The following is a 60,948-nucleotide window of genomic DNA, read 5'->3' as shown; positions in this document are numbered from 1 at the left end:
GATTTTTGTGTGTTATACCCCACGACGTCTGCATGGGTCCGGTCGAATCGTCTAAAATTTTATCGGCCCATCAAAATAAACCTAAGTAAAAATAGTCATCGCCACTCCATGACCGTTCGTCTTTTTCTTTTTTGCTTTTTAGAGCCATAAAACTAGAATTCCGCCAAATTCCCATATTTTTGTGTGTATAGCCCACGCTATCTGCATGGGTCCAGGAAACCGGACCCGAATCACCTATAAATGACCTAAGGAACAATAGTCATCACCTCGCCATGGACGTTCCCCGTTTTTGGCGTTTTAGGGCTATAAAACTTGAATTCCACCCGATTCTCAAATGTTTGTGTGCTATAGCCCATGTCAGTTGTATGGGTCCGAGCGACTAGACCTAAATCACCTAAAATTTTGTCGGCCCATTACAAATTACTTTAAGGAACAATAGTTATCGCCTCGTCATGATCGTTCCTCATTTTTTGGCGTTTTAGGGCCATAAAACTAAAATTTTGCCCGCTTTTTAGATTTTCGTGTGCTATAGCCCATGCTATCTTCATGGGTACGGGAGCTCACACCAGGATCGCCTAATATTTTTTCATCCTTTAGAAAATGACCTAAGGAACAATAGTCATCGTCTTGCCATGACTGTTCCTCGTTTTTGGCATGTTAGGGCTATAAAACTTGAATTCCGCCTGATTCTTAAATTTTCGTGTTCGATAGACTACGATATTTGCATGGGTCCGGACGACCGTACCTGAATCGCCCAATATTTTGTCGGCCCATCAAAAATAGTCTAAGGAACAATAGTCACCTCCTCCCCATGACCGCTCCTCATTTTTTGGCGTTTTAGAGGTATAAAATTAGAATTCTGCCCGATTCCCAAATTTTTATGTGCTATAGCTCACGCCATCTACATGGGTCCAGGCGACCGGACCTAAATAGCATAAAATATTTTCGACCCAGCCATAAAACTAAAAATTTACCCGATTTTTAGATTTTTGTGTGCTATAGCCCACGCCATCTACATGGGTCCAGGCGATCGGACCCGAATCGCCTAATATTTTGTCGGCCCATAAAAATGACCTAAGGAACAATAGTCATCGCCTCACCCTGATCGTTCGTCATTTCCTTTGCATTTTAGGGCCATAAAACTAGAAATCTGCCCGATTCCTAAATTTTCGTGTGTTATAGCCCGCGCCATCTGCATGGGTCTGGGGGACCGGACCCGAATCGCCTAAAATTTTGCCGACCCATTAAAACGAGCTAAGTAACAATAGTCATCGACTCGACATGACCCTTCTACATGGGTCTGGGCGACCGGGCCCGAATCGCCTAAAATTTTACCAACCCTTCAAAAAGGACCTAAGGAACAATAGTCATCGCTTCGCCATGATCCTTCCTCGTTTTTTGTATTTTAGGACCATAAAACTGGAATTTCGCCCTATTCCATATTTTCATGTGTTATAGGCCACGCCATATGCATGGGTGCGGGCAACCGGACCCGTATCGCATAAAATTTTGTCGCCCCATAAAAAATGACCTAAGAAGTAATAGTCATCGCCTAGCGATAACCGTTCCTTATTTTTTGGCTTTTTAGGGCCATCAAACTGGAATTCCACCCGATTTCCAGATTTTCAGGTGCTACAGCCCATGTCATTTGCATGGGTCCCCACGACCGGACACGTATCGTCAAAAATTCTGTCGGCCCATAAAACATGACCTATGGAATAATAGTCATCGCCTCGCCATGATCGTTCCTCATTGTTTGGTATTTTAAGGCCATAAAATTGGAATTCCACCCGATTCCTAGATTTTTGTATACTATAGCCCGCGCCATTTGCATGAGTATGACCGACCAGACCGGAATCGCCTAAAGTTTTACTGTTCAATCAAAAACGATCTAAGGAACAATAGTCATCACCTAGCCATGACCGCTCCTTATTTTTTGGCGTTTAGGGCCATAAAACTGGAATTCCGCCCAATTTTTATATTTTCGTGTGCTATTGCCCATGCCATCTGCATGGGTGCGGCGCAACTGGATCCGAATCACCTTAAATTTCACCCGCCCATTAAAAAGGACCTAAGGAATAATAGTCATTACCTTGCGATGTTCGTTCCTCATTTTTTGGCATTTTAAGGTCATAAAGCTGGAATTCCACCCGATTCTCAGATTTTCTTGTATTATAGCCACACCATCTTCTTTGGTCCGGGCGATCGAACCCGAATCACCTAAAATTTTGTCGGCCCATAAAAATAACCTAAGGAACAATAGTTATCGCCTCGCCATGACTGTTCCTGATTTTTTGGCGTTTTAGGGCCATAAAACTAGAATTCCGCCCGATTTCCAAATTTTCGTGTGCTATAGCCCACGCCATCTGCATGGGTCCGAGCGACCGGACTTGAATCGCCTAAAATTTTGCCGGACTATCAAAAATAAATTAAGGAACAATAGTCATCGCCTCGCCATGACCGTTCCTCATTTTTAGCGTTTTAGGGCCATAAAACTGGAATTCCGGCCGATTCCTAGATTTTCCTGTTCTATAGCCCATGCCATCTGCATGGGTCAGAGCGACTGGACCCGAATCGCCTAACATTTAAATTTTCCATAAAAAAAGACCTAAGGAATAATAGTCATCGCCTCGCCATGACCGTTCCTCATGTTTTGGCATTTTCGAGCCATAAAACTGAAATTTCGCCTAATTTTTAAATTTTTGTATGCTATAGCCCGACCATCTATATTTCTGTTGACGGAGTCCATTAGCCTAAAATTTAGTAGGTTCATATTAAACAACCTAGTGACCACATTGCTTCACAATAACTTTCGAGTTTATTTTTCGGCGTTTCAGGGTCATGCAACACAAATTTATGATTTTCTCTAGTTTTTTAGTGTATATTAGTACATGTTAATTTTTTAAAAAAATTTTGACGGACTCCGATTGGCCTGAAATTTTATGTCCATAGTAAATGTCCTAATGACCAATACACATCGCTTCACCATGATTTTCAAGTTTATTTATTGGTGTTTTCGGATCCTACAACACAAATTTATAATTATATCCACTTTTTCGTATGTATTACAACATGCTAATTTTGTAGAATTTGTTTGACGGACTCCGATTGGTCTTAAATTTCTTAGATCTATAGAAAACGGCCTAGTGAGTAATACTCATTACTTTTCCATAATTTTTGAGTTTATTTTATGGAGTTTCAGAGTTATCCAACATAAATTTATGATTATATACAATTTTTTGTGTGTGTTAGTACTTGTTGATTTTGTAGATTATTTTATGGACTCCAATTTACCTGAAATTTCGTAGGTCCATATGAAAGGTCCTAGTGACCAATACGTATTTCTTCACAATAATTTTCGGGTTCATCTTATGGTGTTTGGGGCTGCAACATGAATTTATGATTGTATCCATTTTTTGTGGGTATTAGTATATGTTACTTTTTAAAAAAAAATAATATGGACTCCGATTGGCTTGAAATTTTGTAGGTCCATAGGAAACGGCCTAGTGACCAATACTCATCGCTTTGCCATATTTTTGAGTTTATTTTTTGGTGTTTTGGGATCCTGCAATACAAATTTGTGATTATATCCACTTTTTCGTGTGTAGAACATGCTGATTTTGTAGATTTCTTTTTTGACGGACTCCGAAAGATCTGAAATTTCGTAGGTCCATAAAAAACGGCCTAATGACTAATTCTCATTGCTTTACTATGACTTTCAAGTTTATTTTATAGCTTTTAGGGGTCATGCAATACGAATTTGTGATTATATATAGTTTTTTGTGTATTAGTACATGCTGATTTTGTAGATTTTTTTTTACGAACTCCACTTGCCTGAAATTCCGTAGGAAACGACATAGTGACCAATACATATTGCTTCACAATGACTTTCAGATTCATTTTATGATATTTCCGGTTCATACAACACAAATTTATGATTGTATTCACTTTTTCGTGTGTATCATTGCATGCTGATTTTGTAGAATTTTTTTGACGAACTCTGTTGACCTGAAATTTCATAGATCCAGAGAAAACGGCTTAGTGATCAATACTCATTATTTCACCATGACTTTCGTGTTGGATCATGCAATACGAATTTATGATTATATCCGATTTTTCATGTGAATTAATACATGTTGATTTTGTAGACTTTTTTGACAGACTCCGCTTGGTCTGAAATTTCGTAGGTTTATTGAAAACGGCCTAGTGATTAATACGCATGGCATTCGAGTTTATTTTAAGGTGCTTCAGAGTCATGAACACGAATTTTTGATTATATATAGTTTTTCATGTGTATTAGTACATGTTGATTTTATGGGGAGAAAAAAATACGGACTCCGATTGGCTTGAAATTTTATTGGTCCATAGAAAACGGCCTAGTGACCACTATGCATTGCTTTTCGATGACTTTTAGGTTCATTAGTGTATTTTCACAGTGTGAGGTCTATGGAGGGTAATGTGTATGCAGACTTTACCCCTATCCTGTGGAGATAAAGAGGCTATTTCCTAAAGACCCTCGACTCAAGGTTGTTCTTCAATTCTAGGTCATTCAAAATAAATTAAATTCCACACAGACATTGCATACATCAAATTCATCTACGAGGGACCTATGCCTTGCAGAATTTTTAAATATTCAAGTTTACAACAATTTCTCTAACCAAATGATGGAACCTAAGGGATTAAAAATATAATATGTAACGGTACAAATCGAATTTTACCTTGTATGTACAGTGCAATTTTCAGGCGAAAGGGGTTCAGACCCCTTCCGCCCCCTTAATCCGCCCCTGCATCCAAGTCTGCCATGCACACTATACAAATATGAAGTTGAAAACAAGAAGTATCTTAGAATCATAGTTCTGTTTTGGTAACATTAACAAAGAAGCACATAGGAGCAATCCTTTACGGATCTTGTATATGTGTTTAAATATTCAATAAATAACAGATTTTGAACCTAATAAATTAAATGGGTCATGAAAGAATTGCGAACTCAAACTCACAATTAATGTCGTTGGAGATGCTCTTTATTTTCCCCCTTTGGGTCTAAACGTTGTGCTGACTTAAACCCAAAGGAGGGCAATTTAATGCATGGATACATATCTGCAATGTCGGCATGAAATCTGAAAGAATGGAGGATCCTTACCATTGGATAGTTGTTATGTATTGTTTCATAATGTATCGTATTGTGTTGTATTGTATCGTTTATACAATGTTTGTATAGATTGCATTGTTTACCCTCGTTTCATGATATCATATGTCAAGAATATGAAGAATACACTTGCAATATTATTAAAGAAAAAGTAAGGTACGAGATAATATTATTATATAAAAATGTAGGGTAAAAGATAAGAAAGGACTATTTAATAATAAAAAAAAGGTAAGATGAGAAATAAATAAGGTAACGATGCGACCACACCAAATCGGTTATTCCATAAAGTGACACTTTTCGTCATTATGTAACGACAGATTTAACGTTACGATACAATAAAATTTATTATATTTAAAATAACAGTACAATACAATACAAGATATAACGACCATCCAAACAAACAGTTAAGGAATCCTTTATGAAGAAGAACATGGCCAAGGGAAAGAAGAATATTCATAAGGAATCCATAAGATTATTATATAAAGAAAGGAAATGATTCAATAAACTTCAGAAAACTAAACTCAAAACACAAAACAAACTGCTAGACACGTTCTCCTAGTTCTAAAAAAATATACAACCTGTTCTTCATTTCAACAGTCAACCGTCGATGGAATTCTCCGAGGAGGCCGCAGCAACTTCATCCATTGCTAACTTATCCAATGATTCAGAATCAGTGTTGCCAGTTCTTCCCCTTGAGATAATACATGAAATACTCCTAATTCTACCTGTGAAGGCCTTGCTGAAGATGAGGTGTGTTTCTAAATCTTGGCTTTCTCTAATCTCTAGTCCTCAATTCATCAAAACCCATCTAAAATTTTCAACCAAGAAACAGGATTTAAGGCTTCTTTTTAGCGGATCTCCTGAGAATAATAGCCATAGGTTTTACACTTGCTCGCTCTACGCTATTATGTATCAAGAATCTCTCCATCAGCCTATTGAGCTTGATTTGTCTTGCAAAGATTACCACATGGTTGAGGGTTCATGTGATGGGTTATTGTGTCTTTCTGTTGGTCGTGAAGAACTATATCTATGGAATCCGTCTATACGAAAGTTGAAAAGATTGGCCTGGTCAGGAAAAAATAATCTGCATTATACTACTTATGGTTTTGGTTATAATGAGTCCCAAGATGATTATAAAGTTGTAAAAGTTGACGGGTCACGTAGAGCGTATGGATTTCGAGGGTTTGAACATGTAAATAATGTTAGTATTTACAGTTTAAGAACTAATTCTTGGAAAAGTATTCTTGAGAAATTCCCAGGTGTTTTCTTTTGCAGAGATCCTGCTAAATTTGTAAATGGAAAACTTCATTGGACTAAGGTGGTTTCGGTCCCATATTTTGCAACTAGTGAGTATGCAATTCGGCCGATTTTCATCTCCCAAAATGATGATATTTTGATGCAATATTCAACACAGAATGCTTTAAAGCATTCTGAGATTCAAATCCATGACGATTCTGGAGTTCAGTTTAATCTGTACATTGAAAGTCTTGTTTCGCCAAATTTTGTGGAGGAAGTTTGAAAAAATGTGGATCAATGAGTAAAGGATGGAAAATTATTCTATCGCAAATCATAAATTCTTTACTCAATGGTTCTGGAGATTTATCAAAGAGGAGAAAAAAATATGTGGCCTCAGTGATAACTCTTTCGACAAAGGCTCTTTGCTTTGTATTTCTTTTCTTTTGTTTTGTTTTTTGAATGTTCAATTCTTTGTTGCTTCAGCTTTACAATTCTTGGACAATACCAAAATGCTTATTTTGGATGATTATTAAGAAATGAAATGATTTTATAAAACTTCTACTGACCGGAGAAGTTTCCTTCGACGCTTACAAATTGCTTGCACCTTCTGCAGGTCAACATCTTTCAAAACCTGCAGCTTATAAATGTTTTTAGTGGAGAAAAAACAACGGTGCCAAAAAACATTACATACCTTTTTTTTGGTAAGTAAAAACATTTTATTTACCATTTTAAAAAAACTAGTGAGTATGCGATTTGGCCAAGTATGCATAACTGGTAAAGTTGTTGTCATGTGACCAGGAGGTCACGGGTTCGAGCCGTGAAAACAACCTCTTGCAGAAATGTAAGGTAAAACTGCTTACAATAGACCCTTATGGTCCGGCCCTTTCTCAAACCTCGCGCATAGCGGGAGTTTAGTGCACCCGACAGCCCTTTTTCATTTTAAAAAAAACATTACATACCTTTTCCATACTCATTTTCAAAGTGATTAAACAGGTGAGAGTACATGTATCCAATCTCCAAAAGGAATGATATGTTAGAAGCAAAACTAGACATAAATGTTGAGAATATAAAATAACCATAAGAAGTGGATAATCAGAAAAACAGTTGCCAAAGGATAAGGAAAAAAGAGCATTCATCTTCAATTCTACTATACAGCAGAGGGGGAAACAATTGAGGTTTGAAGATGTTCAATAATATGAATTACTTGGTGCGGATTGTGTGATATGCGACCTATGTTGCTCAGACTCGGCATTTGAACCGGATATGAATCTAGAAGACAGAATTCTTTATCACATAAATTGTATTTGATATGATAATGAAAAGAATTGAGTTTAATTAAATGGAGAAGGATGATTCATATAGTCAACCCCAATTTTTTATGAACGAGGTTGATGGGTTCATAAAACATCTACTTACCAACCTTGGGAGAATTTTGCACATATTCAGAGGGAGATCTAGGATTCTAAGAAGATGGGTGCACTATTACAAAGAAGTAAATTTATATTTGACGAGTTCAACCTTTAGGTTCTTATCATCAATCTATTACTATTCAGAAAATTATAGGTTAAAATAAAAATAAAAAAAATCTTGCAAATTTTGCGATTTTTAACATATATACCCATACTCCAGATAAAAAATGCTGGATTCACTGAATCATACTACATCATCTACTGCTATTAGTTTTAATTAGGCAAAATATATAAGTTGGCACTTGAACTATGGGCCAAATCCCTGTTACACACTTTCTGTGGGCGAAAATAATATTACACACTTAACCTTTTAAAAGTGTGTCTAATATATACCACTTTTTTCTTGACCACTTTACCAAAATATGAGTAATATCACGCACCAATAAGGCCATGACACGTGTCATTAGTATACAAAAATATCTTAATTTACACACATACCCTCGTCTTCTTCAACCCCATCTCTTTCCCATCCATCTCGTCCTCCATGGACCACCAGAAAAATCAGCACACACAATTCAACCCAAAAATTTGGAGCCCAAGTGATTTAATCCGTGAAAGAAATAAAAGGCATCAAAAGCTAATAAGCCATGGCTCACTAAATTGCATACCAGCAAATAAATTGGTGATTTGATTTTCAATTTTAACAATCTCTTCCTCCTTATATCCCTCGATTTTAACAAGTGATTCAATTTTCAATTGTCTTTAGCAAATCGTTTCGCATTCTCCCTTGCTATTATCACAATTCTAACGTGAAATGTGTGAACTCCCATGTGTCCAAATTCTTCGAGAAAAAAATATCCAAATACCTCTCGACTTCTAACTATTATTTACGAATACCCTTAAGTAGAAGACTCGTTAGTGGTCTAGCGCAAGTGATTATCCTAACTATCGGCCAAATCAATGGGGCATGCCCAAAACATGTCCGTAGTGACCTAAAACCGGTCCTTTTTGATCGGCCACCAATTTGTGAATGGAAGGATGTACTCAAATCCTCTAGTGTGCCAATTGCATCTTGGAGCTTCCCAAAATTGTGAGGTGAACTGAATGCCTCGATCTAAAATGATAGACAATTGCACCCTATATAAAAGAACAATCTCCTCCGGATAAAACTGAGTGTATTGAACCATCAAGTGTGTCGTCTTGATTAGTAGGAAGTGGCGCCAACATAGTGAGATGATCGCGATCACCCAAGAGGAGTCTGGCTTCCGAAAGGCACATGGTAAACCTATCACAAAGTCCATATTCATACGCTCCCTCTTCCATTGTGATATTACGGTTCATTAACTAATCCCCTTGAGGTGCAAGAGAAAGGAGAAGAAAGAACTGATTAGATAGAGTATGACAAGCATGCCATATTACTGATCATTAGTTTTCAAGTTATAAGCCTGCTCTATAATTTCTTTTTACTTTTATGGGTTTATAAAACTTTTAATGACCAATCTTGGGAGAAGTTTGCTTCAAAGCTTAGAAGTCGCTTGCACCTTCTGCAGATCAGCATCTTTCCAACCTACAGCTCATAAACATTTTAAGCAGAGCAAAAATATTGTGAAAAAACACTATATACCTTTTTCATACTCATCTTTTAAAGTGATTGTAAAGGCGAGAGTACAAGACTAAACTAAGAACAGATATTCAATCTCCAAGAGGAATGACATGTTAGAAGCAAAACTAGATGTAACTGTAGGGAATATAACCATAAGAAGTAGATAATCAGAAAACAGTACCAGAGGATAAGGAAAAAAGAGCATCCACCTTCAATTCTCACTGCAGAGGAAAAAGAAATTGAGATTTCAAGATGTTCAAAAATATGAATTACTTGGTACGGGTTGTGTGATATGAGACCAAATAACGGATCTACTAAGCCATTGGCTCAAATTCATCATTCATACAGTCTACCCTAACCCTCCTCCTTTACCGAGGCTTGGGACCGGCAATGTGAGCAAGCTCAAACAGAAGGTGTTACTACCAATTCTTTCCATAGGCGTAATGGCCTCTGGGCCACTTAAACTTGCACCGGATTTTAAAGTCGATATATGAACATTCGGTTTTCCCATTTTAGCACTCAACTCGATAAAAATACTTATAATAAACCCCTCCCTCGGAGCGTGTATCTCAATTGCCGGACATAAATACCACGTCAGATACTAAGACCATTTAATGTTTGATATTTGTAATATCTGGGTCCCATCCTTTTCAAAACCAATTTACCAAATTTTTAATTTTTGTTCTCTTTTCTTTCTTCTTCACCGTAGCTTCGCCAACACCTTCCATTGCCCAACCACCATTTCCAATAGTAAAAATTCAAATTTGATCAATTCAAATTCTAGTACATATCTTAACCAAACCTCAGTCTAGAAATTAGTCCAAACAAGCCATCAGATCCTCTAAAAAAATATCAAAACCATTCCGACAAGGTTTCCCTTGAAAAAAATGACATCTCGGCGACACTCGTTAAAATCAAAACTAACAGACCTTCTTATGCACCTATTACTTCCCACGCCTGGAAGTTTCCAGTAATTTCTTCGTCTCAACCGACCAAAGAAGATCATTGGAAATGCTGTCACCACCATACCTTTGTCGTCAACTGAAAAAATGAGATAGACCAACCAACGCCAAAATGATTAGTTTGTGGAGAAATGAAGACTGACCAAGGAATTGTTCAAAGTTGCAATGAAGAGAAAAGAGGCGGGGGTGGGGGAACGGGAAGAAACAAAGGAGGAAAAAAGAAAATTGTGTGTTTTTGTGTGTGTGTGTGGTGTGTGTGTGTGTGTGGGGGGGGGGGGGGGAGGGATTTAAGCTTTCAGGCGATCCGGTTACGGGGGGGGGGGGGGGGGGAGGGTTTTATAAGGAAGAAGATGAGGTAAATTGACTCGGCACGAAGTTTGAGAAAAAAAAAGACTTTTGAAACTTGTGGTCTTAAAAGCTTAAGGGGTAAAAGCTTTGTGGGTCATGACATTTATGTGGTTATAAAAACTTCTCATTAAGGGTAAAATAGGTAAAATGAAGAGTTTAAAGTTGAATTATTTCCAAATTTAGAAATGTGTCATTTATTTTGGAACAGACTAAAAAGGAAAATACATCATATAATTTGAAACATAGGGAGTATTTTTTTCATTCAGATTTAATATTTTTAAATACAGTAATACGAACGACACTTTTTCTGCGTGATTAGCACGTACTTTGACCACGTCAGCTATGCTACTGCCACATAAGCATAGTCAAAGGTCAGAGGTGTTCACTTATAAGTAATCGATTGAGTTGAGGTGCTAAAATAGGAAAATCGAAAGTTCATATATCGGCTTTAAAATCCGGTGCAAGTTTAGGTGGCCCAGAAGCCATTTCGCCCTTTCCATATACTGCTTATTTTTGTAGGACCAAAATATTATTTTAAAAACATTTGTAGGACCAAAATAGATATTCCTTCCGCAAGTGTTTCCTTTTCAAGGATGCACCAAATATGAAAATTGAATTTGCACATAGATGCAGTACACCAGAAAGCTTTCCAAACAGCAAAGAGATTAAACCCACACATAGTTCAAGATCTTGCGTTGAACTTGACAGAATTTCTTTTAGCTATTAATTCTGTTTATAATGATTTACCACCACATCTAAATTAATAGGAAATTTTTTCAAAAGGGCTTTGACTCTTTGCAAATGCACCAAGATCATCATTAAGAGGAAATTTATATTACAACAAAAAGGGCAGCCCGGTGGACTAAGCTCCCGCTATGCGCGGAGTCCGGGGAAGGGCCGGACCACAAGGGTCTATCGTATGCAACACCAATCAGAAAATCACCAGACAATTCTATAAAGTATGGTCCATATGCATATGCACATACATAATCTAGATATATAAGTTATATTAGAAGTGTAGAAACCATCGTTACAGACCATGTTTTAATCTCACCAGCACAGGAATTGTCAGAATAGAAGCTTGTGAAATACAACTAAAAGAGAAGCAATAGCCATGGCCAACCAAGCAAACCAACAAAAAGCAAAAATTAAAGTAAAATTCAGATCGCTAACCTGAGCCAGCAACTGTAGTGGCTTGCATGTACTTCTCGTCTTGAATATACCTAGCAGCACAAACGTCCATGAGCTAGTCTCTATTGCTCCTGGCTCGGCTACAACATACCCGTCAAAATCCAATTGCAAGAAAAACCCGAGATCTCCAAATTTGAAACCTCTCCGGTAATCAAAATTTTCACTTTAAGTCCTACCAAAAGCCTCTTCTTCCGACAGGCCTCCACTATCATACAGTTCCAAAGTACTTTGCATTATTTTCGAAGCCCTAAACTCATTCCTCTTATGAATTATATATGCTTTGGATGGAAAGGAAGTGTATTGGCTGACGGTACTATATGACTCATCCATCCCTAGAAAAAGTTAATTGGATGTTACTTCTTCTGCACGTATCATAAGATAGCCTTACTCTCGAATTCTCTCTACCAAAACTTTAATTCAGGTAGCAAGCTGAATCAAATTATCTAAGAGAATGCAAGAGCAAGGCAACCTTATCACACCTGCGTAAGAAGTGACATCCAATTTACAATTTTTTTAAAATAGACAAGACGAGTCACATGATGCCATTAGACAACACAAAGGAACTTCCCCTCATGCTAGGGCTGCTTATCAGGCGGATTGAGCGGTTAATTACTCTTAACGGTTTGGCTTAACGGTTATCGGCTTTTAAATGTATTAATCCGCTAGCCATCCGATAAGATATCGGGCGGATTGATATCGGTTTAGCTCTTATCGGGCGGTTATTGGGCGGGTTATCGGCCTAATTCAATCTATATTGCGTGTATTAATTGTTTGCTAACCGCCTAGCATATAAATTCAGAATAGGAAATTATACACTGAGTCCAGACATACATGTCTGTTAACGCCTACATAAGAATGATGTAGTGTGTCATGTGTTGTAGAGTGAAAAAAGATGTGGTACAACACTGATGTTCTTCTATTAAACATAGACAACATGCATTAGTTTTAAAAAATAAAAGCAGAGGTGAACGATAGACATCAACTTAAACAATCTTGTTGTAGGGTGGGAGAATAAGCTAAGCTAAGTCAAGCCTGGGATCTTCTTATGCATAGTACGTAAGGGTTCTGATTATTTAGGAATTAGGCGTTAGAACTTAGAGATAAAGTACTGGAAGGGTTTTTGATCTTTAATATATATATATATATATTCTTAACGGGTTAACGGATTATCCGTTAAGAAAATTGAATAATCCGCCCCCAAACCGATAAGCCGTTAATAAAAAAATTTCAATCCGTTCCCCGTCCGTTAAACCGTTAACCCGATACTAATAAGCCATTAAGCTTCGATTTCGGTTCGGTTTTCGATTTCGGTTTGATTATGAACACCCCTACCTCATGCAACATCAACCAACACACTTCTGTTGTGATGAAAGAAGAAACAGAGGAACTTGCTATTAGTAGAATGTGGATAACTAATCAAAGAGATACGTGCAAAGGAAATAAGCACTGAAGCATAATTTTTTCTGATATGAAGCAAATCATCTGATGGAATATCATGCTTGAGACTAGCATATGATATACGATTCTAATTCTTAATAAAGCAATATGTGATACTTTTTTAATGGTTTTAGTAAAGATAGCAATAGCCATGGCCAACCAAGCAAACCAATAAAAAGCAAAAATTAAAGTAAAATTCAGATCACTAACCTGAGCCAGCAGCTGTAGTGGCTTGCCTGTACTTCTTGTCTTGAAGATACCTAGCACCACAAACGTCCATCAGCTAGTCTTCTTTTCTGGTATAAAGCAAATCATCTGATGGAATATCATGCTTAAGACCACCATATGATATACGATTCTAATTCTTAATAGCGCAAGATGTGATACTTTTTTAATGGTTTTAGTAAAGATAGCAATAGCCATGGCCAACCAAGCAAACAAACAAAAAGCAAAAATTAAAGTAAAATTCAGATCACTAACCTGAGCCAGCAGCTGTAGTGGCTTGCCTATACTTCTTGTCTTGAAGATACCTAGCAGCACAAACGTCCATGAGCTGGACTCTATTGTTCCTTGCTCGGCTACAACATACCCGTCAAAATCCAATTGCAAGAAAAACCCGAGATCTCAAATTTGAAACCTCTCCGGTAATCATAATTTTCATTTTAAGTCCTGCCAAAAGCCTCTTCTTCCGACAGGCCTCCACTGTCATACAGTTCCAAAGTACTATGCATTATTTTCGAAGCCCTAAACTCATTTCTCCTATGAATTGTATATGCTTTGGATAGAAAGGAAGTGTATTGGCTGACGGTACCATATGACTCATCCATCCCTAGAAAAAGTGAATTGGATGTTACTTCTTCTGCACGTATCATGAGGTAGCCTTACTCTCGAATTCTCTCTACCAAAAATTTAATTCAAGTAGCAAGCTGAATCAAATTATCTAAGAGAATGCAAGAGCAAGGCAACCTTATCACACCTACGTAAGAAGTGACATCCAATTTACAATTTTTTTAAAATAGACAAGACGAGTCACATGATGCCATTAGACAACACAGAGGAACTTCCTCTCATGCAACATCAACCAACACACTTCTGCTGTGATGAAAGAAGAAACAGAGGAGCTCGCTTTTAGTAGAATGTGGATAACCATTCAAAGTGATGCCTGCAAAATGAATAAGAACAAATCATCTAATGGAATATCATGCTTAAGACCAGCATATGATATACGATTTTAATTCTTAATAAAGCAATATGTGATACTCTTTTAATGGTTTTAGTAAAGATAGGAATAGCCATGGCCAACCAAGCAAACCAACAAAAAGCAAAAATTAAAGTAAAATTCAGATCGCTAACCTGAGCCAGCAGTTGTAGTGGCTTGCATGTACTTCTTGTCTTGAATATACCTAGCAACACAAACGTGCATGAGCTAGTCTCTATTGTTCCTGGCTCGGCTACAACATACCCGTCAAAATCCAATTGCAAGAAAAACCCGAGATCTCCAAATTTAAAACCTCTCCGGTAATCATTATTTTCACTTTAAGTCATACCAAAAGCCTGTTCTTCCGACAGGCGTCCACTGTCATACAGTTCCAAAGTACCTTGCATTCCTCCTATGAATTATATTTTCTTTGGATGGAAAGGAAGTGTATTGGCTGATGGAACCATATGACTCATCCATCTCTAGAAAAAGTGAATTGGATGTTACTTCTTCTGCACGTATCATAAGGTAGCCTTACTCTCGAATTCTCTCTACCAAAAAATTTAATTCAGGCAGCAAGCTGAATCAAATTATCTAAGAGAATGCAAGAGCAAGGCAACCTTATCACACCTGCGTAAGAAATGACATCCAATTTGCAATTTTTTTAAAATGGACAAGACGAGTCACATGATGCCATTAGACAACACAGAGGAACTTCCTCTCATACAACATCAACCAACACACTTCTGTTGCGATGGAAGAAAAAACAGAGGAGCTCGCTTTTAGTAGAATGTGGATAACCATTCAAAGAGATGCCTGCAAAATGAATAAGAACAAATCGTCTAATGGAATATCATGCTTAAGACCAGCATATGATATACGATTCTAATTCTTAATAAAGCAATATGTGATACTCTTTTAATGGTTTTAGTAAAGATAGGAATAGCCTTTGCTAACCAAGCAAACCAACAAAAAGCAAAAATTAAAGTAAAATTCAGATCGCTAACCTAAGCCAGCAACTGTAGTGGCTTGCATGTACTTCTTGTTTTTAATATACCTAGCAGCACAAACGTCCATGAGCTAGTCTCTATTGTTCCTGGCTCGGCTACAACATACCCGTCAAAATCCAATTGCAAGAAAAACTCGAGATCTCCAAATTTGAAACCTCTCCGGTAATCATAATTTTCACTTTAAATCCTACCAAAAGCCTCTTCTTCCGACAGGCCTCCACTGTCATACAGTTCCAAAGTACTTTGCATTATTTTTGAAGCCCTAAACACATTTCTCGTATGAATTATATATGCTTTGGAGGGAAAGGAAGTGTATTGGTTGACGGTACCATATGACTCATCCATCCCTAGAAAAAGTGAATTGGATGTTACTTCTTCTGCACGTATCATGAGGTAGCCTTACTCTCGAATTCTCTCTACCAAAAAATTTAATTCTAGCAGCAAGCTGAATCAAATTATCTAAGAAAATACAAGAGCAAGGCAACCTTATCACACCTGCGTAAGAAGTGACATCCAATTTACATTTTTTTTTAAATGGACAAGACGAGTCACATTATGCCATTAGACAACATAGAGGAACTTCCCCTCATGCAACATCAACCAACACACTTCTGTTGTGATGAAAGAAGAAACAGAGGAGCTTGCTTTTAGTAGAATATGGATAACCAATCAAAGAGATGCCTGCAAAAGGAATAAGCACTGAAGCATAATATATTCTGATATGAAGCAAATCATCTGATGGAATATCATGCTTGAGACCAGCATATGATATACGATTCTAATTATTAATAAAGCAATATGTGATACTATTTTAATGGTTTTAGTAAAGATAACAATAGCCACGGCCAACCAAGCAAACCAACAAAAAGCAAAAATTAAAGTAAAATTCAGATCACTAACCTGAGCCAGCAGCTGTAGTGGCTTGCCTGTACTTCTGGTCTTGAAGATACCTAGCATCACAAACGTCCATCAGCTAGTCTTCTTTTCTGATATAAAGCAAATCATCTGATGGAATATCATGCTTAAGACCACCATATGATATACGATTCTAATTCTTAACAAAGCAATGTGTGAATACTTTTTTAATAGTTTTAGTATAGATAGCAATAGCCATGACCAACCAAGCAAACCAACAAAAAGCAAAAATTAAAATAAAATTCAGTTCACTAACCTGAGCCAGCAGCTGTAGTGGCTTGCCTATACTTCTTGTCTTGAAGATACCTTGCACCACAAACATCCATGAGCCAGTCTCTATTGTTCCCGCTCGGCTAAAACATACCCGCCAAAATCCAATTGCAAGAAAAACCCGAGATCTCCAAATTTGAAACCTCTCCGGTAATCATAATTTTCACTTTAAGTCATACCAAAAGCCTGTTCTTCCGACAGGCATCCACTGTCATACAGTTCCAAAGTACTTTGCATGCCTCCTATGAATTATATTTGCTTGGGATGGAAAGGAAGTGTATTGGCTGATGGTACCATATGACTCATCCATCTCTAGAAAAAGTGAATTGGATGTTACTTCTTCTGCACGTATCATGAGCTAGCCTTACTCTCGAATTCTGTCTACATAAATTTAATTCAGGCAGCAAGATGAATCAAATTATCTAAGAGAATCCAAGAGCAAGGCAACCTTATCACACCTGCGTAAGAAATGACATCCAATTTACAATTTTTTAAAAATGGACAAGACGAGCCACATGATGCCATTAGACAACACAGAGGAACTTCCTCTCATACAACATCAACCAACACACTTCTGCTGTGATGAAAGAAGAAACAGAGGAGCTTGCTTTTAGTAGAATGTGGATAACCATTCAAAGAGATACCTGCAAAATGAATAAGAACAAATCATCTGATGGAATATCATGCTTAAGACCAGCATATGATATACGATTCTAATTCTTAATAAAGCAATATGTGATACTCTTTTAATGGTTTTAGTAAAGATAGGAATAGCCAAGACCAACCAAGCAAACCAATAAAAAGCAAAAATTAAAGTAAAATTCAGATCGCTAACCTGAGCCAGCAACTATAGCGGCTTGCATGTACTTCTTGTCTTGAATATACCTAGCAGCACAAACGTCCAAGAGCTAGTCTCTATTGTTCCTGGCTCGGCTACAACATACCCGTCAAAATCCAATTGCAAGAAAAACCCGAGATCTCCAAATTTGAAACCTCTCCGGTAATTATAATTTTCACTTTAAGTCCTACCAAAAGCCTGTTCTTCCGACAAGCGTCCACTGTCATACAGTTCCAAAGTACCTTGCATTCCTCCTATGAATAATATTTGCTTTGGATGGAAAGGAAGTGTATTGGCTGATGGTACCATATGACTCATCCATCTCTAGAAAAAGTGAATTGGATGTTACTTCTTCTGCACGTATCATGAGGTAGCCTTACTCTCGAATTCTCTCTACCAAAAAATTTAATTCAAGCAGCAAGCTGAATCAAATTATCTAAGAGAATGCAAGAGCAAGGCAACCTTATCACACCTGCGTAAGAAGTGACATCCAATTTACATTTTTTTAAAATGGACAAGACGAGTCACATTATGCCATTAGACAACACAGAAGAACTTCCCCTCATGCAACATCAACCAACACACTTCTGTTGTGATGAAAGAAGAAACAGAGGAGCTTGCTTTTAGTAGAATGTGGATAACCAATCAAAGAGATGCCTGCAAAAAGAATAAGCACTTAAGCATAATTTTTTCTGATATAAAGCAAATCATCTGATGGAATATCATGCTTAAGACCACCATATGATATACGATTATAATTCTTAATCAAGCAATATGTGATACTTTTTTAATAGTTTTAGTAAAGATAGCAATAGCCATGGCCAACCAAGCAAACCAACAAAAAGCAAAAATTAAAATAAAATTCAGTTCACTAACCTGAGCCAGCAGCTGTAGTGGCTTGCATGTACTTCTTGTCTTGAAGATACCTTGCACCACAAACGTCCATGAGCCAGTCTCTATTGTTCCTGGCTCGGCTAAAACATACCCGTCAAAATCCAATTGCAAGAAAAACCCGAGATCTCCTAATGTGAAACCTCTCCAGTAATCATAATTTACACTTTAAGTCCTACCAAAAGCATGTTCTTCCGACAGGCGTCCACTGTCATACAGTTCCAAAGTACCTTGCAGTCCTCCTATGAATTATATTTGCTTTGGATGGAAAGGAAGTGTATTGGCTGATGGTACCATATGACTCATCCATCTCTAGAAAAAGTGAATTGGATGTTACTTCTTCTGCACGTATCATGAGCTAGCCTTGCTCTCGAATTCTGTCTACCAAAAAATTTAATTCAGGTAGCAAGACGAATCAAATTATCTAAGAGAATGCAAGAGCAAGGCAACGTTATCACACCTGCGTAAGAAATGACATCCAATTTACATTTTTTTTAAAATGGACAAGACGAGCCACATGATGCCATTAGACAACACAGAGGAACTTCCTCTCATACAACATCAACCAACACACTTCTGCTGTGATGAAAGAAGAAACAGAGGAGCTTGCTTTTAGTAGAATGTGGATAACCATTCAAAGAGATGCCTGCAAAATGAATAAGAACAAATCATCTGATGGAATATCATGCTTAAGACCAGCATATGATATACGATTCTAATTCTTAATAAAGCAATATGTGATACTCTTTTAATGGTTTTAGTAAAGATAGGAATAGCCAAGACCAACCAAGCAAACCAACAAAAAGCAAAAATTAAAGTAAAATTCAGATCGCTAACCTGAGCCAGCAACTGTAGCGGCTTGCATGTACTTCTTGTCTTGAATATACCTAGCAGCACAAACGTCCAAGAGCTAGTCTCTATTGTTCCTGGCTCGGCTACAACATACCCGTCAAAATCCAATTGCAAGAAAAACCCGAGATCTCCAAATTTGAAACCTCTCCGGTAATTATAATTTTCACTTTAAGTACTACCAAAAGCCTGTTCTTCCGACAAGCGTCCACTGTCATACAGTTCCAAAGTACCTTGCATTCCTCCTATGAATTATATTTGCTTTGGATGGAAAGGAAGTGTATTGGTTGATGGTACCATATGACTCATCCATCTCTAGAAAAAGTGAATTGGATGTTACTTCTTCTGCACGTATCATGAGGTAGCCTTACTCTCGAATTCTCTCTACCAAAAAATTTAATTCAGGTAGCAAGCTGAATCAAATTATCTAAGAGAATGCAAGAGCAAGGCAACCTTATCACACCTGCGTAAGAAGTGACATCCAATTTACATTTTTTTTAAAATGGACAAGACGAGTCACATTATGCCATTAGACAACACAGAAGAACTTCCCCTCATGCAACATCAACCAACACACTTCTGTTGTGATGAAAGAAGAAACAGAGGAGCTTGCTTTTAGTAGAATGTGGATAACCAATCAAAGAGATGCCTGCAAAAGGAATAAGCACTAAAGCATAATTTTTTCTGATATGAAGCAAATCATCAATTGGAATATCATGCTTGAGATCAGCATATGATATACGATTCTAATTCTTAATAAAGCAATATGTGATACTTTTTTAATGGTTTTAGTAAAGATAGCAATAGCCATGGCCAACCAAGCAAACCAACAAAAAGCAAAAATTAAAGTAAAATTCAGATCACTAACCTGAACCAGCAGCTGTAGTGGCTTGCATGTACTTCATGTCTTGAAGATACCTAGCACCACAAACGTCCATCAGCTAGTCTTCTTTTCTGATATAAAGCAAATCATCTGATGGAATCATGCTTCAGACAAGCATCTCATATACGATTCTAATTCTTAATAAAGCAATATGTGATACTTTTTTAATGGTTTTAGTAAAGATAGCAATAGCCAAGGCCAACCAAGCAAACCAACAAAAAGCAAAAATTAAAGTAAAATTCAGACCACTAACCTGAGCCAGCAGCTGTAGTGGCTTGCATGTACTTCTTGTCTTGAGGATACCTAGCACCAGAAACGTCCATGACCTAGTCTCTATTGTTCCTGGCTCGACTACAACATTGCAAGAAAAACCCGAGATCTCCAAATTTGAAACCTCTCTGGTAATCATAATTTTCACTTTAAGTCCTACCCAAAGCCTCTTCTTCCGACAGGCCTCCACTGTCATACAGGTCCAAAGTACTTTGCATTATTTTCGAAGCCCTAAACTCATTCCTCCTATGAATTAAATATGCTTTGGATGGAAAGGAAGTGTATTGGCTGATGGTACCATATGACTCATCCATCCCTAGAAAAATTGAATTGGATGTTACTTCTTCTGCACGTATCATGAGGTAGCCTTGCTCTCGAATTCTCTCTACCAAAAAATTTAATTCAGCTGAATCAAATTATCTAAGTGAATGCAAGAGCAAGGCAACCTCATCACAACTGCGTAAGAAGTGACATCCAATTTACAATTTTTTTTAAAATGGACAAGACGAGTCACATGATGCCATTAGACAACACAGAGGAACTTCCTCTCATGCAACATCAACCAACACATTTCTGTTGTGATGAAAGAAGAAACAGAGGAGCTTGCTTTTAGTAGAATGTGGATAACCAATCAAAGAGATGCCTGCAAAAGGAATAAGAACTGAAGCATAATTTTTTCTGATATGAAGCAAATCATCTAATGGAATATCATGCTTGAGACCAGCATATGATATACGATTCTAATTCTTAATAAAGCAATATGTGATACTTTCTTAATGGTTTTAATAAAGATAGAACAGGATCTCCTTTTAATAATTCTTTTAAATACCCTATAACAAAGCTCTTGAATCATAGGAGACTAGACACAAAAATTAGAGCTTCGAGAATTCAGAAGTTTAAGTATCACCACGCAGCTGCTCAACCCCTGAGGAAGAAAAAATAGAAGAAGAGATTGTGAGATGTTTCCCTTCAATGTATAAATCTGTAGGCAGGATGTTCCCCATGCAATCAATAAAATTACTTATTTTCCTTTCTCCTTTGCTACTAGGAAAGTAAGGAATTTCTATTAGTGCATGACCTTGAGTTGCATTGGTTTTGTCATGTGTGACGTTCGCCAATGATGGATCATAGTTGTTCATTACTTTAGACTTTCTAGGAGTCAACTTTGGCTTGCCCCTTCCCTCTTATTAGCCATATAGGTTTGGAACCCTATACAATGGGCTGCTTGCCGCTTCATCAATAAAATTATCAAAATTCCATTTGCTTCTCCCTTTTTCTCCATTCTTTATAATTAGAAAGAAGAAAGAAGGACGAGGAAATCTCATCTAAAGACATGGAATAAGAAACGATCCTATTGATGTAGATTCCGTAACTTTTTCAAAATGGGAAGTTCTGACACATTTGGGATTTTTTTGGAAATTAAAACCAGATACTAATTCTTGAGCTGGCATGTATAGAATCAAAAATAGGATATTGTCAGATGTGATTGAAAATCTCGATACATATATTCGGATTAGTATCTGAAGGCGGAAATCATTATTTTTAGTCCGCCAAATCCCTAGGGTTTTAAAGTTGTTTATGCTGAAATCTTATGCAAATCTTTACTTTGATGAATTTTACTTTTTCCTGCATAAGGCTCTCTCACATTTTTTAATTAAAGTTTTAAACTTAATTTCTTGCTTAAATAGCGACGATTCATGCACAAAGTTGCAGAAAATCTCAAAGACCAGAATTTTCTGAAAATGAATTCATGCTCCATGTCAAAACTAAAATAAGAGCTTTTTTGGTACGATCAGTCGATCACCAGGAACAAACTGATTGCTAATAAGCATTCAAGTTACTCCTGCATCTTTTCCGCTTAAATCGGAATGAGTAAGCATATCCAATATTTGAGCTTCCATTTTAGGTAAAATATCCTGTAGGATTCAGTACTTGACAGTTGTTCTATTCATTTGGTACTATTAAACTAGGCTAGACAATTGACAGTCAATAACATCAGAAACAGAACCAACTTTCCAAGAAGAAATGAACAGAATGATACCGAAAAATTGAAACTAAATATACATATACAATAACTACTATAACTCAATCACACACAATTTGGGGTCGGCTATATGATTCCTCACTGAATTTCTCCAATTTGTCAACTCATTTCATCATCATATCAAATAAAAATAGAAGTGAAAATTAACTTAAATACATATAAATAATATTAAGATTGAAAGTTCTCTATATTTTTACTGGCATATACATCTATGATAAGGTCAAAATACTCCTAGGAAAAACCAATAGGTTCAATAATAGTGATAATAATATTAATATTGAAAGTTCTCTATATTTTTACTGGCATATACATCTATGATAAGGTCAAAATACTCCTAGGAAAAGCCGAAAGATTCAAAATCAACGTGTTATTTTATTCCATTGTGTCCTATCTTTAACTAAGTCGGAATTTATTCCAAAACTTAGTAGGTTTTCGAGACAATTTCCTTCCATGTGATTCTCGTCCCGTTTTAAGTTTTAACACCTTCACTCACCAAGAAAGTAAACATGCACATAATGTTAACTTTTTCCTTTGATGTGAAAAATTCAGAGCACTTACAGCTGACAGCCAAACTTGATTAGATACTTGTTGGGCAGCTTTGTTTTTCCCTGGAGGCACAACGGAAGGACAAATCAATAGGAAGTACAGCAAGAAATAAATAAGAAATCATAAAGAACACATAAATGCCTCCACCAATATTTAACTAAATAAAGTAGCATAAATCTACTGAACTGCTGGTTCAAATTCATCAGTTGTATGATCTAGACCTTAAGATATTTAAGATATCATATGTGTGATCATTGCAAGGAAATTTAATGGCAGCTCTTGTGAAGCTAATTGATGAGAAAAATCTTCAAAAAGAAACTGTAGATAATATACAGAAATGGAAGGTGATTCGCAGCTCCATGAGCAAGCCAGTGGAAAATATGTGCATATTCTAAGTATCAGCTTCAGAATCAAAGGATAAAGAGATGCAGAGGGGACAGAGGGCTCCTAATAACCACAGTTCTTCACTCATAAGATAATAAAATAAGTGGTATTCTATTATTAGACCAGATCTTGTCTCAAAGTTGAAGCATTTGACAATTTAAACATACAAAAAGGCATATATACACATGGATTGCTCACTCTCTCTTTTTTCTTCTTCTGGTGCAAGGGAATTTACCTGAACAGTTGTATAGATTTTGTGGATTTCATATTGTATAGTTCTTTTTTCCCAGGATGGCACTCGTGTAATGATTTGAGAGCAGTGAATTATATAACATTTGCTAGCACCTATCAAATATGAAAAGAAGCATATTAGAATTCTCAGTATAACTAAAGGATTTTTATGAAGAATTACACAGCCAGCACGGAAACAGGTCATTTCCAGTTCATTTAAGATTTTATACGTGATATAAATTTAATAACAAATATGGAAGAATTAATTTGTTTCCGTAGTAGGATGCAGTAGTAATATTTTTTTAAACAAAAATCCACCCTTTGTTGGCGAGGGGTGAGGCAGACCACAAAATACGCATGAAAACATTACCACACAACTCCAAGAGGTTTCAATTGCACAAGTTTGATTAAGTCATGTCAACGAGAAAGTTTTAAGTCACTGATGATTCATGGACTTAAAGAGTAAACTCTTCTCCATGCTAAGCTCATACTTAACTCTACAACAAATTCTTGTCCTTCCTGTGCAAATCTATCAGAAAGAAGATTAGTTTCAGTTTCTACTTCTGCTTCTTAAGTCAAACTGGAATTTGTGCATAACGGGATCCCGGCTGTCATCGATCCATTTCAGGCCACGCAAGGTTAAGCTCCTGGAGAGGACTATCTCACTTGACTAGAAGAGCAAAGGGCAGAACACATCTCTTTTTTATTTGCTAATTCTTGTTGACTTTCTCTCTTCCTAATAAATGAATAGCACTTACTAAGAAAATAGATGATCTGGTATATAATTTGTACGAATTTCCATAAAGTCAACAAACAGGATAACCATTTTGCGCAGGTGGTCTCTTAGCCCTAATATGTTGGTCTAAGATTTTACAACTTGATTTCATGACTTATGAACATCACAAATTATAACACAGGAGCCATTCATAATGCAGCAGCTAAGTTTTATGAGGCTAAGTGATACATTTACAAGTATGCAATGGGAGCCACAGCGCGCCCGTGTGAACCTAAAATCCTAATTGCTTATCATGTGATCCTAAATAGTGACAAATGACAAGCCGCTTCCCGGGAATACTTCCTCAGAGAACCGAAGTCAACATCATGCTAGCTGTTAAGGGCCTATAGTCTCTAGCAACTATGTTAACCACTGTTTAAGAAACTCAATTATGCAACTTAGGGAGGTCCTAGAACCAATGACAAAAGACTAAGTTTTTACCATACCCAAATACATTTATCACGGTGGAATGGCTAACAAGTTTATCACATAAACACGACAACATGATACGTCATAACTATTATGAGAAGATTGGTCAGGTTGCGACACCTTGCCTAATCCACTGGGAACCAACTATCTACCACCAGCATCACTAAGACTTTAGTAAACGAGAAAAATCACCAAGCATTTTTTTTTCGTTGTTGGAATTTGAATTCTGGTCTTCAATGATTTTCACCACACTATATTGACCGTTGGCCATACCCTTAGGTGCAGAAATTACAAAAGCATAATGTTGCTTGCTTTTTAATATTATAGATCTAAATATTTAATATCATTAGCATCCAAGGGTGTGGGCCTGGTGGTCAACTAAGTGGGTTGAGAACCATGAGGTCTCAGGTTCAAATTCTAGTAGAGGAAAAAATACTAGGTGATTTCTTTCCATCTCCAAGTCTTGATGAACAGAGTTACTCGATACCAGTGTTGGTGGGAGGTAGCAGGTACCTCGTGGATTTAGTCGGGATGCGCGCAAGCTACTCCGGACACCACGATTATAAAAAACATTTAATATATTTACTTCTAGGAAATATTATAATGTAGTAACTCGGAAATTCATGCTTTTTAACCTTAAGGAGCGGTAGAAGCTTTAGTTCTTCTAGATGTCATAAATTATCTTTTTATGAGAGACATGCTTAGCAAGAGCATTTGACATATGAGAAAATTCTTTTGGTCCCAAACTTCTACCACTACAGTCTCAATACCACTAATCACAACTAATGTCATGAATACTTTCCTTTTCTTTTAGTCCAAACTAATAAATCATTAATGTGTGAATGTATTATTTCTTATAGGATTTGCAAATATAATCAAGAAAGCAGGATTTGGAAACTTTGTGACCGCCATGGAAAGTCACACTAGCTATTAACACCAAATCTTCATAAACCTTGCACACTAAACACTCATTCAGTAGAAAATAGAATGAAATTTGAGTCTTTATTGTTTTAGTATTTATGACGACGTGAAGAATTGGGATGAAAAAGGTTCAACTTCACAATATATATCTTTACTTTAATGCTCTATCTTATAACGGTTATTAGAGTAAGACAAAGGAAGTCACAAATGGAATATATCTATTTAATTATGACTTCCTCTGATATTATTTGTACCGGGTCGGACGCCCTCTAGTCATAACTTGCTGAAATTGGAATGACCTAGATAGAAGGGTTTAGGACCTAAGTTGCTCGAACTCTTCACTTTCAGTGTTGCACCCATGTCGACACTACGTGGGTGTGGGTGCAGGTGTGGGTGTGTGATCCGTACCGGATCTGTCAACCGATTTTGGGTACTTTGACCAAAATCGACGGAGAAATTCGGGACATGATTTTTGAAATCAAAACAAAAGTTAGGGTGAAATTGAAGAAAACGAAATACCTTGTATATAGAAATTTTTATATCAGTCCTTTTCCTTTTATCTCCTCGGATTCTCCTCTTGATCAATATATTTTTCTTCTTAGAATACCTTTTAAGTTTTCCACATAATGTCTCATAATTTAGATATATCTTTATAACTCTATTTTTAGATATTTTTGGACGAATCCCCGCACACGTATCCGTGCCTGGATTCGTACCCCCGATTCATAAAATTTAGATCATGTAGAATCTGACCTTTAGATCCGCACCTGCATCGTACACCCGCACCCGAGTCCGAGCAACTTAGTTTTGGACTACTTGCAATAACGAGTAGTTCAAAATATGTTAGCTTTAGGACGCTACTTGAAGAATATAGAAGTCGATCAAGGTAAAGAAAGACGGTTTTCAGACATGTTATGTTATGATGGCAAGATCAGCTAAGTCTCAATAATTTTATTAAAAGTCATCGCTTCGCCACTTAGAACGACGAAACAATGCAAAGCGAGGAGTTATCGCTTCATGGCCATGCGCTTCAGAGAAGTGTGTGCTTCAAATAATGATGCACGAAATCATTATAACGAGATGCGGTCCATTTTTTGATTCAACTATGAGGAGTTGGATAATATCAACGTTATTATAGTACTAATCTATACATGTTTGGTATTTTTTAGTTTTCCGTAACTTGTGCACTTTACTTCAAAGAAGCATGTGCTTCACTTCTCGCTTTTCGCTTCAAACCTCATCGAACTTGTTGCTTCTTTGTGCTTTTCGATTTTAAAAGCACTAGAGCCTCATGGTTTAAGCTTGCTTGATGGTGAGATCACTACTTGATCAGTGATGAAAGTGGGCCACTCTTGTTGGTGTTTTCATATGGAAGTCTTCAAGATCAAAGGGCATGGAGCTAAGTCCTGCCTCGACGAATCTGCAATAATTCTTGAATGACACTCAAGGTTCCTCTTTAAGTGGATTTCTTCCTTTTCTCTTTGAGAGAAGACTTATTGGTCTTCTTCCAATGAGAAAAGGTAGTGAAGTAAATTCATAATACTTGATAATACAAAACTTAAGTATTTGGTCATTGTTTTCCGAGCTTAAAAAGGGATAGACTAGTAGGTGCTATGGAATTCAAAAGCAATTGAACTACCACTCGTTTTCCCTTTACCAACTCAGGGATCCCCTTCCTCTTTTACCATCCCCACTATCCACATAATGCACCGGGAGGATGTATTCCCACTGAATATCGCAATGCAGAAACTTTCCTGAATCTATGCACTCTACTCTTAAGGCACAGTCTCAACAGAACAAACAGAAACAAAAGCGTCATATTTAACTTCGTGGAACGAACTAACGCACCTTCCAGGTACCAATTGTGGTCCCCTAACTCAATCTCCAATACCAATCTTCCTTCATCCATATGGCTCAAATAATGCATGACTCTTTGGCCATTGACTTTAAATGTTCTACTCCCGTCATCAACTCCTAACTCCATAGCACCGCAGGGATAGACATTCACCACCTTGAATGATCTGGATCATTTGGACTTAGGTTTGCCCACGAACAACTTTAGTCTTGAGTTGTATAGAAGAACCATGTCTCCGGGTAAAACTCTCTATTCAAGATCTTCTTGTCATAGCGATATTTGTTATAGCACATCTTTACAGGAAAAGAGAACAGAATGCTTTTCTGTTTTTATCATTTTGACAGTAATAAAAACATTTCTGTTTTTAGAGAATCTTTACAGGAATGCCATCTTTTTATATAAGCCTAAAAATGGACTTGAATACAAGTACCATGACTATAATGTTCTTTCAAGCATCGATGATCAAGTTCATTAATATTATTTGGAGTCTTATCCTCAAAAGCTTAACTACCATAAGTATAATGTTACTTCAAGCATCAACGATAAGGCTGCTAATATGAATACCAAATTTAATCCTCAAAAGCTTAACTAAGTCATTGACCATGCATTTTATCAACTTCTTTGCTATTGGTCAATGTAAAAGAATTCCCTAATAGAACCATTATCACCTCATACGGACCATTCTCAAAGGATACTCTCACTTCTACGTCAACATAGGAAATCAAGGAAACTTGTGGTACAACAAACCTAGGACCAACTGTAGAGTGTTATATAACATTGTGTTATCACCATCACCAACTCAGCATTCTATATTACATTGTTCTAGATGTAACACAGTTGCCTGTGACAGTGACCTTATCTGAATCACTCATGCCTGAAGCCATTGATGTTATGATTTCTTCACTGTCAAAACCTAAACCCGCTTTGCTACATCTAAATGTATTAGCAGCTTAACGTTAACCATCAAGACACTGCACCTTAAATCTCTGTGTTGATTAACAAAATGCAAGAGATTGCATATAGTTTCATTTTTCCTATTTGTAGAAAAAGTTTCAAAATGCTTCTTGAAGAACTATTTCTCCCAAATCTCTGTGTTGATTAACAAACATGCAACAGCTATTTAGTAGTTGGGAGGAAGCAACAACATGTAATAGTTGTATCAGAACTTATTCCACCCATGACCGAGCACTCAAGAGTAAAACTTGGATAACAAGAAAAGTCAAATGCTTAACATGATAAAGAAGTAACATAATTCATCTGTCTCTTCTCATGGATAAAACCTACATGTACTCTATAATAGCTAATGAATTATAAGCTTTCTCAAGTGATCACCTTCTTCATGCCATGCCAAGAGGAAGATCAGAAAATCGCGAGATTTGATAAGGGAGCTTGCTGCATCTAGGAGCAGGAGCCGGTGGAAGAGCCTGATAGGAAGAGCAGCAGAGGATCTGGTATGAGTTTCCGCTAAAACAGAAAACTTCCTTAATATTTTAATATCTGAATACGAAATATTTGAAACCAGATATAGACAAACCAGCATCAGAAGATTCAGTTGTAGGAAGCAAAGCTGTTGTAGGGCCACAGGGATTTGGATCCATCTGCTTGGTTCTTCCAAAGTAAATACCACTTGTCTCATCCTATCAGAAATGAAATCTTGTCAGTTACGTCACAACTTTATTGAAAAAGTTCACTGTTGTTTGGGAAATGTAAACATACTCTGACCTCCCACTGTTGAGGCATATTTGGCATTTGCTGCACCGGGGGGCTGTATGAGATCAATGTACATCAAAGGAATTAGAAATCTTCTGATTCACCAACTTCAACAACTAAAGTGATGCTTTCGCTACACAACTTCTTAGCAATAACTAGTTATCGTAGAAAGGCTATATCATGTTCGCTACTAAGCAATTGATCTCAAGTTACTAGACTGAAGGGCATGTAACAACAGCAGCCTCTTGCAAGAAACACGGAGAATTGGATACATCCAATGTAACGGCCATAACCTCGTTGCTAAACGCAACGGGGGCGTAATTTTGCCCAATTCCTCTCATTCCATTCCCTTAGTAACTAAAAAACAAAAATGTCACGAACAAGCAGAACAGATACAACATGGCCCCAAACTCTTTCCGTCCACATTGAAGTGAATAAGGCAAACACTGTAAAATAAATTAATTGCAGAAAAGTTGGTCCGAATTAGGAATAAACATAACATGTTACCTAGAAGCGGTTGCAGATGGCACCCTGTGACTCGCTTCGTCCACCTCAAGAATTCGTAACTTGGACATCACTTCTTTGTCAGGCAACATAAAGTTGTTGCCTTGCTCTTGCATTTTTATCTTAGAGTCAGGATTAAAGCCCTGCATCGCAAGAGATATATTAGGTGCCATATAGTTAGGATAAAATGGTGGCATCACAAGGGAGAAATTAGAATCCATAAATTTAGGACCAAAAGATTGCAAAGTTAGGAGAAAATGATGGCATACAGAAGGGGTATAAGGTACCACATTGTCCATAGTCCGTGGAACCTGAAAATTTAAGAAAATCATGCATTCAGATTATAATTGTCACAGAAAAAATGATTTCAACTTAGAAAAGTTTAGCTAACACCTCAGCATTGGGTTCTTGGGCGTGCTCGGCCTGATTAGAGTTGAATATATCATAGAATACATCCCACCACTCAGCTAGAAATCCCACAGGAGAATTGACAGCTGAAACATATCCCACAATAAAATGATCAGTCACTTTGTTGTGCACATTTCTCTAAAATAAACAAGCAATTAATACAGTTTTAGAAACATGAAAAGCGTCTTACCATAAACAATTGAATTACTCTATTATTCAATTAAGCATAAGCTTTAATGAATTATGCTCGCTAATAAAGCAAAATTAAAAATCAGTTTCAACCCTAGAAAGATAGAGAGGACCATTATCAAAAATCAAATTACCAGCTTGTCCCGGATTAACATTAGCTTCCCTGGCCAATGCCTCAGCTGTTGTATTCATGCCCTTCTTAACTAAGTAATCATGGATGTAGATGTCAAGCCTGAAAATCCACGAAAACTGAGTCATATAAATTTGTTTGGTATGATGTAAACTGTCATAGATTGGGTTGGATTTATATTCATTGGCGGATTAAAAAGAACATGACCCAAGTTAGCCATCTTAAAGATTGGGCCAATTTTTGCATAGCGCAAATTGACCATAAGAAACTTATGAAAACATAGAAATATAAGTTTTTTTGTTTGATTAGTCAAAAAAAATAAAAGAAAAGATATTCCGTTTCAAATTAAACGAGTTATTTGCTTTTTAGTCTGTTCCAAAATAAACGACACATTTCTAAATTTGAAAATAATTCAACTTTAAACTCTTCATTTTACACATTTTACCCTTAATGAGAAGCTTTTATAACCACAAAAATGTCATGGCTACACAAAGTTTTTACACCTTAAGTTTTTAATATCACAAGTTTCAAATGTCTTTTTTTTTCTTAAACTCCGTATCGAGTCAAACTAACTCATCTAAATTGAAACGGAAGGAGTATTAGTTTGATTTGGTAATTAAACAATTATAAAAAATGAATTGGGTTATGGCCGGTTGTTTAGTCCTAATTGACTCGCCAAGTTCTGATCCAAGCAAAAATTGGACGGGTTATAAGCCAACTCATTTATTTACTAGACTCGTTTTAACCTGTCCATATATATATGCCCAACCTGCTCTTTTTAACACTAAATAAAAATTATTTTCTTTTATTTTATGCTCATTTCATATCACTTGCTTCAATCAATAGTCATGCAATTTTTTTTTTCAATTTTCATACTTTAAAATGATAAAATTGTCCAAAAAATTATTTTCCAAGACAAAGCCATTTTTACAGATTCTTTGATAAGAAAGGATTCCCCTCTGCATCGAACACATGAAATAAAGTATGCCTAAATATTATAAACATCATAAAAATGTAAACTTATAAACTCACATCTTCTGAGCATCCCATGAGTCCATGATCCCAAAAAACAAGCCTCACTTCAACAAAGAAAAGAAAGAAAGACCAGAAAAGGGAACAAAAAAAAAAAGAGAGAAAGAGGAGAAAATGAGAGTGAGGGGTGAAATAAAAGGGGGTATATTAGTTTATTGAGAAGTAATGTGACAATGCCATGCAAAAAAGCAAATGAAAGAGAAGGCAAAAACAAACAAAATATTGTATTGACTTGAGAAAAGAGTTAGAGACAAAAGGCACAAAAGAGAAGAGTTGACCATATGTATATATATCGGTGACAACAATGAAAAATAAAAGGGGGGGAGATCTACATTTTCATCGTTAAAATGGAAAAAAATTCATTATAAAGTTTATTTAAACAAACATAGGACATGTTAATAAAATAAACACCATATGCACTATCTTTTGTACAGGGCATTCAAACTGATATAAAGTATTCTTGTTTTGTCTTAACAAATAAGATTTTCCTTAAAAAACAAAGAACTTTCTTTTTCAGCCAATTCACATTACACTTTTTCTCTTTATTTTTCTCTTTGAGATTTTTCCTTATATACCTTTTGTACAGTGCATAATTAATTGGATTACCTTTTATGCCTTCAATTTCCTGAAGCCATTGGACAATTGTAAAAGCTTCCAGAAAAAAAGTGTTGACAACTAAGGTGTTTGGGTAATTTTATTTTTCAGCAAATTGATTTGTTTAAAAGTATCTCAATACAACAATTTTAAAACGTTTTTAAATGTGTTTACAAACAAACATTTTCAAAAGGTAATTAGAGGATCTTGCATGCCACACACTTCAATTTATTCCTAGAAATTTCTTTCATTTCTTAACTCATGAGGGAAAAATTTAATACTCCCCCTATTTCAAAAAGAATAAACCTATTTTCGTTTTAGTCCAATTCAAAAAGAATGACTCATTTCTAAATTTTAAAATAATGTAACTTTAAACTTCTCATTTTACCCTTAATGAGATGATTTATAGTCACAAAATATCTATATATTGGTTTAGACCACAAGTTTCAAAAGTTTTTTATTTTTGCTTAAACTCAGTGCTCAATCAAATAGGTTCATTATTTTTTAAAATGGAGGGAGTATAATGAAAGTGAATTAGAGCAAAGTCACAAAACAATAATGGTGATTGAAGGTGTTAAAAGGGACAAGGTAAAGAAGTTGTTCCGGAAGACCTAAAAGCCCTTAAATTCCATTTAAACCTAGAGAAACATAGCATGGGGAAAAATAGATCTATGTCGGCGATACCAATTAGTTGGGATTAAATTTTGGTTATGCTACTACGCTAATGCTAGGTCCAATGCCTGCTAGGAGTCTTTAGTATTGTCAGAGACTTATATATTCATCGAAATGTGGAGAATATCTAGTGTTAGAGAAACTAATAACTAAAATATTGAAAAGAGACAAACTTAAATGGAGCGACATGGACACTAATAATTAATATACAATTACTAATTTCAACTTGCTTAGTACTGAGGCGTAATAATTTTTGTCGCAGAGCAAAGTCAAACAACATGAGAAGCCAATTCTTACAAGCAAACGGGAACAATGCAATGCATGAGTTCTTGTCCAAATATGAGTTTTTGTTGACAAAAGACAACAATTTTCATTGAAAGACCCCGCTCAAACCAAAAGAGCAAGTGAATCTATTAAATATGTGGTAATCCAATTGTGAGACTTTTGCACAAGACAATTACCCCATTAATTTTGTATTGATCCCCTTTCAGTGATTGACAAATTTCACCATCTATTTTTTGCACTGAATTCCATGCTAAGACATCAGCAAGTCATCACTTCATAAATTTTTTAGAGTGTAAATTATAAACTCCTCACCAAAAACAACCCTCCTTTTTATTTTTATTTGAATGGGGTTAACAAACATTTCAGTCAAGTATAACTGTATAAGGGTATTAGATAAATTTAAACCATTAGAGATTTTGTGACGACTCAACGAAGAACAAATCATAAATGGATGATCTAAATTAGATATGAATTTAATTTTTCTCTTTTATGTCAATTCCCTGAAGTCATGAATTGAGCTTTAAGCTCGACATTATGATACTGCATTATATGATGGCGCCTATCAATACAACTTGTGTCACGGCTCAAATTTTACATGTCGTGATGGCGCCTATCGGGATACTAGACAAGCCGACAACTCACAAACAACAGGCACCTTTAATTTAAAACATACTAAAATAGGTTTAAGTAAATAAAATCTCATAATAACTGGAAGAAAAATACCGCAACTCAATACAGAATTTTCCAAAATTCGGGGTGCAGTCACTAAGTACATGAGCATCTATACAATAATATGATTCGACTGTCGAAACACTGTCTAGGAAAGTAGAACAGTATAAACGAAACTAAAAGAAAAATGAGGAGAGTCAAGGTCTGTGGACGCCAAGGCAGCTACCTCGATAGTTTTAGAACTTAATAAGCTCCAACACTAGCAACCTTCGTGCCCGGAAGTACCTGGATCTGCACACGAAGTGTAGAGTATAGTATGAGTACAATTGACTCAATGTACTCAATAAGTATCGTAAATAAACATGACAAGGTAAGAGAAGCATAAATAACCGCGTGTACATCATAAATAAACACTGGTCGGATTATCTCAACTTTCCATATCCGTTCCAAATCATTGATCAGTATTCTCAATAACCACGTGTACACCATCAAGGGAGAAACATGAGGGGATGACTCTAAAGGGATGGATCTGTATCTACATGCTGTACGGACAACTCACATGTTAATAATAGAACCCGTACGGATAACTTACGTGCCAATAACACAATCCGTCCGGTATGGTCACAGGCCTCCAGTCCAAACATATCATACATGAGCAATTAAACAAGTATACATATATGTGATGAATGAATAATAATTCTCGTACTCCTGGACTGGTATAAATAACATGCTAACGTGTAGGCGTGTGCAAAGTGTGCTATCATAGCTCAAATAAAAAATTTCATCGCTGAAAAATATTTATCAAGTTCGTTCAGGGATTAAACCTATATGTAGCCTCAACATGGCTCAAATAGATCACACAAACTGTTACAAATATGAGAAATATCATAGCTTAAAGCTTAACATTCAATTCTAGGCTTATAAGAGCCCGAGCACAACCTGAACATGAATAAATGACCCCGATGCCCGCACATGGGTTCATCCACATGCATATGCACACCCAATTGCACGTAGCTATCATAACAATTCAGGCAACTAGTGCCTCAACCGAGTTTAAATAAGATACTTACCTCAAGCAAATCAAATCGCTGTGCTAGCAAGCCCTTCCCATGCGTATCGGCCTCTGGAAGGATCGAATCTAGCCAAAAATAATGTAATACTATCAACAAAGGTTATATGAATTGATTCCAATTAATAAAGTTACGATCTTTAACTAAGGTAAAAAAAAGTCAACTCGAAAAGTCAACTCCGAACCCACGCCTCGAAATCCGCCAAAATTATAAAATCCGAATACTCATTCAATCACGAGTCCAATCATACCAAAATTACTTAAATCCGATCACAATTCGACCTTCAAATCCTCAAATTAAAGCTTATGAAGTTTCTACAATTCTTTCCTCATTTTCAACCCAAAACACTAATTAAATGATGAAAATAATGATATATTCATGTGTATTAACCAAATCCGAGTTAGAATCACTTATCCCAATCAATTCTTTGAAAATCCCTCCAAGAACCGCCTCAATCCGAGTTCCCAAAATCAAATTATAAAATATAACTCAAACCCTCATTTTTGAAAACTTATATTCTGCCCACATGCCCCTTTATCGCGATCGTGGAAAATACTTTGCGAACGCGAAGCACACACCATAAGCTGCCAAAAATTACTCTCTGCGAACGCGAATAACCCTACGCGAATACGACTCACAAACTCCCAGATCTACACGATCACGAACCTCTTCACGTGATCGTGAAGAACAACTTCGCGTGAACCCCAGTCTCTTCCATTCTTCTTCACGAATGTGACTCCTTTCACGTGTTCGCGATTCATCAACTGCCAAAGCTCCGCGATCGCACACCTCTTCTCGCGATCCCATAGGACAAATCTTCTACCAGCCCAAACAACTCTTTGTGATCACGATATCCCACTCGCGATCGCGTATAAGGAAACCAATAACAGAAATTAGCAGTTCTTCTAAGTTCCAAAATACACTGAACATGATCATCACACCCGAGACCCCCGAGACCTCAACCAAACATACCAACAAGTCCTAAAATACGATACGAACTCGCTCGAAGCATCAAATCATATCAAACAACATCAAAAATACGAATCACAAATTGATTCAAGCCTAATGAACTTCTAACTTCTACATTCGATGCCGAAACCTATCAAATCAACTCTGATTAATCTCAAATTTTGCACACAAGTTATAAATGACACAACATACCTATTCCAACTTCCATAACCAAAATCTGAGCCCGGTAACCACAAAGTCAACTCTCGGTCAAACTTCTCAACTCTCCAAACTTTTATTTTTTCAATTTTTGCCAATTCAAGCCAAAATCATCTACGGACCTCCAATTCAATATCCGAACACACTCCTAAGTCCAAAATCACCCTACAGAGCCATCAGAACCATCAAAATTCCATTCTGGAGTCATTTACACACAAGTCAATATCCGGTCAACTCTTTCAATTTAGGCTTCCAACCTTGGGACTAAGTGTCTCAATTCATTTAGAAACATCCCCGGAACCAAACCAACCACCCCGACAAGTCACATAACAACAATTGAGCACAGAATAAACAGTAAATGGGGGAACATGGCTACAACGCTCGAAACGACTGGCCGGGTCATTACAGCTGGTTGAAATGATCATATTTAGAAAAGAATTTAGATTATAACTACATTGATTTCGTTTTTGAATTACTAGATTGCCTCTTAAAATTGGCATAATAAATGGCTTTATGATAGTAAACAAAATAAAATGTTTTAATAGTTATTAAAAAAACAGTTGTTCCAATATAAAGTTCTTTACTAACAAATTTTGTTGAGCTTAGATGAAAATGGTATATTAGCAAGCATTTCTAGAGATAATGTAAGATTAATACAGTGCTTCTGCTTTTAGGTTCACCAAACACTTAAGAACTTAACCATAAAGATCGAATGAACAAAATTTAACACTAAAAGAATTTCATTAAAGTTCCTCAGTTAGTAGAAAAATGACCTGTTTAGATTTAGGTGTTTGAAGACTAATTTAAGAAAGTCTTGGAATCAAATAGAAGTACGGAGTGACAAATTCTTTCTCATTCAACTCATTTAAATCACTCCAGTATAACACAAGCGGCACTCAATGTCTCAAAAATGATTGATGGTGATACACTAAGAACTCGACTTGAAATTTGAGTTTCGATTTGTATTTTGGTGGATGAAATTTTGGCTGAAGAAATCTTCAATCGCAGAAGCAACGACATACTCGTCATCGTAAATCGGAGAGACGGCGATTTTGGTATTATTCACTGAAAATTTGAAGATTAGTATCTAAGCTCGTGATGTAAAGGGAGCTGGAAGGGAAGAGTAGGGATTTTGGTGGATAGGGATACTTGTAAATCATTTAACAAACAATAGGGATAGTTTAGGCCCTTCTCGAGACGAAGTATTATTAGGGTGAGATTTGAATGCTTCACTATTTAAGTTACTGGATTTAAGTAATTTTAGATTTTTTTAAAAGAGTATTTGATTCAAGTGTAACTATAATGTGCAATGCCAAACTCTATTATGTACGATTATTTTTCACTATCATATTTTAAGTCCTTTTTTTTGTTGTCCCTTTCATAAGTTTTCACATTACTATATTATTGTGTTTACGTTTTTCTTGAGCCGATGGTTTATTGGAAACAATCTCTCTGTCCCTATAAAAGTAGGGATAAAATTTGCATACACACTGTCCTTCTATACCCTACTTTAAGTCGGAGGGATATGTTGTTATTGTTGTTGTATATTTTAAGTCACTTTTTGCTTATATGCAACAAAAAAACATACCTAGTGTTTCTCCTTCTTATATGTAGAAGAAAAAATAATGACTAAGGGCGACATAGAAAAGGAAGGGAACAGAAAAATAAATAGTAAGAATTGAATCCACACCTATTTCGTGAGTACTTCCATCGATAAATATTTATTGACAACAAACACTTACATATTTACAGTAAGTAAATAATTGCATGACCTTTTTTTTCATACACGCATTTATTGGATATTCATGACTAAATGATATGTATTATAATTTTAATTAAATTATTTAATTTGATGTAAATATACATTTGTGTGCAATAAATATTTATCATACCACTAGAATGTCTTGGTGGTATTCCCTAACATTAATTAGTTGTTTATCCATTATATAGCGTAACAAGTTACCTCCAAAGACAACTTCTTTATATGTGTGCACGCGCGCTTGCTTTTATTTCCTTGGTCATGTTTTTAAGGGGTAAAGAGACGATTGAAGAAGAAAGGGCTAAAAAGGATAAACGAAATGAGTGGCCTCATATGTGAGGTTATTGGCTTATAGCTAGCTAGAAATTTTACAGCGAAAATAGCATAAGCGAGCCAGTTTTAGGACTGATAATTGGAAAAAAATTGATGTTTACAAAATTATTAAAAACTATTCTATTTGTTTCAATTTAGATGATACATTTTTCTTATTAGTATGTTCCAAAAATATTGATACATTTATATATTTGGAAACATTTTAACTTGAAACTTTTTATTTTACCACTTTATCCTTAATAAAAAACTTTTATAGTCACACAAATGTCATGACTCCATAAAACTTTTGCCCTTAAGTTTTTAGGACTACATATTTCAAAAGTCTTCTTTTTACCTTAAACTTTGTGACAAGTCAAAATACATCAACTAAATTGAAACGGATGGAGTAGACACTATTTTAGTTGAAACACGAAAAATTGCAGCATAATATGCTGGATTTTGGAGCTCCTGCATATAAACTTCTAGCATATTATGTTGGAACTCCGACACATTATGAAATTCCAACACATTATGTTGGAATCTCATATATAAAAAAACTGAAACTCCTACATATTATGCTGGAATATTCCATAGTTTTAAGGGTGTTTTTGTTTAGATTTTATCTTTACATGAAAAAGTATCTAAATTTCGATTACGTTTAAAATTGTGTTATTTTTGAATTGAAAAGTTGTAAATTAGGATATTTCTGATTTTTTTTTTCAATTTTAAGCGTATGTTGTGGATTAGTTGTAAATTTGTATAGTTTATTTTTTCAATAAGAAGATGAAAATACAAACAAAGAAAAATCACAAAGATGGAAAAGAAAGACTGAGCACAAAAACTCGGGTTTGGTTTCCTGACAAGAAACTTGTCGTACTACATAGTTTAATGACACAAATTACCACAAAAAAAATGTTCTAAGGCCAAACCATATCAACACAAATCCTTGGAAGTTCTTCAAATTCCTCTTCCTTGTCAAAGTAATTGTCAAAACTTCTTAAATCCCTTTTGCTGGAAATTGATTGAACTCCTTTTGAAGCCATAACAGCGCAAGAATTGACAGATGAAGTTGAAGAAGAAGAAGCTGAGAATGAGGTTAGATAATCTGTATTTTCATGTGTAAGAAGCTCAGATAAGAGAAGAACTAGAGAAGCCATTGAAATTCAGCTTAAATATTGGATTTTCTGGCTGAATTTTTGTGTTCAGAATATTTTTTTTTTTTTGAAGATTTGAGGCAATGGATTGAAGATATGTATAGACAGATAACAATTTATAAGCAAGAAAAAGTGGTTGAATAATAAAAAGAAAAGATGCAGCCAACTGATTATTTGTTTCTCACAATTGGAAAAGTGACCAACTTGACTTAATCTGTGTGAGACTTTAATACAAGAGAAACTGGGGGCCAACAAAAGCAATTGGCAGAGAGTGAGGTTCTGTTGTTTTTTAACCAAATTTAAAATACATTCATAATTTACAATGTATATAAGGGTTAGTTAATTCATTCACACTTCAAGACTAAGTATTATAAATTTTTATTTTATGAATTTTTGAGCTGTTAATTTGAAATTCAGGACACTTTCGAATTTCTGGATACAATTTTTAAACTTTAGGACATAATGTCCTGAAATTTTAAACTTTGAGATTTAAACTTCATGACGTTGTATCCTGAAATTTAAACAAATTATCTAATCTTTAAATATATTGCAAAACTGTGGATATATTTTAAACATTATTCAACAGTCATTTCCACGGTATTCTTGGGCAGTTGTGGGACTTTGAGTCTTTGACAAACGGGACATTTGCATAAATGGCCTTTTTAGGTTACTATTCAAATTTTGTCCCCATTAACTTAATGAGCTAATTACACCGGAAAAAAAGTCATTCAACTATTCTTGACTGATTTATGCAAATGGCCCTTTTATGGCTAATTTTTTCTTGATTTTTAAAAATTGCGTAAATATAGCCCTCAAAGATTACCCCTTCAAAATAACGTTAGAGTGGGGTCTAACTTTTGCTCGTATAATTTTCAGTTTACTTAACCTTACAGATGAAATATTAGATTGTGGTATAATATTTATAATAACTTACAAAATTTTTGACTGTGATTTGAACTTTTCTCATAAGATCTTAAAAGGGATCTTTAGACCGTAAAATAAATAAAGTGTTTAAACTCAACCTATATTTAATACGAATAGAAAATGTGTTAACCGGCATATATTATTCATGATTTCTTGAATTTCATTATTTTTGGGAGAATTTTTAGTCTCCAAACTTAGGAACCCCAATTTTGAGTCTTTAGGAGTATAAAAGTAAAACCCATTGTTTATCCATTTTTAAGTAGATAATATAAATCTTATCCATATTTAACGCATTTAATTTATTATTCTAACCTATTTGATAGTGGATAATATAGATATATAATTATTATTTTTTATTTATTTTACCACCACTAATTATGACGTAAATGAATTTATTGATGAAAGAATGCTCAACCACCGCCCATTCTGAAAACCATGAGTAGTTTTAAGGTTTATCATATGGGTGTCACTATTATCCCACGAAAATATAACACGCGCAACCTGTCTAGACAGTAAAATATACCTCAATGATTATATCAAACTAAATAATTGTTTACCTGAAAAATGGTACCGTTGAATTTGTTCGTGGTTTCTAGACAAATGAATCAATTTGATCCCATAAGATAATGAATCAGTCAATTTGGATGCAAGATACTTATCTCAAATGTAGATAAAACGATAGATATGGAGAGCTCGAGGACAGAGTTTTCGGGCACGATGATGATAAGAACAACAAGCTAGAGACAGAAAAATATTATCAAGATGTTATCTTAGAAGAATTCTTTGATGTCTAAAAAATCGTGTCTTACAATGATCGTTGAGCCTATTATTTATAGCTCACTGGGTGTAATGGTTGAGCCCACCACTAATGACAATTATTGAAATGCGGTAATGGAAAGCTAACGGTAAACATAAATGCTCAAATTTCTGTAATGAGTCGTTATCCTTTAATACTATGGAATATTCTCCATTAAATATTACCGGGCGCATCATGCTTAATACCTTTATAGACTTGCCTTTTTAGGTAATACACGAGATAGATGTGCCCGATTTTCTGTCCTCCCAGTTTTGATTACACGTGTCCCCTTCTTTGGTGGTCACGTATCGTAACATATTTTACCCAATACAGATAGTCCCCTTACTTTTCGGTGACATAATTTTGTGTTACCGGAAAGTTGGTGAGAATCTTCTTTTGGCGGAAATTACTATAATTCCTTTTGAAGGTTACTGGTGGTTGATTAGACGCCTGTCCTTTCACATTTAATGCCTAGAACACGCGTCCTCTTATGATTTAACATGCCTTTTGCTGGTTATCGAGGTAATTGGAGCCAAGTATTTTAGCCGCCCAAAATTGCACATATACGTATCAACTCCCTTTTCCTTTGGGTCTCACCAGTCGATTGAGCTTTCAAACTGCATTCTTGTTCTACATCTCTTCTATAATTTTCTCCCAACACAGAACTTTTTCTTTCTCTTCTCCAATGGCTTCTTCATCTAAACGCGCTGGTTCTTCGAAGAGCAAGATTAAGAACGAGGATTCCGTTCCTCCAACAGTAAGTTCCATAATCCCTAGAAGGCTTAGTACTTTGAAGGATTTGGAGGAGAAATTTCTCACTGATAACCCCCGTACATGGGCGGTTAGTAGGTACCCATCTTCCATTCGTCCTTCCAGTATCCCTATTGTGAAGGAAGACTGTTGCTGCCAAGATTTGGATATTATTGCTCCTGATCTATCGGAGCGAGTGACTCTTCCCAGAGAGGGTTTCACGTATTTTTATACGTACCCTTTTACTTTAGGTGCATTTTCATTGAACGGAGAACTTGATATTATGATAGCGGAATTTTATCTCCGTTCAGGTGTGTTTGGCACAAGTAAGTCCTTATGTGTGGAGGACGATCGCCTGTCTTCGGCGCCTGTGTCTAGAAACCAAAGAAGATTTATCATTGGCTCATATGATGAATTTGTACTCCCCCAAAGTCTTCCGCAGGGGGATGATAAATCTCTGCAAGCATGGTCACCATGCTTTGATATCCAACATGGATGATGACAACGACCGAGGGTGGATGGAACGGTTCATTGCAGTTGCCTCTGGTAACATTATTCCGACAACGGCTTCATCCTTTCCGGTTGGTTGTAATTGCTCCCGTAAGTTTCATTCAATACGCTTATCCTAAATGCTTTTCCACGCATGTATTAATTATTTAACTCATGTATGTTATAGAGACCCAATGGGTCCCACCGGTGGTAGAAGGCTTGAACCGGTGGGTTCAAAAGATCTTGGACATCACCACGCTCGAAATTCGCTTGTGGAAAGAACTGTCCCTCAAATACGAGTGGAAGGCCAAAAATCATGGTAACTATAATTTGCTTTGCTTTAGTTTTTGTATATATGAAATTTGGCTGAATCTCCTGATTTGTTTGTCAAATTAGGTCTACCACCGGGCTCAGTCAAGATCCCTGAAGAGGATGTTCTGGCCGATCCTGCTGATGCAGCGAGGCTGCTCCAGGAGGCGCTTGCTCGAGCGGGTGTTTCCGGGTTTGCTCCAGGCATAAATATTTTTTCACGGAGTCCCCGGTCAGAGAACAAGCAACTAAAGAGAAGGCGTTTCTCTACGGACAGGGAGAAGAATAAGAGGGTAAAGGTTGATGCCTCCGAATCATCCCCAGTGGCAACGTTGGTCGGTCCTGCCTTCGAGCCTGTCATAAACACCGTGGTGATCGATGATGAAGAAGTTAGTGATGAGGGAGCTTTTTTACATAGAAGACAGCGATCCTTATCCTCACAACGGGATGCTCAACTTGTTGATGTAGTCATATCCGCCGAGGACGATGTCTCGGCACTTTGGGGAGAATTTGATTTGGTGAAAAATGTCAACTCTCGTTCTCGGGCCCCCATTGTTGTACCCGATACTAAGAGGCAGAGTACTGGGTCCTTGCCGTCCTTGGTTGGTGAGCACCCAACAACCAGTGCTGCCTTTGATACGGATGTTTCCCGTTCTTCCCCCTTACCAGCTTTATCACCCCCTTCTTCGCCACCGACAGCTGCTACATCAATTCCATCTTCATCCACGTTTCCACCAACAATATCACCTCCATCAGCCACACCTGACCGTGCTGAAGGCATTCCTTTCCCACAGTCCATTGTTCATGGGAATTTGGGGCAAAATTATGTTGCCCCTTCTGAAGATCTTCAGAGGAGGAGGAACGTTACCCTTTCGGTCTCTACAGGGTGCAACCTTCTTTCCTGACCGGTGGAGCTTGCAAATTATCTGAAGCCATTGGCTTCAGATAAATATAGGGAAAAGATTCAGACACTCTCGGGAGAGTGTTTGTTGAACAATGCCATGCATATGCTGCAATGGTATGTTTCTTTCTTTCTCTGTTATTTTTTCCAGCTTCTGAATGAGTGTATTTTAAGCTTTACCTCTTCTTATCTCGCAGGCCAATTTTCTTGCTTTCGAGGGTCTACAAAGGTTAATCCGAGAGAAGGAGGAACTCTCTTATGAATGGGATTAGCTTTTGGCGGCACGGGACCAAACTGTTCTTCGCCTTTTAGAATTGGAAACCAGGTCAACTGAGGCCAATATTTTAGAAGTCGGTTTGCAGCAAAGTGAGCAGGAAGTGGTAACCCTTAGCCAAGAAGTTGGGCCATTGAGAGCCGGTTTTGATGAAGTCAAGGCTAAATAGGCTGAGGTCCATAATGCCATTCTTGATGCCAATGATCGTGAGGCTGCTGCTGAAAGGATAACTAATCTAGAAGTAACCTTGAATTATAAGGCCGAATAGCTTGCTGCCGCGGGGGCGAGACATGCCCGGTTGGAGGAGAAGTATAAGAAAACTATCGAGCATAACAGGCTCTATAGTTCAACTGTCCATGATCTCGATGTCAGTCTCCGATCTGCTAGGTCTACCCGGGACAATCTTTCTTCCGAGATCACTCAACTCAAAGAAGAACTCAGGCGCCGAGAAGCTTCCCTCTTTGTTGAAAAAACTTATGCAATGTATACAACATGAGGAGAAAGACTTTGGAAGGAGCCAAAGCTGGTGTTTTTTATATTGATGCCGAATTGCTAAGGCACACGAGCTTGAGTTGGCTGCAAAGAAAGGACTCCCAGCGCGGTCTGATGCTCCAGGTTCTTTTGATTTTGGTTTCGAGATTTCAGATACTGAAGAGGAATCGGAAGGCGATGATGCCGATGATCAAGTTGGGGAAGATATTGAGCCATCGATTGAACCGGCTATTGTTCCTTGGGATATGGATACTTCTCATCCTCCCGATTCCAATGATGCTGTAGCTTAGCTTTGTCTTTCCCTGTTTTGTATTTCTTTTGGCACATTTTTGTTAATGAAGACATATTTTTGCTCAAATGTTTGACCGAGTCTTACTTTTTCTTGAATGTATGTGCATATTTTCCTGTATGTGGTCTCAGATGCATTTTCTTCGATGCACTTCTGTCTCCGAGAATTATCCCTTTTACATGAGGGTTTCAATAAGTATTTGTGCAAGTTTTTGTTTCTACATTTTTTCATATGTGGCTTTGGGTGTATTTTTTTCAGATAGCATTTTTAGTTCCGAGGATATATTCCTCCGGAATTAACCCTTTAACATGAGGGTTTTTATAAGTGTTTGCGCAAGTTTGGCTTCTGCGTCTTTTTCGTATGTGGCTTCGGGTGTATTTTTCCCCGAAAGCATTTTTGGTTTCGAGGGTATATTCTTCCGAAACTAACCCTTTAACATGAGGGTTTTTATAATAGAGGGCCCTCTTATGTTTACGGTGTTCTTGAAGAGCACGTCTCTTGTTCATTACGACACTAACATTTGAAGTACTTGTTTCACTTTAAAATGACAAAATTAGCTCATCGTGCAGACAAGAAACAAGATAAAAGCAAAAGGATTTCATTTCATTCATTCCGTTTTCATAGTTTACATAGGCATTTTGCTTGTAGAAAAGAAGTTGCCATGACTTGTGGCTATCTTGTATAATTTGTTTCTCCGGGACTGGTTGTGCAGTCCCCGGTCCCGATGATGTGTGGCATTCAATATTACCTTGCCGAATTTTGCGTTCCTGGTTGACGTGGCATTTAGTGTTGCCTTGTCGGATTTTCATTCCCGGTTGACGTGGCATTCAGTGTTTCCTTGTAATCAAATCATTATCCTCCAGTGTTGTAATGCGAAGAATGCGAATTGGAACACTAGAAGTCTTGTATCTTCGAAGGTTCCACCGATGAATTACTACGTCAACCTTTTGCTCGGTAACTTATCTTGCTTTCCCCTTAGGAATTCATGCTGTCGAGCGAAAGAATACCTAACAATCCTCTAGTGTTTTGTGCTCGTGAACGATCGCGTAACCTTTGTTAGGTAGCAAACTTAACTTCCTGGTGGGAATTTGCTACCAAAGCAAAGATTACCTTATCGTCTCCGAGTGTAGACTTGTTTGTTTGTCTTGTCATCAAAGGTCTTATTACTTCTGTTTTTGTAGTATGCTTATGGTCGCTGCCTCGTTAAAACCCTTGCCTGAAAAAATTCAATTGGGATAAAAAGCAGAACGAAGGATAAAATAGTGCAGCACATACTATCAGTTTGACTGTTGTTTTTCAGCAGTAGTGTTTTTTGAGATGAGCCATGTTTCAGTTGCTGGACAACTTGTCTCCGTTGCAATTTTCCAACTCGTATGACCCTTTACCGGTGATAGCCGAAACCCGATAAGGGCCTTCCCGTGTAGAGGCTAATTTGCCAGTGTTGAGTTCTCGGGTGTTCTGAGTCACCTTCCTCAAGACCAAGTCTCCCACTTTGAAATAACAAAGGTTGGTTCTTCGATTGTAATACCGATCGATCCTTTGCTTTTGGGCTGCCATTCTGACATGTGCCAAGTCCATGCGTTCCTCAAGCAATTCTAAGTTGATTAGCATTGACTCATTGTTTGACTCTTCGTCTACCTATAAATACCTTAAGGTTGGTTCCCCTACTTCCACCGGTATCAAAGCTTCTGCGCCGTACACAAGGGAAAAAGGGGTTTCTCCTATGCTTGACTTGGCATGTGTTCGGTGGGCCCATAACACTCCAGGTAATTCTTCGGGCCAATGGCCTTTTGCTGCTTCCAACCTTTTCTTTAGGTTTTGCACAATTGTTTTGTTTGTTAACTCTGCTTGGCCGTTTGCGCTCGGATGGTAAGGTGAAGAGGTAATCCCTTTTATCTTCAAATCTTCGAGGAATTATGTGACTTTTGCACTGATAAATTGTGGCCCGTTATCACATGCAATCTCTTTCGGTATTCCGAACCTACAAATTATGTTTTCCAATAGGAAGTGGACCACTTCGCGTTCTCTGATCTTTTGATAAGGACCCGTTTCCACCCATTTGAAAAAATAGTCAGTTAAAATTAAAAGAAACCTTACCTTTCCATGAGCCGATGGTAGCAGACCAACGATGTCCATCCCCCATTTCATTAATGACCATGGGGACAGAATTGAATGCACTGGTTCCAATGGTTGATGTACTAGTGGTGCGTGGAGTTGGCACTTATCACATTTTCACACAAAGTCCTTGGCGTGTAGTTCCATACGGGGCCAATAATACCCTTCCCGGACTAATTTCCGCACCAAACAACCTGCACCCGAGTGGTTGCCGCATATTCCTTCGTGGATTTCTCTCATGACGTAGCTGGCTTCTGATGGTCCTAAGCATCGGGCCATCGGGCCTTGGAATGATTTTATGTATAATTGTCCTTTGTCAAAGGTGTATCGCGCGACTTTGGTGCACAACGCTCTTGATGCTTTGGGTTCTTTGGGCACTTTCCGTGCTCGAGGTAATCAATTATCTCATTTCTCAAGTTCCAGACCAAATTGGCCGAATTCACCTCATAGTAGCCATCCGCGTCCAAGGCTGAGTTCATCAGTTACATTACCGTACCTGATTCCGGTCCTCAGAATTCTGTTGATAAGCCCAGATTTGCTAATGCATCTGCTTTTGCGTTTTCTTCCCTCAGAATGTGGGTTATTGACCATTCTCGAAATCGTGATAATAAGTCTTGAACCTTCACCACGTATTGTTGCATTCACTCATCTTTGGTGTTAAAAATTTTGTAGACCTGATTTACTACCAACTGCGAATCACATTTGATTTTGATGGCTTCAGAGTCGAGCCCCCAGGCCAATTCGAACCCTGCAATCAAAGTTTCGTACTCTGCTTCATTGTTAGTTAAAGGAATCGTTCTGATAGCTTGCCTTAAGGTTTCCCCCGAAGATATGATCAAGACTATCCCGAGCCCGGACACTTTCACATTTGAAGCTCTATCCGTGAACAAGGTCCAGACTCCCGATGTCGGTTCCGACACCATTATTGCCTCTTTGGCAACCAGGGGGTAATAGTCCCGGGCTGAAATCGGCCACGAAGTCAGCCAGGACTTGTGATTTAATCATTTTCCTTGGATTATACTCTATGCCGAATTCGCTCATTTGAACAGCCCATTTGGCCAATCTACCCGAGAGCTCAGGTTTATGGAGTATATTCCTTAAAGGAAATGTAATTACCACGGCTATCGGGTGGCATTGGAAGTAGGGCCTCAGCTTTCGAGCGGCAACCACGAGATCTAAGGCCAAGTTTTCCAAATGTGGGTAGCGAGTTTCTGCTCTCGTTAAAATTTTGCTGACGTAATAAGTGAGGGGATTGCGTAACTTTATCCCCCCGGACTAAGACTGCGCTTACCGCAACTTCCGAGACCGCCAGGTAGACCAGCAATATTTCTCTTTCTTTTGGCTTCGAGAGCAATGAAGGGCTTAACAAGTATTCCTTTAATTCCTTCAAGGCTTATTGACACCGTCCATTTGAAATTATTTTTCTTTTTGAGCAGTGCGAAGAAGCGGTGACACTTTTCTGATGATCGGGAAATGAACCTACTCGAAGCCGCTAATCTGCCTGTGAGTCTCTGTACTTCCTTTACGTTGGATAGTTGATCCGAGATATCCTCTATGGCCTTGATTTTATCGGGATTTACCTCAATTATTTTCTGTAAGACCAGGAATACTAAGAATTTACCTAATCCGACTCTGAATGCACACTTATCGAGGTTAAGCTTCATATTATGTTCCCTCGGTGTGTTAAACGTTTCTTGTAGATGCCTCTAGTGGTTACCTTCATCCATAGACTTAACGAGCATATCGTCTATATATACTTCCATAGTTTTTCCTATTTATTTTTTGAACATCTTATTTACGAGTCGCTGGTAAGTTGCTCCGGCGTTTTTTGGTCCGAAGGGCATTACATTGTAACAATACGTACCAAAATGTGTTATACACGAAGTCTTTTCCCGGTCTTCTGGGTTCATCTTGATCTGATTGTACCCGAAATAGGCATCGAGAAAACTCATTAACTCGTGCCCGACTGTAGCATCGATCATTTGATCGATATTTGGCAATGGGAACAAGTTCTTCAGGCATAACTTATTTAGATCTTTATAATCTACGCATATGTAAAATTTATTGTTCTTCTTAGGAACTACTACCATATTAGCTAGCTAGTCCGGGTATCTTACCTCTCAGATTGAACCAATCTTTTGTAGACGGGTTACCTTCTCTCTGACGAATTTATTCCTTGCTTCTGCGATAGGGCGCTTCTTTTGCCTTACCGGAGGTATTCTCGGGTCCAAGCTTAACTTGTGCATGGTTATATCTGTTGGGATTCCTATCATATCCTCGTGCGACCATGCAAAACAATCAACGTTAATTTTAAGGAATTCAATAAAATCTTACCTGAGCTCTAGGTGCAGTCCTGTTCCCAAATGGAACTTCCTTTCTGGGAATTTTTCAAACAGTGCAACTTGCTCCACTTCTTCCAATTTTGAAATTTAACACATTTAAAGAAATTACCAGTGCGTCATTGTGCGGTAGTAGTAATCCGTCCGCGTCTTCATCCGTGAACATGATATCATCTTCCCGGAACCTCTTGCTATAGGTCGTCGATACTTTTGTTTTTTTTTTTTGCGGCCGAGAAAGTGATCCCATTAATTTCGTTCCCTCCTAAGATCATGTTGATCTTTTGGCGCTGAGATTTCTCTCCTTCTTTCGAGGTTTTCGTGTCTTCCCTGTCCCGGCCATAGTTGTTCTTGGCCCGGTCACTCAATAATTCTCTGAGGTGACCGTTCTTTAATAGCATTTCCACTTCTTCACGGAGGTGCCGACAGTCCTCAGTCTGATATCCATTAGTTCCATGGTATTCACACCATAAATTTGTGTCCCTTTATCTGGGATCGGACCTCATCGGTCTCGGGAATCGGACCTCTTTGATATCTCTCATGGCTGACACTAATTCCACCACACTGATGTTGAAATTATATTCTGATAACTTTGGATAGGAAGGGCCTCGTGGCCCCGGGATCTCCCTATCCAGCAGTGGCCTGCTATTCCGCCCGCGATCAGTTCTCCTGTCATTAATAAACTTGTCAACCGACTGGAAGCTCCTGCCACGACCTTCCGTCCGTTCGTAGGGTAGAAATCGACCCCTTGAAATTCGTCTATATGAGTCGGCATCGTATTTCACTTTATCTTTGTTCTTTTCCCGTCCCTTTGCTGATGGCGGGAAGTTAACCTGATCGTCTTCGATCCTTATCTTTGACTCGTACCGGTTGTGGACATCCTCCCAAGTTGTCGCTTGAAACTCGAGCAGACTTTCCTTCAGCTTCTGGGAAGCATCCGAACTCCTCGGGTTTAAACCCTTAGCGAACGCTTCGGCAGCCCATTCGTCCGGAACAACCGGTAACAACATCCTTTCCTTCTGAAACCGGCTAACGAACCTTCGTAACAATTCGGACTCTCCCTCGCGATCCTGAATATGTTGGCCTTTCGGGCTTGTACATTTTTGGCACCGGTATGTGCCTTGATGAATGAATCTACGAGCATCTCGAAGGAATCTATGGAGTGCTCGGGTAGTAATGAGTACCACGTCAAGGCTCCCCTCATGAGAGTCTCACCAAATTTCTTTAATAATACAGACTCAATTTCGTGAGGAGCCAGTTCGTTTCCTTTCATCACCGTTTGTGTAGGTGGTGATGTGTTCAAGTGGATCTGAAGTTCTGTCGTATTTCGGCACTTCAGGCATTCTAAACCGCTTAAAGATTAGTTTCGGGGCCGCACTCGGCTTGTACAGTAATTGAATATACTTCTTCGAGTTCGGGCCCTTCAATATCGATGGTGCGCCCGGGATCTGATCCATGTGGGCATTAACTTCCTTCATGAACCGCAAAAGTTCTTCCTTGAATGGGTCGTTGTCGCTGTTGAGTCCAAATTTTCTCCCCCAGCCTCATCGGAGCCAACTTCGCCTCTGGGAGTGTTGTTGTTGACTCTCTACGTTGTTTGGTTCGTAGGAACAGCGGGAAGAACTAGATCTCGCTTGTTTGTATTATTTGAAGCGCCCGATAACGCCTGTTTTAACTCCATCATAACCTGATCCTGTCGCGTCAGGTGACTTGGATGATTGCATGTTACTCTTGTAGGATCCTCACCGCGTCTGCTACATGCCCCTGGTCAGCATCATCTGGAGTCGCGTCCCGTACTCGTCTGGGGTACCTCCCATCATACAGCGGCGTGGCATCTTCCCCTTCATTGCGAGTGTCGCTGATTAAGTCCTCAAAATGAGGGTGTTCCCCTTGAACCTCAGGATTGTGAGTGTTGTTAGTGGTATTGATCGCCAATCTTTGTGATTTTGCTAAGACAAGAACGATCAAAGCTTGTGAGTGAAAGAGGTAAGGATCAATTTAACCACACGACTGTCTAGGCCCTACGGTGGGTGCCAAACTGTTTACCCAAAAAATGGTATAATTGAATTTGTTCGTGGTTTCTAGACAAATGAATCAATTTGATCCCATAAGATAATGAATCATTCAATTTGGATGCAAGATACTTGGCTCAAATGTAGATAAAACGATAGATATGGAGAGCCTGGGGATAGAGTTTCCAGCCACGATGATGATAAGAACAACAAGCTAGAGACAGAAAAATAGTATCAAGATGCTGTCTTAGAAGAATTCTTTGATGTTTAGAAAATGGTGTCTTACAATGATCATTGAGCATATTATTTATTGCTTAGTGGGTGTAATGGTTGGGCCCACCATTAATGACAATTATTGAAGTGCAGTAATGGAAACCTAACGGTAAACATAAATGGCCAAATTCTTATAATGAGCCGTTACTCTTTAATGCTGTGAAATATTCTTCATTAAATGCTATCGGGCGCATCATGCTTAATGCCTTTATAGACTTGCCTTTTTCGGTGACACACGAGGTAGATGTGCCCGATTTTCTGTTCTTCCGGCTTCGATTCCACGTGTCTCCTTCTTTGGTGGCCACATATCGTAACATATTTTACCCAATACAATAATATAATCTTAACAGATAATTAAAGTGAAAATACATATTACTTAATCATAGTTAAGTAATAAATATGTATATGCAAGATAATAAATTAACATAGTACGCGATTAAGTTTTTACCTTCACGGGTGTACCCAAATTGATCCATTCAAAGGCTTAAATCAATATAAGATATCTTGGTAATTTTCAATTGTTCAAACTAAAAATAATAAGTTGACTTATTTTCAGATTCATTATTTCCATGAGATAAATATGAGACACTCAAAGGTCGGAATATATGCAATGTTTTAGCGCCACCAAACCTCTAGTTCATTCTTCAACCAACATTGTTCAACTATGATTACAAATAAAACTTGAAAGTTTTATTATTATTTTCGTACAAAGCAAGAAAAGATGAGGAAAACACACAAATCACACGAGAAAAGGTAAATACATAATATGGGGTTGTAGGGTTGGTTGCAATTGGACACTAATGTGCCAATCTACCAATAATTTGCATTATAACACACAATTAGATCTAACACATCTACAGCAAATCCAACAATCATCTTTACAATCATTGTAAACACAATCCCTCCCACAAGTCATAACATTAAGTGTTGAGAGTAGGCTCTTCTCAAGTCCTCTGAGATCACGATCAATATCCCGTGTAGCCAGTACTTGTGTCTTTGAGAGCCATGGCACGTCAACTGAAAAGTTTCGTTAAGAGTATTCGGGATTAAATATATATGTATAAAAAGTAATATTTGACATATATACACTATAATTTTCTTGTAAAATATGTTCAACTAACCACCTTTCATCAAATTTAACTCCGACTCCGCATATACACATATGTACGTACACAATCACTTATGTAACCATATATATAGAGTAGCAAACACAATAAGTAAAATTGCTATATAGAGATAAGAGAGATAGAAACTAACTAGTGGTTGTTATGAGAAGAAAGGTTAGAACGAAAGCAAACCTAAGCAACGCCATGCTAATAATAGCTCTTTATGATTTATGAAATGTTTTTGTGAGCATATAATTGCTATTCGAAGGGGTGTAATTTATAGACCGTCCCCTCTAATGATTGATGAGGCTCTAGAATTATGGATTACAATTGTTTGATAGTTATTTTTTCATTATTATATCTTAAATTATTATTTTTCTTTCTATCAATCCTTGTGGGGCTTGTCTTAATTTTTAAATAATGCATTTTATATTATAAAAGCCCTTTCTCTCTCCAACCATCCAAAAATAAAACAAAAACAAAGTAGCATGAATGAATCCAAATATCTAGAATTATCAACTCCATTCATTCTGCAGAAGATTGTGAGAATTGTAAATTAACTTGACCAATAGCAATTTTACAAATTGAATAAGGCTACTAACATATGCTCCACTGTAAAACTATACATAGTTTGAATTACAAAAAAATCTTTTTAATTATATACACTCTCCTCTGCATATTCTTTCTACTTTCTACTTTATTTTTTTTTATATAAGAAGTGCCAGTAAAACAGGTGAAGCAGACACTTCTTTGTTGACATGCATGCTTTAGCCAAAAATATATATTCACCCCTGATTTAGTATATTATTACGTTAATGCCATCGCACAATTTAGTGAAATAAAGGAAAATTCTGAGAAGAATTAACCCAAATAGCCAATCACTTAAACTAAAAATAGCCGGTAGAGATATAATATATGTATAATTTATGTATTATATGTGTATAATTATGTATATAGTTTATGGCTAAAAAAAATAAACAATAAATATAGATCCCTATTTGGATAAAGATTCCAAATTTTGAGGCATTTTTAAAGGCCAAATCGTTAGGTCGATTTTGATTGCATGAAGACTATCATGATTGGGCCCACTTAAATTTGTCATTTCGCACCATCCTTCACAATTTACACGTTTATCACATATTTAAGTTATTAATGACTATGTAGGCCCCACTAAATTATCATCTCAAATCTCTCCCTTAATTCAAATGGCTATTCTCATTTATTTTAAACTCAAGCGTGCCAACAAGTGTCGGTTAAAAGTTAAATAAGTGAAAGGAAATGAAGTTTCATTTCATCGCGTACATTTTTTCAAAACCATTTCAATGTTAACTTTATCTATAGCTTAGGTCCGCTAAACCAATTACTTGATGAAAAAAAACGTTTTAAACAATACTTAAGCTGCTCCAAAAAAGTTGTCAAATCAATCACCAATATAATAAACTTAGTTTGAATTTCAGGAAACTTTTTGAATAATTGATATAGATAACAAAAGCTCCAGCTAAATAAGAGAGATAATATCAAGATCCAAAATCTATTATAGGTCATGATGACGCTTAATATCGCCGTCAGGCAAGCCAATGGTGATTGATCGACTAGTTTACTCATTTAATTACTTTGAAATCATAATTTTTATTAATTAAATAGTATAAAATAAAATTTATAAGATAAATGATAATATTTACACGAACTACAATAATGAACAACCCGTAGGAATTTCCAAAACCCGGTATCACAAGTGCATGAGTATTTTCTAAGGAGTTCAATAATAATAATAATAATACAATATCTGTCTAGAATGTAAATAGACAGGATAAAATACATAGTACGATGGAGACTCGGTGGACTGTGATACGTAGCCTGGAATGCAGCTTACATAAAGTCCCCTCAACAGGTGCGCCTACGCGCCAAGATGATCACCAAATAAACCTGTCAGATCCTGCATATTTAGTGCAGAAGTGCAGCATGAGTACGTAAATCAACGCGTACCTAGTAATTATTTAGCCTAACCCCGGAGAAGTAGTGACGAGGGGTCGATATCGACACTTACTAGATGTCCAATAAAATAATATAATAATTCATAACAGATATAAAGTGCACAACAATAGTGGGGCAAATCTGTAAGTTACATAATCTTCCAAATATTTCTTTTAAAGTATGAATTTCTCGATCTTGTATTCTACCTTAACAGCTCAAAAAAAAGGTCAAGTGCCGATATCAAATACATAAGGAATACCACATGAAATGCCGAGCATCAATGGAAAGATTAGCTCATGAGTATTCGGACTACTAGCGATATAACGCCCGATTCTGCTGAGGTCGTTCCGCCCGATCAAGAATAATGTGTATACTGTCGAGGTTCGAGCGGCACGAACCATAGATGTATCTATTATACTGTCGAGGCGTTCGGCCCGCTCCACAAGAAAGGAAAAAAATTATCGAATTACGAGACACGTACATACAATACAGTCCATGAGCATAAAGGGAGTATAATCTTTATCGTTGCCATGAGCATAAAAGGAATATAATCTTTATCGTTTCTCAAATTACTAGCCAACAACTCAAAGTGATAAGGCTCGGCCTGGTATACATATATTTATTTCTAAATCAAGTTCAATTGTAAATTAAATTAATTAGTCCGACAAATAAAATGAGTCCAAACAATTCAAATATTATGTGATAAGGTCCTAAGTCTACCCGGACATAAACCTGCTTTAGCTACGTACGGACTCTCGTCACCTCGTGCGTACGTAGCACCAACAACTAATTGCACATAATAATAATTATCACTTAAGGGATAGTTTTCCGCTCGCAAGGTTAGACAAGAAACTTACCTCGCTCTAAAGTTCTATGACCGGCTCCAACACCTCTCACACACCTCAAATCGATGTCCATCTCTCCAAAACTAGTCAAACAAATGTGCAAATCCATAAATATATATACTCTATTACCCATAATTACTCAATTCATAACAATCCCCAACTCCATTCTAAAAGTCAATAAAGTCGACCCTCGGGCCCACGTACCCGGATTCCTAAATTTCTCGAAGATAACCTTTACCCATAACATTACGAACACAAAAATATGATTTATTTTAATTTCCATATACAATTTCGTGTTCAAATTCCAAAAATATCAAATTCTAGATTTTCTATTAAAATCCCACAATTTCTACAAATTTTTATGTTTAAATCCCTATAGAATCCATGTATTTAAATTACAATAGCTGAGAATAATTTACCTTGCCATAGATGATAAAAATCTCCCCTCCAAGAGATCCAAATATTGCCCAACCAAACGAAAATATGAGAGAAATGGGTTAAGTCTCGGATTTAAAATACCTCACTGCCCAGCGACCTTCGCACATGCGGTCTATTAGCCGCTTCTGTGGCTCCGCACCTGCGGAAATTCCCATCGCAGGTGCGGTTCCCACTAAGTCGAGCCAAGTCCACTTCTGCGGACAAACATCTGCTCATGCGGTCTCGCATCTACGGAACCCTGACCGCTCCTGCAGTCCAGTACCCAAGGTCTAGCCCCCGCGGATGCGCATCTGCGCGCCCAAACTCCGCACCTGCGGCCCTTCGCCCAATTGGCCTCTTCCGCTTCTGTGGAACATTCGTCGAATCTACGAGCTCGTAGATGCGGAAATAACCTCGCATCTGCGGCTACCCTAACTCAGTCCAAATACCGCTTCTACGACCACGACGCCGCTTCTGCGGGCTCGCACCTGCGGCCTTTTCCACGCAGGTGCAATTGCACCAGATCCCAGCTACATCAGCACTTCTTCCAAGCCCAAACTCGATCCGTTTTCGATCTGATCCGCACCCGGGGCCCCCGGAACCCCATCCAAACAAATGAACACATACCAAAACTCGACACGGACTTAGTCGAGGCCTTAAATCACGCCAAACAACTTCGAAACTACGAATCGACGATTGAAATCCTTCTTTAAACTTTCAGACTTTCAACTTGGACGAATGCGTCTGATTCATATCAAAACATTCTGGAATGACACCAAACTTTGTGCACAAGTCATAAATCACAATACGAACCTATTCCAAGGCTCGGAATCCCTAACGGATATCGACAACATCAAAGTCCACCTCAAACCAAACTTAGGAAATTCTAATGCATTCCAAATGGCAACATTCCACAATAAGTGCCGAAATACTCTCGGGTGATCCGATACTCAATGCAAACATATGCCCAAGTCTGAAATTATCATACGAACCTATTAGAACCTTCAAATCTCGATTCCGAGGTCGTTTACTCAAAAGTCAAACCTTAGTCAACTCTTCCAACTTAAAGCTTTCGAATTTAGAATTTTCTTTCCAAATCAACTCCCAACTTCCCGAAATTCAACTCCGACCACACGTACAAGTCATAATACCTGAAGTGAAGCTAATCAAGGCCTCAAACCGCTGAACGACGTGCTAGAGCTCAAAACAACCGGTCGGGTCATTACATTCTCCCCCACTTAAACATACGTTCGCCCTCGAACGTGTTAAGAATTGCTCCAGAGTTGCCCCAAAATCACTGTTCAACACCTTATGCACCTATCCATTCCACCACAACCCAGTTGAGCCCATTAGTTCGAGCCAGACTGAAGATCCTCCTTTTTATTTAGTCAATAAGCCTTAGCGCCAAATTTTAACCTCCGTATTTCTTTACAAAACCTGATTCTAATGTGTGAACACCATATAAATCACTACGCACTATACTCAAACATGATTATACACCTTTGTTGAATTCACACCATGCACCGCATAATTCATATGTCTATAATACATCTTCTGACCATAACAGTTAAAAATTCCTGAATCTGATGCCCGTAATATGCCTCATAACACATGTGAGCCATGTTCCAAATTCTCACGATGCTGCCATGACGAAAGAGAGGTGTAAAAACTCATAACCACCTCCCGAATCAATAAATCATAGAGTCTCCCCTCCTGACAAGAACCATTACCTTTCTGAACCAAATATTAATATTTGCTCTTTAATATACCCTACATAACTCTGATCGCACTGATCCTAGATCCAATAACCTCGCCTCACCCAGTACAAGATGCTCATGTAATGAGCCATCTCAAACACTGTGACAAATCTCTTATGATGCCCATAATGCGCCGACAAGTTAGAAACTCGAATGTAACTCATAAGGAAGAACGAACTTTGACAGGGAATTACCCAGCCTGCACAATAAATAAAATGGCCAAATAGATGCTATGAACTTGCCTCAGGGATGAAAAAAACAAGGCACACAAAATAAGTATAAGGAACTATGCTCAACATCTCACTGTTGCGGCGTGTAACCCGATCCAATATAAAACTGTTGCAGCGTGTAACCCGATCCACACAACATGTCTGTGGCGGCATGCCACCCTATCCAAACAATATACTCGAGGTTCCGTGCCACCCGATCCGCACATAAAAATCAAGAAGAAAACACACACATCAAGCCGTAATGCTTATATTTACGAAATGCCCGAATGTCGACCACAAGAACGCCAAGTGCATAATACAAATCCTGGGGAGACGGATAGCGCCATACACTATAAAACCCAAGCACAACTAAGGTACAATAAATGACCTGCATCTCGAGAGCCATCCTGCTCATGTAATACCACAAACTACACGGGATCACACAACACATGTGCGAATAATCAAGTCGTCTCATAACCCACATGGCACAATAGAGTATTACATAGATTAGCTGACGACGGGAAAAACACTCAACACCTGAAGACTCCTCCGCAAGCAATGATATGCCGAACGAACACATCCGACATGATGTAGAGCACACATTCACATTAGACCCACCAACGAACCCCAAGCCAATTCCAATCATCCCATACTGGGCCAATAAACTTCCAAGGATCCACAATGTCCCCATTCATGACACACACGAGCAGCCGTCCACTCCGGACCAAACTCTCACAGTTCACAACCAAAGGAATAGAGCGCCTTCGAGGCATAAACTCTCACATTAACGATAGTACCATAATCTCCATGCTTGGTTTCAATCTTTAAAAATCAAGTGACTAACATGTCACACTTATACAGATTTCCCCGTGGGATACTCTCCCACGACCATTCATACCAGGTAGCAAAGTCTGCACCTTTACACCACCAACCGTACTAATCCTGCAAAGACAACCAAGAGTCTACAATTCAATACACAAAACCTCTTACACAAGACACCGTTCCCAGGTGACAGTAAAGAAAATACCAGCTTACTTTGAACATCTGAACTCCTTCTTGCTCATCCGAGCTCGCGACATTCTTGTCAACACCGAACCGTAACCTTGATCCTCAACTTCAGATTTCCATGCCGCTCACTGCACCTATCATGCCGCTACACGAGGGTGTAAGAATTCATCATAACCCCTGAACTACTAATAGAATAAACACTTCATTTTTTAGATTCCTTTTACTTAACTTACTTCAGAAGGACCATAGCAACACGTAACCGAATTCCCAAACTGCAAAAAAAAAAATACAAACCTCGAGTCGTGGTCTAAACCGTCATAACTCTTCCGGGGATCCATTTCCACCTAACAAGGCCATTAGAATCAGATACCTCCCCAAATCAATCAAATTACGCCGGCTGTCAGGCCCGCCCGTACCGCCACAAATCACATGTATAACACTAACACGCCGAAGGAACTGATCATTGCCATAATCATGCTGATTCAACCATTACCAACCGAACCAACTTTTTCCAATTCACTATTGATTTGCCTTAGAAATATAACAGCTCCATTCAAGAATCATAACGAAACTCACAACACTCCTCCTGAGTGACCCACTTCACGAGACCACATCGTCTCAATACCCATGAACCATCCCATACCATCCTCACACGCACAATAGTATCTCCAACTGGTATACCTATTCTAAAAGACCTTCCGCAAATCTGAAACTCTTTCTCCCGTTTTTCCAAAATTGTCCCGCACACCCGATGATAACATAGAAAATTTCACAAGTATTCTTCACACTCTACTGCAAAATCTTAGTCTCCATCCACATAATGAATCCCTTAGAACCACTGTTGAGAATCACCCCCTCTGACTTGGTCCTGAATATAAGCCAAATTCTAGTGCACTATCAGCACATGAACACTTCCCAAAGAAGCAATCAGATGAATTATTTCCCTGGTACATCACATCTACCAGAAGTATAAACTCCGAGCCTCCCCAAAATCTGTGCATGAATCGATAAGGTGAAATATAGCACACATTTATCAAATCCTTTGCTGAATTACCCCTGATATTTCTTTTTCTTAGTCATAAATAATCCACCAATGCATCGATAACTAGAAGCTGAACAAGTAGACAATCACGTGATCCAATCGTAGACGATGAGATCCCCCACTTAGCTTTAAGCTACAATCACATAAACCTAGAATTCACCAAGATTCCTCCTTCTCAATTACCATGATCTCGCACCGTCAACCTATCAAATTTCTTGTAGTCTCTTGTTAAATTTTTTATGATCATTCTGAATTATCAGCCACAATCGCACATTCGACCTTCTGTCGGGTAGTAAGTAGAACTCTTCATAGAAACTTCATCAAAATCACGCAACCGCTAACCTGTTCACAGGAGATAGCCCACCTGAATTCCATATCGATATCTCCCAACGATGTTGCACTGGGTACAACTACCATGGAATCAGTAAACCATCCTTAGCCCGTGCTCATCCACCAGTTGTACAAGTCCATTAATTCCAAATTGATATCAACTAAAAGTGCGATAATACATCCCAAGCTCGAAGTCATGTTGCATCCCAACGATAATCAAGTTTCCACACCCCTCTTCATTTCAAGCAAACTCCTTTATGCCATATCCATTCTTCCTCGATACAGTACCCACCATCCCAAATAAAATCGGTAGACCAAATCACCTTCCATCACGATTCCAAAACCACCCTAAGCTTTCTCAAGGCACGCGTCTATCTTGCACGGAATCCATATGCTAATCTGCCATTCCTAATTCGGGTAAACTATCTCTTTTAAGCAACTTCTCGACCTCTATTTTTCATGCTTGACCTGTTAGTAATTCAACCACCTCGAGACACCTCCCGCCATGCCTTCCTCATACTTTGCTGCCCAAATGTTGCCCCAAATCAATCCATACATGTAGCTCCTGAACTAATGAATTACTACCAACCCTAAACCTCCTAGAAGATCATTTTTCTTGAGCCATTAGCTTCCAAAGCACCGGTTCAATTCTGAAATCGCTACACACCGCCATTATCTGACAACAGCTTATTAGACACTATTCCACCACACTCTGCCCCGATGTCAAATCAAAGAAGACCATAATACCGGCGAACCTTAATGCATTCAAACAAGGACAAAGACACCACATCACAAATGAGAATTCCACCACACTCAAAATATCAAGTCTCGTTACTTCATCAACCAAACCTGGACATCTATAGTCCAATTGCCTTTCCTCCGCTGGAATTAAATGTCGAACCCCTAAATCATGCACTGAGAAATCCTCCCTTCAAGTCATTCACTGCCTCAACACATAAACGAGCACCCTACTATTACACCAATATCGTACGATAATAACGCGT

At 37.6% G+C, this 60,948-nt stretch overlaps 2 protein-coding genes and 1 long non-coding RNA gene across 10 annotated transcripts; 1 reads left to right on the top strand and 2 right to left on the bottom strand.

Annotated features, from left to right (window-relative positions):
- The first annotated feature begins 5,753 nt into the window (after nt 1–5,753).
- Nucleotides 5,754–6,665, top strand: LOC104108049 (F-box/kelch-repeat protein At3g23880-like). Its single transcript, XM_070185450.1, has one exon. It carries the CDS (start codon nt 5,754–5,756, stop codon nt 6,663–6,665), a length of 912 nt encoding a protein of 303 aa, XP_070041551.1.
- A 2,520-nt stretch (nt 6,666–9,185) lies between these two features.
- LOC104091421 (uncharacterized) lies at nt 9,186–30,748 on the bottom strand. Of its 8 annotated transcripts, none has more exons than XM_070185819.1 (21): nt 30,587–30,748; nt 30,249–30,349; nt 30,125–30,166; nt 29,859–29,998; nt 29,358–29,406; nt 29,176–29,278; nt 28,974–29,065; nt 23,666–23,775; nt 23,059–23,108; nt 20,440–21,099; nt 20,172–20,221; nt 19,292–19,952; nt 18,440–19,100; nt 17,561–18,220; nt 16,712–17,369; nt 16,441–16,490; nt 15,538–16,221; nt 14,686–15,346; nt 13,813–14,494; nt 11,878–13,628; nt 9,186–10,435 (listed from the first exon to the last, which is right to left on the bottom strand). In XM_070185819.1, exons 1-7 carry the CDS (start codon nt 30,708–30,710, stop codon nt 29,040–29,042), a joined length of 585 nt encoding a protein of 194 aa, XP_070041920.1. In that variant the 5' UTR covers nt 30,711–30,748; the 3' UTR covers nt 9,186–10,435; nt 11,878–13,628; nt 13,813–14,494; nt 14,686–15,346; nt 15,538–16,221; nt 16,441–16,490; nt 16,712–17,369; nt 17,561–18,220; nt 18,440–19,100; nt 19,292–19,952; nt 20,172–20,221; nt 20,440–21,099; nt 23,059–23,108; nt 23,666–23,775; nt 28,974–29,039. The 8 variants fall into 8 exon arrangements, with proteins under 8 accessions (XP_070041920.1, XP_070041923.1, XP_070041924.1 ...); XM_070185822.1 differs by lacking the exon at nt 9,186–10,435 and having other exon boundaries at nt 11,692–12,100; nt 13,543–13,628; XM_070185823.1 differs by lacking the exon at nt 9,186–10,435 and having other exon boundaries at nt 11,692–12,100; nt 13,543–13,592.
- A 21,176-nt stretch (nt 30,749–51,924) lies between these two features.
- On the bottom strand, nt 51,925–52,638 carry LOC104091420 (uncharacterized). The gene is made up of 2 exons (XR_685140.4): nt 52,514–52,638; nt 51,925–52,273 (listed from the first exon to the last, which is right to left on the bottom strand). It is a non-coding gene; the product is annotated as an uncharacterized lncRNA (long non-coding RNA).
- Nucleotides 52,639–60,948: the final 8,310 nt, after the last annotated feature.

This window comes from Nicotiana tomentosiformis, chromosome 9, assembly GCF_000390325.3.
Source record: "Nicotiana tomentosiformis chromosome 9, ASM39032v3, whole genome shotgun sequence".
NCBI lineage: Eukaryota > Viridiplantae > Streptophyta > Magnoliopsida > Solanales > Solanaceae > Nicotiana > Nicotiana tomentosiformis.
Note: the sequence above shows the minus strand (reverse complement) of the source record. Positions and strands in the feature narration are given on the sequence as shown.

Coding starts and splice junctions, on each gene's coding strand:
- LOC104091421 (XM_070185819.1), bottom strand. CDS start 30,710: ATGACTCAGTTTTCGTGGATTTTCAGGCTTGACATCTACATCCATGAT. Junction 30,167..30,248: donor CCCAAGAACCCAATGCTGAG/GTGTTAGCTAAA, acceptor TTAAATTTTCAG/GTTCCACGGACTATGGACAA. Junction 29,279..29,357: donor CTCAACAGTGGGAGGTCAGA/GTATGTTTACAT, acceptor CATTTCTGATAG/GATGAGACAAGTGGTATTTA.
- LOC104108049 (XM_070185450.1), top strand. CDS start 5,754: ATGGAATTCTCCGAGGAGGCCGCAGCAACTTCATCCATTGCTAACTTA.